Source organism: Lontra canadensis, unplaced genomic scaffold (genome assembly GCF_010015895.1).
Source record: "Lontra canadensis isolate GAN:19392208 unplaced genomic scaffold, GSC_riverotter_1.0 scaffold103, whole genome shotgun sequence".
In the NCBI taxonomy this organism is placed as follows: domain Eukaryota; kingdom Metazoa; phylum Chordata; class Mammalia; order Carnivora; family Mustelidae; genus Lontra; species Lontra canadensis.
The window spans coordinates 3,116,303-3,188,391 of record NW_022631097.1 but is presented as its reverse complement, the minus strand read 5'-3'; the positions used below and the strand labels follow the sequence as shown (position 1 = coordinate 3,188,391).

The 72,089-nt window shown below is 40.4% G+C and overlaps 1 long non-coding RNA gene across 1 annotated transcript; it reads right to left on the bottom strand.

Moving 5' to 3' along the window:
* Positions 1 to 34,560: 34,560 nt before the first annotated feature.
* On the bottom strand, positions 34,561 to 39,988 carry LOC116855491. Its single transcript, XR_004380360.1, has 4 exons — positions 39,917 to 39,988; positions 39,311 to 39,375; positions 35,142 to 35,509; positions 34,561 to 35,017 (listed from the first exon to the last, which is right to left on the bottom strand). It is a non-coding gene; the product is annotated as an uncharacterized LOC116855491 (long non-coding RNA).
* Between the last annotated feature and the right edge of the window lie 32,101 nt (positions 39,989 to 72,089).

Here is a 72,089-nt window from a genome sequence, read left to right as displayed (position 1 = left end):
GCAGAAGTCAACGAGTGGGACCACATCAAACTAAAAAACTCCTGCACAGCAAAGGATACCATCAAAAATGTTAATGCAACTTACTGAATGGGAGAAAACATTTACAAATCACATTTTAGATAAAGAGTTAATATCTAAAATAAAAAAGAATCTATATGACTCAACAGCAAACAAAACAGAATCCAATTTAAAAATGGATAGAGGATCTGAATAGACATTTTTCACGCAGAAGGCTGATAGGTACATGAACATCAATATCACTCATCATCAGGGAAATGCAAATCAAAACCACCATGAGATGTTACCTTACACCCGTTAGAAAGGCTATTATCGAAAAGACAAGAAATAATAAATATTGGTGAGGATGTGGAGAAAAGAGAACCCTTGTGTACTGTTGGTAAAAATGTAGATTGGTGTAGCTACTATGGAAAACAGTATGGAGGTTTCTCAAGAAATCAAAAATAGAACTACCATATGACCCAGCAATTCCATGTTTGGATATCTTTCTAAAGAAAACAAAAACACTAACTCTAAATATATATATATATATATATATATATATGTATATACACACACACACACACACACACCATGTTCATGGAGCATTATTATAATAGCCAAGGTATGGAAACAACCAAAGTATCTACTGATGGCTGAATGGATAAAGAAGATATGGCATACATACATATATATGTGTATGTATCATTCAGCCATAAAAAAGAGTGAAATCTTGCCATAATAAGTCAGACAGAGAAAGAAAAATACTTATGACCACACTTACATGTGGAATCTCAAAGAAGAAACTCAACTCATAGATATAGACAACAGGTTGGTGGTTGCCAGAGGTAGGGATAGGGATGGGAGAAATAGTAAAAAAAATCAAACAGTAGGAACTTCCAGGTCTAAAATAAGTAAGGCATGGTGATATAATGTACAGCGTGGAACTACAGTTAAAGACACTGTTGCACATAGCAAGTTGCTAAGAGAGTAAATCTTAGAAATTTGCATTACAAGAAAAGATTGGTAATAACTATATGTGAGGATGGATGTTAACTAGACTTACTGTGGTGATCACTTTGCAATGTGAATAGCAAATCATTATGTTCTACACCTGAAACTGATATGTTTTATGTCAATTATATCTTGGTAAAAATACATTTAAAAAATAATAATAACCTACTGAATTGTCTCAATAACCCAGAAAATGGTTAGGTACTACACTTACCCTCACTTTAGAGATGGGGAAACTAAGGCATGAAGAGATGTTGTTGTTTTTGTTGTTGTTGTTGTTATTTTAATACTTTGGCCAATGCCTTCAGTTCCTAAGTGGCAGAACTTGAGTGGAAACCCAGGCCACCTGGTACCAGAATCCATGCACTTATTGCTCTGACACAACCTTCTAACATAACAGAACTGTCTCCCTCACTCTGGGTACTACATGTCTATCAATGAAGTTACATTACCTGCTGAAAGACAGATGGCACGGTAAAAATAAATAAATAAAACAAAGTAAAGTATAATAAAAGAAAAGAATGAATAAATAAGTAAAGAGAATTCATGGTCCATTTCTCAATCTAATTTGCTACCTGTGCAACACCGGCCAAGTGATTTCACCTCTCTGAGCTTTAGTTATCTCATTAGTCAAGTGAAGGTGGCATCCACAATGCAAGATGGTTATGAAAATCAAACAGAAGATGCATATAAAATACGCACGCTATGCAAGGTGCTCCAAATGCCCCAGCATTGCTGGGAAGATGGAAGACTTGGTAGAGCACCTACCACAGTTGCTGGGACATGGTAGCTGATTAATAAATGTCCATACTCTTCTCCTTCACTCTCAACTCATTTATCCTACAGTCTTTTCTAAGGCTGTGGTAAAATATTTTTCTCATGCAGTAATTCAGTATTTGTATTTAGGATATAAGTTTGGGTCTTTATTTTTGTTCCCATTAAGTTTTGCTCTATTAAAATCTTTATTTTAACTTGTCTTTCTGCCCTTAAGCCCTCATTCATTCATCCAGCACAAAACTACATCTTAAATATCATGACATTTCTAATTTGATGAATATGAGGCACATAGCTTTATTTTATTTAAAAATTATTCTAAAACCTTGATAAAGACACTACCCACTGCTGTGTCAAACAGTATGCAATATGCTATTTCCAATATGTATAATGCTGGTTATTCTAAGTAATTGCTTACATTTTCATGTTTAAGGTCTAGCTTCCCAATTAAATTGTAAGTTCCTGAAAGTCATATGTAAGTAAGCCTGTTTCTGTACACCTTCTTTCTTTAGTTTCACATAATAGATGCTCTGAAATTTTTTACTGAATCAAGTATACATTTTGCCAGCTGATTTGCCATTGAGGGGTCAATGATTTGCAAATGACTCTGGTCCCAGTTTTCAGCAGTGGCTTTTCACCTCGCACCTGTATTTTTATAAGAATGCTGTTTATATCTCAGATCTGAACATCCCCGCAAACCACAGAAAAGGTAGCTGGTTTTAGCCAGTATAATCACAATCTGATATGCCAGAAAATTCATCTTAAATATACATCAACTATGGGCAATTGATCCATTTCCAGGAATAGTCCAACATAGAACACCTTCTCAAAAACAAGTTTCCATTTTCACAAAATATTAGCCAAATTTAAATTTTAGGGGAGCTTGAGTGGCTCAGTCAGTTAACTATCTGCCTTAAGCTCAGGTCACAATCCCGAGGTCCTGGGATTGAGCCCTGCATTGGGCTCTCTGCTCAGTGGGGGGAGTTGGATTCTCCCTCTCCCTCTCCCCCTGCTTATAGTCTCTTTCTCTCTCTCTCAAATAAATAATTTTTTAAAAAATCAAATTTTATAACACTTGCTTTACAGGATATTTTCAAAATCAAATTCTTCCTGGTTAAAAGGGAATTGATAACTCATAAGCAAGTGAATGATTATTATCCAGTAATTTCTACTTCTGCCATGACTGTAAGTGGCAGAACTCCTTTGAGGATGTTTGCAAAACTACTTAAACGTTCCTCATACATAAAACAAATTGGCTCCAGGGTTCTGGTGATGTGGCTTTGGGAATAAATAGAATGACATGAGAGGTACTTTGGTCCCTAAAATACAGAGGAAAATAAGGGTAAGGGCAGTCTCTATTAGCACCTATCTTGCTGATAGACACAGTGTGTTCTTTTTCTTTCAGAAGCTAAAGATCCTTTGTGATTTCTGCTAAGACCTGATTTCAACACAAGGTGGATATTTTTCAATGAGTCACTGCCTGATGAAAATAGATCTTTAAAAATGGAAAACTTGACACTATCTCAATCCTATCGACTTAGACAACATCGCTCTAATTTTTGTCATAAAACTCCTCCTTTTGGACGCAGTGATGACAAGAGCACTTTTTCACACGCCTAATTCCAACAACGACTACTGATCAGATGCATCCAGAAAGGGAACCCAAGAGGGTCTTGTTACACCCATTTTAACGTATCTTTTATTTGAAGTGGCCACACGATCCCAGGCCCATTTAGTAGTTCTCTTACTGGTTCTCCTTTTAATTAATAGACTTGTGAATAACCACAACTGCCTTATGGGACATCCAAACACTAAACAGATGACTAACTTGCAGTGAGCAATCTGCTCGACACAGGGCGCCTTAATTTAAGCCATACGTGGTGAAAAACAAAGGCATGGAAAGCATGCGGCTCAATGTATAGTTTTTGGTCTGTTTCAAGTTAAATAAGTCCCTGGTGTGCAGAAAGTAACATTCATAAAAGTGAAAGCAACGGTTCTGATTTATTGCCACCTGTTAGCATAAGGCTGACCTGCTTGAACGTGGCGGGCAAGATCATCCAGAAGGAGCACTGCGCTCAGAGTGGGGCAGGACTGGAGGCCCAGACTCGGGGAGGCTCAGCTGGAAAGGAAGGAGCCCCAGAGCCCCAGCACCCCAGCGAAGGCTTCCTGCTGCGTGCCAGCGAGCAGGTAACCACGCCGCCTGCCGCAGGGTGGGGAGCCCTGAATGTACTGCCACTGTCATCTGGCCCAGTTTATGGACAAAACCCATCTCCTGGGGGCTGTGGGGAGGGGCTGGGGGTGGCGGGTCGTTCATTAGAACCTGGCCGGAGGGCAGCTCGGATCTGTAAAGGACAGCTGTCTAATTGGATTTGCTTGTGCGTACTGTCTTAGCTTTTACAATGGGAATAGGCTACCCGGCCTTTCTAATTAGATTGTTAAACATAATAGCTGAATGGCACAGCAGTAAAGAATTTGCCCTTCTCTTTGTAGGCGCAAAATAGGGCTCAGAAAAGACTCAGGATTTTTCCAGCCCATTTCCCCCATCATTGTATCTGATGGTAATGAGACGAAGTTTATTTCTTTTTAAAAGCTCCCAAAGGAGCACAGGCCAGGTTGAAGTTCAAACTAAATGTCAAAACACACACATGCAATACAGTAGCAAACTTCTCTTTTCCTTTGGCCTCTTGTTTCCCCTAATTGGTGCCTTGTGGGCAGTCTCTACTCAGAGACCAAGAACGAAATGGATTGGAAATTGAATTACCCTGTCACCCCTCAAGGTGGTCTCCAGACCCGTGTTGAGAAGAATTGGTACAACAGTGTGAAGAAGAAATTACTTGCTGGGGTTCTGTGTCCATGTCCTGTCTCCTGGTCTCCAGTGCACCAACCAGTAGGGTGGGAAGGGGGAGGAACAGTGGGGGACAAAGGAAAGGAACGAGGGGAGAGAGGAGGGATTCAGGTGCAAGAGCATGGGGCTCCGTGATGCCATCTACCAAGCCTGTGGGTCCTACAGCTTGAAAACCATTTCTGGTCACATGACAAGTGACACTTCATCTGAGGATCTGTGTTCTCTGAGAGTCCGTTCCGTATCCCATTTCCTGACTGATTGCCTTTATACTGCTAACTTTGCTCAGTGTCATCCAGGTTTGGTATTACAGAGGATAGGCACTAAGTTTTTATTTTTTTAAAGGAATGAGAAATGGATCTTCCCCCATGTCTTCCATACTCTTTGGGGTGTAAAGCACCAGCAGGTTGTGAACGTGATGTTCCATAGCCTTGTAGACATTGAAAAACTATCAGAGCTTTGGATGCTCACTCGGTGTGCCCTTCTTGTACGTGCAGAACGAGGCTCTTCTCTGTGTGGCAGCCACGTCAGTGCAGCATCCCCAAGGGTTCCACAGGACCAGAGATGCAGTGTCTTTAGCAAAAAAAGGATTTTTTTAAATGTTCCCAAAAGCAAGGAGTGACTCCAGCATAGGTAGAGTACAGATCATAACCCCGGGATCATTTTTGCCATTTTGATTCTATCTTGACATCATCCCAGAGAGAAAATCCCCTGATTTTCAGGAAAATCAACAATAAAAGCAGGCAGCACATTACTCAAAATGAACAAGTGAATGGGTAATGAGTCATCGCCCACCTTTCTGCATCATTTAAAGTGTTACTTTGTCCATTATCCCTTTGCTGGTTGGATGCCCCTATGCTCTGATTGTGATCTCAAGATAGCTTTGCCAAGATTCAGCAGTGACTACAGAATCAAACTCTATAGCCCTTTGTTCGCTACATGGAGTTCTCACATTCTGTCTGTGCATTTGTGTTCCATCACCAAGACCCACCCTGCTCAGAACCAGCCCTTGGTTCTGGAGTTGCAAACTCAGAGTCCACTCACATGCCACTGTTGTCAGGCCCGTGCACTAACTGTTTCATCCCTTAAACTGGGGCAAAATGCTCTCCAGATTGCTGCAAGACTCCCTGTCACCTTTTTCTTGCATCTGGCTGCTTTCCACAGCTGGTTTACCTGTCTAGATTCTGAAAGCATCAAGAGTGAGGACCTGCCTTTTCTCACACATGTCACCTTCTGTCTGCCCATGTCTTCAAGGATGTTATTGTCAGATTTCCTATGACTGTAGCCCCAATATTCAAGAACTTCTCCCTTGCCGGGATTACCAGAAATGTTCACTTTGTCAGGTCATAGAGTTGTTTTCTAATTCCTCTGAAAGGCACTCCTTGGAAGCATTGCTTAGACTTTGTGCCCGCCACACCCTCCATTAAGAGGGGTGTCTTGGGGAAACACATGAAAGAGGGAACACATTAACATGAAGACAGACACAGCTCTAGCACAGCAGGCTGAGTCATCCTTGGCCTCCCTATATTTTTATGTCTTATTTGGATCATGGGTGCTTTGATCAAGCAGGACGGGACCACTTCCCCAATTATATGTGATGCCCACCTAGAACAAACCACCATGAAGGACATTTTTCTACAGGGATGGGAGTGAGTAACCCTGTATGGAAACTGTTTAAAGAAGTTAGAATGAACTCGTCCTTACAGCTTACAAATTTTTGAAAATTGAACCGTAAAATCAGAACAGACCCTGGCCCCTACTCTTAACCTCTGAATAAAAGAACCATGTGCCTGAAACCAAGACATTTGTGCAAAAGTACAGTTTTGCAGGCAAGGCAAACCCAAATATTGGTTTTGTTTTGAAATGAGAGACCCTTCTGCATTCTGATGCTATGTGATGTTTCTCATTCCATTCTTCATTCTGCACACATGGGTGACTTTAAGTCGGCATTCGTGGAAACAGTTTAAAAAGGTCTTGAAACTGAGAAGTGGATTATGTCAAGGACTAAAATTACTTGAGAACTTTTTGATCATAGAGATTTTGGAGTGTGATCAATTTGACACATGTGTCCATAACGATATGAGTATGTTTGCATTCTGTAGTTCTGTGATAACACAAAAGATGTGGGGAGGATGAAGTTGCTTTTTCCAAATGCTTTATAGAATGTTCTATTTAGTTTGGAACAGGTGTTGCAAATAGTGTCTCAAATATTACTAGAAATGCTCTATCACAGTCACATTCTTAGCAAATCCTTTCCTTTCCTTCTAAAAGCTTATTGACAGCTGATTTTGCTCCTTGAATTTCTAAGAAAATAACTTTCCATCTATATGTGAATGTATCATTCTTGATTTTCAAGAATAGGTATCAGATAATGTGGCTCTGTGACTAATGGGAGTTGGAACACAGGATTTACCAAGAAAAAAAAATGTACATAAATCTTTCCTCAGCCTTACTCAATTTCTTTGTCCATTTCTGGAATGAGTTCCAGAAAAATATTCCTGGAATTAAAATATCCCAGAATGAAGTTGATTTCTGATGATTCAAAATCATATTTCCTCTATGTCTCATTTCATGTCATTTCAAAGGTAAGTTTAAAAAAATAATTAAAGGAGAAAACTGAAGAAAAATAACAGAGTTGGAGGACTGATGCTACCCAACGTCGAGAGTTACTATAAATTTACAGTAATCAAGACAGTGTGGTATTGATAACAGTACAAATAGATTGATGGAGCAGAAAAGAAACCCCAGAAATAGACCCACACAGATACAGTCAATTGGTCTTTGACAAAGGAGCAAAGGCCATGCATTGGAGCAGAGACAGTCTTTTTAACAAATGGTTCAGGGACACCCACATGCAAACATATTTATCTAGACATAGATATTACACTCTTCACAAAAATTAGCTGAAAATGGGTCATACACCTCAATGTAAAATTCACAACTATAAACATCATAGAAGATGACATAGGGCAAAATTTACCTGGCCCATAAAAGACATAATTCAAAAGCTGGACTTCATTAGAATTAACTTATTCCCAGCAAAAGACAGCATCGAGAGAATGAGAAGACAAACCATAGACTGGGAGAAAATATTTGCAAAAGACACATTTGACAAAGGTCCATTTTCCAAAGTATAAGAAAAACTCTACAAATTCAGTAAGAAAACAAATCAGTTTAAATAATAGTCCAAAGACCCTTAACAGCCTCACCAAAGAAGATATACAGATGGCAAATAAGTACATGAAAAGATATTCTACATTATATGTCATGGGGAAATGAAAATCAAAACCGCAATGAGATACCACTATATGTCTAATAAAAGAGTTAAAATCCAGACCACCGATAGCACCAAATGCTGGTGAGTATGTGGAGCAACAAGAACTCTCATTCATTGCTGGTGGGAATGCAAATGGTGCAGCCACTTTGGAAGACAGTTTGACAGTTTTGTACAAAACTCAGCCTACACTTACCATAGGACCCAGCAATTGCACTCCTTGGTACTTATTCAAAGGAATTAAAACCCCAGTCCACAAAGAAATCCCCACATGAATGTTTAGAGGAGTTTTACCCAAACTTGGAAGCAACCAAGATTTCCTTTAGTAGCTGAATGCTTAAATAAACTGTAGTCACATCCATACAATGGAATATTATTCAAAACTAATAAGAAATTAGTTATTAGGTCATGAAAAGACACAAAGGAAACTTAAATGCCTATTACTGAGTAAAAGAAGCCAATCTGAAAAGGATACATACTGTATGATTCCAACTATAAGACATTCTGGAAAAGGCAAAACTATGGAGAGAGTTTAAAGATCAGTGGTTTCCAGGGTTCCGCAGGGAGAGAGGAATGAATAGGGGGAGCAGAGAGGATTTTTATGGCAGGAGAAGTACTCTGTATGATACTGGAATGATGGACACATGTCATTATACATTTGCCTAAATCCATAGAATGTTCAATACCACAGCTGAACCCTAAGTAACCTTTGGATTTTGGGTGATGATGATGTGTCAACGAAGGTTAATGAATTATAACACATGTCCTCCTCTGATGGGGGGTGTTGGCGGGGGGGAGGAAGCTGGGCATGTGTTTTAGTAAACAGAAGGTAAAGGGAAATCTTTGTACTTCTCTTCAATTTTTCTGTGAAACTAAACCTAAAATTGATCTAAACATTATGATCTTAAGAAAAGAAAAAAGAAATTAGGGGCTGAATTCTCAAGGATTGGTCTTTTAGAAATCTCAAGCAGGTATAACATCTAGACTTTTATCTATACTAAGAGTAAAAGCCTCAGAATGTGTGAATTGCTGAATTCACTTTTATAGTTAGAAAATTGCATTATATATAGTTAGAAAATTGCATTAGGGGAAGAAAGAAGAACCGCTTTATATACCTCCCCTTCCCCTTACTACTAAGAATAGGACACTTGAGACCCCACACAGAGACTGGAGAAACCCACATGTGCGGAGAAGTCCAAGGAGGCCAAAAAGAAACCTTTCTTGACTGGCAGCTGGCCCCACCGATGCCATTCCTTTCCCATAGCTCCAGTTCCCCTCTCAGCAGCATGGATGCCTTAGGGATCTTCCTTTCCAGGTGGAAGTCTCCCCCTCTCTGCAGCCAAACCAATAGGCATGATGGTCACCATATTTTCTTTTTTTAAGATTTTATTTATTAGAGAGAAAGAGAGAGAGCACAAGCGGGGGTGAGGGTGGGGAGGGGAAGAGGGAGAGGGAGAAGCAGACTCCCTGCTAAGCAAGGGGCCCAACTCAGGGCTTGATCTCAGGACCTAGGGATCATGACCTGAACCAAAGGCAGGCACTTAGCAGACTAAGCCACCCAGGCTCCCCGGTCACATTTTCTTACACAGAAGACAAGAAATATGTCTTGTGCAGAGAGAATGCTGGGACCTCATAGTTGTAGCTCAACCCTGTGGAAACACCCAACAGACTCAGGACAACACAGACAAATGCAGAATGCTAAAGCCAGGAGCAGCCATAAGAACCATCAAGAGTTTCTCTGAAGCTAATCCAAAGGAAGTTCACAATGAATAATGGTGTTGTCCTTTCAGGAAAATGGTTTCCTCCAGTCACGGTGCTTGCTGTCTTCATGCTGACCCCCTCAGGCTGTTCCATATTACACACTTTCCAGGGATAACAGGGAGGACCAAATTGCAGCCTGCAAGCTAAGAATGGTTTTTACATTGTTTACGTGGTTGGGGAAAAAAATCAAAAGAACACTAAATCTGGTGACAGGGAGATTTCAAGAAATTCAGATTTCGGATTTACTGGCACGCAGCCATCCCCACTTGTTTAGGTCCTGTCTATGTTGGCCTTTGCACTACAGTGGCAGAGTTGAGCATTGCTATAGAGACCCACAAAGCCCACAAAGCCTAAATTATTTATCACCTAGCTCTTTACAGAAAACATTTAGCAACCCCAGATGTGCAAGATCACTGATCCAATGGCAAGAATTCCAACAGAACCTACATCATGGAGGAATGCTAACTGGCCTGGTCAGGATTCAGAGGAGATTCTCCCAACAGTGGACAGTCCTCTAAAGAGCAAAGGTACACAAGTATTAAACAAAATACATGGGCAACTTGTCATCCTAATAAACATTTCTGCTAGCGAGCAGCCAGAGTCCAGGAACTGAGACAAATACCTCCAGCATATGCAAATAAAGGTCATAAACTATTAAGGAATGCATGAATTCTGAACTTTGGAGTCTTACACTATCTGCCACGGCAAAAAGTTCTCAATGCCTTCATCAGTTACAGCACGTTGGGCCATATGGCTCAGATCCAGGAGGGAAATCTTCACATGACTCCATTTTTGCTGCAATTAAGAAAAGATGCAGATTTTCTTCTGAATTTCTCACCCAGAGGCCTCAGTATTTACACTTATGCTATTAGCTAAGTCCTCAAAGACAAACCTAATTTAATATTCACTCACTCATTCATGACATTGTTAATTTGTCCATTCATTCAATGACTCAGTGAATATTTTTATTAAGCACAGGTGATAAATACATAAAGTAGTAAGGACCTACCAGCAAGCGGCTTAGTCAATTGAAGGAAACAGACATGTGACCTAAATAAAATAAAATCTTACTATTACTAAATAGAAATGATGAGCACAGTATAAAGTATGAAAGAGCAGAGTCCATGCCTCGTTTCTTTGTCTGTCTAGAATGAGCTCCCTCCCTTCCAGAGGCCAGGAAACGCTGTCAGTCAGTATCAACCTGATAAGGCTGCTTGAGAATGGGACAGCTTCAGGAGTAATTCTGAACTAACAGGAAATGTATCAGCAGAAGTCTGGAGTGGAGAGACCTCCCCCACCTCCATCCCCAAGTTCCCCTGCAACGGAACACAGGAAATAAACATTTTTTCGCCTTCACTGCTCTTGGCGTTCAGGATATGCAGACTAAACCAGGCCTCGGGAGAAAAGTTAGGCTGGATCTTTATTCATGGTATGTGGTTAAACATGTTTTCATGTTGTCAAAGATTAAATAATTAGGAGAACATGGTCAAGATCAAAAGGCAGCCCCATGTCACAAGCAATTAGGAGGCTACTCACAGCTGTGACAACTACGGATCCCCGCTGGTACGGTACCTGCTTTAGCGAGCCATGTGGGCTCAATATGACGCCTAGACTGGGTACTTCAGGGTTTTTCATTTAAATCTCATTAAGACAGTTGCAATCCAATAAATGCAAAAATAACAGAGTTAAAATGGATACTAAATTGTGCACAAAATAAGAGGGACATTAGGAAAAAGAGCAAGTCACTAGCTTATACATTAGAAATCCTTTCTGGAAGAAGTTACATAGAAGTGTTTTACGTATCTTAAAAGAGATTTCAACTTGATATATTTGTAAAATCACTTTTTCAGCATGTCTGTGTGTTCTCATTAAGAAAGAAAAATAGGTTGATGACTCAAATAGGTTCCCAGAGGGACCTCTAAATTATACCATTACTAAACAGGTATCTTTTCGGTGATCCTATCTGCTGACTGGTTTTATATATTAGAATGTTAAAGAATGAACCAGAATATCTCACCTGAGAATCCTCCCTAATTAACAAACTTACAAAAGTTGACTTAAGCAATTTGGAAACAACAGAATCATGTCTCAAATTAAACTTGTGAAAATGGCTTGATTCTCAAACCCTTAAGTTTTAAGCCAGGAAAAGCCAATAATCTGGTTTCCTCCTGCAGAAATGTCCCTCTGTGATTGCCTGGCTATCAAGCAGTTCTGTTCCTTAAGCCTTCAGAAGACTCTTTCTCTTCCAGGGTGCTGGGGGTCCAGGCTGTGCCACCTTCTGGCATGCAGCCTCTCTGCTGAGAGCAGGTCAGTGAGCAAAACCAGTGAGAGGTCTGCACGTGCGGGGCCATCCCGGATGTGACTAGGCTGGAGAAATCTCAGCATGAAATGGCTATTTGACTGTTGTACTTCTTACCACAAATCTTCCGTTAACACCAATGTCTGAGTGATGAGTTTAAAACATTTCCGGAGGCCTCTGGATGGCTCAGTCAGTTAAGCGGCAGACTTGAGCGCAGGTCACGATCCCAGGGTCCTGGGATCGAGTCCTGCGTCTGGCTCCCTGCTCAGAGGGAAGCCTGCTTCTCCCTCTGCCTCCCCCAAATCATTCTCTTTCCCTTTCGCAAATAAATAAATACATTATTTAAAAAAAATAAAACTGAATAAAACATTTCTGTATAAGAAAGTGTCTCAACCCGACCAGGCCTGATTGTCTTACGAAAGTCATACCTGCAGACCAATGGCTTTCATCTGCCCCATTGCAGGAGCTCGTGTTTGCCTGGTCTGAGGTCCCCTCATCCTTTAGGCATCTTCCGGGGAGTCAGACACATTTCTATCTGCTTTGACATCCCTGTGGGTCGTTATGTCCACCACCAGCATCACTTGGTCCCGGGCACTAACTCTGCTGCTCCCATCAGACCGCCATCACTAATACCAACAATGACACAGAAATGGTGGCCTCTGCCCAGGGCCCTGAAAACTAGGACAATGTCACCACTGCTCCTGCCCAGCACAGCTGTGCTACACTGCCAGATCTTGCTTAGGGCCCTGCCCCATTCAGGCTACACTGCTTTACACTTCCGACATGTTCTGGGGACAGCTGCCTTCTCCAGAACTCTCTTGGAGTTGGCTCCGCCTCTCTAGACAGCAGCTCTGTCCCTGCCACTCTACCCATACCTGCCTGGTCTCTATGCCACTGTGGCTTTTGACATGGCCCAATGGCACTGAGTCTGGCAAACCACAACGTTGCCTTGCATGACAGATGTGGGACAATGTTCTCGGGGTTTCCAGGGCCCGCTGCAGGCATGCTGGAGGCCCTAGACGTGGAGTCCTTAGCTTTAATCCAGCTCTTTCCTTCCCCAGAGTACACGCCTATCCAAAGGGGGCCTGGATCTGAATGGGGTCTCAGATCAGCTATGGACCCCACTTCCCTCAGCCCTCAGGCCTTACTGTTGGGGGGCCCTCCTCCCTGCTGGTCCTCTCCCTGGGCCCAGGCTTCAATGCTAGCTGCCCTGATTCTACCTGACATGCCTACATGTCTGATCTCCAGCACAGACACATGGCATGTTTTTTTCCCCCAATCCTGACTCCCCCAGCCGATGTGTTTCAGATATTCGAGCAGGGGTTTGAGATGACCACAAATTCAATATAAGTTAATAGTGTGACGTAACCACTAAAAATGCTAATGCCATCTTGAGCTGAAGACCCACACGTCTGGCATCCAGATGGAGAGAAGGAATCGTGCTGTCATACTGTGCATTGCCTACACCCTCCTCAGGGCGCCACTCAATTTGGGGAAATGCACTCTCACTTATTTTTTTCATGAAGATTAAATGTAAATAACTTGATTTGGGGGGTGTTATATGCAACCGAGGAAATGCACTTTTTAAAAAAGATTTTATTTGTTTATTTGACAGAGAGAGCAAGCACAAGCAGGGGACTTGGTAGGCAGAGGGAGAAGCAGGCTCCCTGCTGAGCAGAGAGCCCTATGCGGGACTCTATCCCAGGATACTGAGATCATCACCTGAGCTGAGAGCAGCCACTTAACAGAAGGAGCCACCCAGGAACCCCAGGAAATGCACTTTTAAGGAAAGCCTTAATGACAGTTAGTCTAGAGAAGAATTCTAATGGTGAGAGACTGAAATCAATGCCATTTAGTGAGTGATTGAAGGACTTAGGATGCTCTGAGTCGTGGAACAAAGAAGGAAGGTTATCAAGCCTATGAAGTTGTCACACAGTTCTTTGCTGATCAAATGGGAAACCGGGTAGGTTATCTAAATATTACAGGAAGTTGAATTCAACTAAGTATCAGCATTTTCTATCCCTCCCCCCATCATTCTCTTCTTTTCTTGACCCACTTCAGTTTCTTTTGTTTGTTTGTTTGTTTGTTTTTCTAAGGAGAGAGCTGCCCAACAAGGGAATCTGTGGCCTGGTAAGGTAGTGATCTCCCCTTAACTGGGAGCATTCAAGCAGCGATTGAATGACACTGTCCAGTGATTGCAGGAAAACACATGCTTGAATTAGGTGGATCCTAGGCTGGAAAAGCTCCAACATTTCCTCAAAAGCAAAGTTTCTGCTCCCCAGGCTGTCCCAGCTGTATAGCCTGGGGAGGCTACCATGTGCTGATGCATTTTAATGTGGCTTCTTTTCAAACAGTCTACATACACTTTCCTCACAGAAGAATTAGAGAAATGGGAGAAAATAAAGCACTATGAGACACATGAAGAATCAATACTGCCGCTGTCCTTCCTCAGTCTCCTGCTCACCCTACCTTTGACCAAGGGTGTTTTCTGGGCATTGGTTCTCTTTTTACCTTGTATACATTGCAAATTTATTGAGCTGAGGGCTTTTTCCAGCACAGGTTTTCCTGGGAAGTTTTCAAAGGAGGAACGGGGTCTGCTGGTAGGAAGGCAGCATGAGGAATGTCTCAAGGAAGATGAGACGGCAAGGTTTCATCCAGCTGTAATTTTGTGCATGCTAAGATGGTACAGCCCAAGTAGGCGAGGGAGCCACAGGATGCCAGCAGTCTGGTCCCTCCACATTTTCCTGCCTGCTCACCTTTAGGAGGTGATAATCATTACATGGGGTAGCTGTTTTTCCATAAATTCTAAATCTTAAACTTAGGTTAGTGCATGTTGGCGGGGGGCCAGGGGTGGAGCCTATACCAACAGGACAGAAAGAAGGAAATTACCTCTGAAGAGGTCATGCAGAGGGCACAGGAAGTTCCCATGGCTTGACAAGTTCCGCCCTGAGCAGGCCCGACTTTGAAGTGGGTTTCCAGGTGTGTCAGGGAAGAGCCCTTTAATACTCCATAATAGGAAGGCCACTTTGTTGACAGCCTAGTCAGCGTCTCCTCTCATCTCCTGCTCAGATGACATAGAGAGGCAAAGAAGTAAACAAAGCTCTAAACCATGGGCACAGGGGAGCCACCCTCTCCCTACAACATTCTGTTCCCCCCTCCCAACTCCCCCCAACCCCCCTCAAGGCCTTTCTGTTGACAGGAGTATAGAAGGTCAGCATCCTAAGGTCACAAAAATGTACCAAGGCTCTCTTCAATCTCTAGAAATTTCTTTGAGGAAGAATGATGCCTAGAAACTCATTCTGAGGATCTTCCCTAAATCCTTAGACGCCACGGCTCCTTGGTGACACATTTAAAGTTAAATGAGATTCAAAAGTTCAGTGGGAGAATCGGAGAGGCCCTGGCTCATGGAGGGTTTTCTCTTTCAGGCCGTAGACAGGCCCGGCCCGCCCAGTCCCTGTGGAATTTTCTGGGGGCTTGCTCGGGCGCCTGCTTTCAACTCGGCTTCTGAAGTTATTCTGAACAATGGAAACAATTCCTTTCCATGATTAAAATCTTCCACCCTCTAAAATTAGTCCCAGGAAATTAGAACAGCAGTAATTGTAGGAGGGCACACAATCCCAGCAATTTAAAGTGGAGTCATTTACGGAAATCACCAAGGCGAAGTCCTTAGAAGGTATTTCCTCACGAGTTTTTGTCCTATAACTTGAGGCCACTGAAGGGTCATCAAATCTCAATGGCTCTCAGTTTCCCAGTTATTAAATCCATCCCAGTTAAGAGATAACACGGGAGTTGTTAGCATAGAGAAGCTGTGACACTCTGGTCTTTCTTCATACCAAGGATGGTGGATTCATGTGTACTCTGTGTGTGTGTGTGTGTGTGTGTGTGTGTGTGTATAATTAGGGACTTGAGAATTCAAGACCCTGCCCTTTGTTTTCTATCCATTATTATTATTTTTTTAAATCACAAATAGAAAAATCAGGATCATATTCTCTCCTTTTCACAGTGTTCATGTGTAAAACCTAATAGCATAAGAGCTCTGTATAGCAATATGCATACATATGATGGATTCTATTAAAAGACCCCTACAATTTAGCTTTGCAAATGAGCCATCATAAAAAAGTGGCTCTACATTTTGCTTGTATGTGTTTTTCTTGAATGTACTGCACTTTTCTTGGAAAGCGCTAGCTTTTTCTTCCCTGGCTAAAAAAGAATGAAGGAAGGAAGGAAGGAAGGAAGGAAGGAAGGAAGGAAGGAAGGAAAGAAAGAAAGAAAGAAAGAAAGAAAGAAAGAAAGAAAGAAAGAAAGAAAGAAAGAAAGAAAAGAAAAACAGGCTAGCAAGAAATGGCTATGGGTTAGAAATAGGCAGGTACTAGGATTCGAAGACAGGGTTGGTTCAGTCATGGCAGTGGAGTTGAGGCAGGGACAGGGGAACTGGGCAAATATTCTGAAGGGGTTCAACCTCAGCTTCCTACGATACATTCTGGGTTACTGAAAGACCCTCCTTCCCATAGGCATCACCTTGTTTCTGAGGCACTCCCACCTGTTTGCCTTGGTTTGTGTTCACCCTCTCCAACTGTCTGATCTTCTCTCCGTATAAGGGTTGGTTCGGAAGCACAGGCTGCAGCACTGAAACCCCGAGCAGCTGCCCAGCCAGGTCCAGGCTCCGCCCTAGAACATCCCACTCCGTACCTCATGGTTCAGCCATTCCAAAATGCTCTTGTTCCTGGATTCAGCCATGCTTTCCTCTACCCAACAAATTGCACCTTTACTGGAAGAAATACTGTAGTGAACAAAGAGGGTGCCCTTCCTCTCTCTGAGCTGACATATTGGGGAAGGCAGGCATAGTCATCAAATTACACAAATAAATGTAAAATCACAAATTGTTCTTGGTCCTAAGAAGGGAGTAACAAAGTGCTATGAAAATCCTCTGATTGGGCACTTCTACATGGTTTGAGTGGTCAGGGAGACCTCCGGGGAGGTGATCAGAAGCCAACATGTCAAGGATGGACCATGAGGGGAGGGGGCAGAGCAGGCGGCACCACAGGCTGAGGCAGCAGCTGTTGACCTCCCTTGAATGTCCTGTCCACTCCCCTACACCCCGTGAAACCCTGCTTCTCCTTCAAGCCCCACTCAAATGACTCCCCTTAAAGCATCCTGCCTGGATATTCTCCCAAACTGAACTACTCACTCGCCCTTCTTTATCCCACCTTGGCAAGCCAATATGAAGCACCTACAACGTGTCAAGCACTGAGTGGGCATTAGGTGACTGTGGTGGATGAGACAGAGACTTCTCCCAGTTTAAAATGTAAGCTTTATAGTTATCCAGGTATAGTGCGGCCATCAGATTTCAGAGACCGCCCCTGAAAAGACAATTTCCGACTCACAGTTCCCAAGTGGAGGAGGTATGCGGTGACAAGCAGGGCCCCATGGGGAAGCACCAGGGTGACTCAGGAGGAGGCTCGTGGGAGGAAACATGGGCGAGAGACTTGATTGCCATCTCTGTGGGAAGAAACAGGTAAACAGGCTAGGACTGACTAACTTGAATAATTTCAGGGGGTTCTGGGGTATAGGGGCTGCCCTAAGTTGCCTGAGCCAAGGTGAAGGGCAGGGGAATAGTGGCCCAGAGTGTAACAGCTTGATAAAGGAGGTGGTGGTGGTGGGGAGGGGTATCCCTGGGCTAGTCTGAGTGTAGAGGTTATGCTCATGGGCCAGTCTTCACTATCTCTAGGAATTGGCTAGTCCAGGGAGGGTCTGCAAGGTCCCAGATGTCAAAACATCAGAACGAAAAGACATGGGTAAGATCTCACCTTCCAGGTTTAGCTAGGGAGATGGACGAGACACGAAAAATGCAACACAGGGCTGAGCACTCTGTCAGGGCACCTAGCCAGGCTTTGTTGGGTCAGGGGCTTCCCAGCAGGGGCGAAGCCTGGACTGAGCTCTGAAGGATGAACAGGGACCAATCAGGGGAAGAAGCAGCAAGGACAGGGATAGAGAGGGAGTGGAACCATTAGGTCAGTGGATGTCACTCAAACTTGCTGGAAACCCAAAAGTGAAAAAACTGCCAGGGAGACTACAGGCCAGTGAGCTCCAGTTGTGAAGGGCCAGGATTGCCACAGAAGCTGGAGTGATCCTGAAGACAAGAGGAACCCTAGAAGGTTTTTAAGGAGATGAGTGACGTGCCTGGGTTTGCGTTCTAGAAGAGCATTTGGAAGGGAGTTGGGAATAGCAGAGAAGCGTGTATACTTGAGGCTACCATAGCAGTGGGAGACAGAGGGTGAATAGATCCCAGCAACAGCAGTGGAGGATAACCATGTTTGTGAGGCTTGCACCCAGGAGACTGAGGCAAAGGGAACCAGTCCAGCCTGGCCCCCGGGGTCCCTGAAAGATGGCACAGAGGGGTGCAGAGGCACAATCAGGTATGTCAAGGCAGCCTGGTCTGGCAGATGACACACGGAGTTTTAAGTCAGATCCTGGCATAGGAGCCTCATCTTTTATGGTTATATTGTTTTAGGTAATTTACAAAAGATTTAAGAGTATCCAGGCCTCTAGGATCCTGTCTGTCTCACAACTGCATTACAAGGACTGAGATAATAGGTATGAAATGAAAATGCTGTACAAACCGGCAAAGCGCTGTTCATGCGTTTTCTGGATTTATTACCACCATCATTGCTTTCATGCAGTCCGGGGCTCTGTCTGCCAGAGGTCAGAGTCCCTGCATTTCAATGTCTCCCTGAGCAGCTGTGGCACATGCATGATGGGCAAAGGGGCTGGAGGACTCTGTGGCCACAGGCACCTGTTCTTCCCATCTTCCTTAGCAACAGAGTTCTGAATTTATTCTGGATAAGCTGTAAGTTCTGAGCAGTGAAATTTCACTGGAAGTGGGTGGAATTTCCAGAAGTGTTCCTTAGAGAAGATTTAGTCCTCATTCATATTTCTGTTTGGAAATCAGATGAGGTGACTGGGGTTCTTGCAGCCACCTTAGACTATGAGGAGAAAGTTTTTTTGTTTTTGTTTTATTTTTTTTTTTTTATCAGGACAGAGACCTGGAAAAAGCCTGGGTTCTCTGCAGGTGCAGCAGCACCTCAATCCTGGACATTCTTTCTCTGGGCTAATTAACATGAGGAAATGAAATTTTTCCTATCTGGTATTACTACATTTTTCTTTAGGTCTTTATAACACACAGCCAAACCTAGCCTGAAGTGATACATCAGATAATAAGCTATCAGTAGTTTTATCTCTGACTATAGAGGGTAAAATGGGTTATAGATAATATAGATTCATAAGTCATAATCATATTAGGAAGTTTAAAGAGGGACCAATTGAGGGAAAAGACCAAATCTAACCTTTAAAAAAACTCATTGCGTTTACTTTGTCAGAATCTTCTATGAAGAAGTAAGTATTTTGAAAATTTCCTAAGAGAAATAATTGTGAAACTATTTCACTTAACAGTAAAAAAAATCAATATTTCTTTTTCTTCATTTTTTCTAACCTATCTTTACTACAAGACTGGTTGCTGTAAAAATTTTTAATTCATCTCCTTTCAAAAGCATTTCAGAACAACTTATTCAAGAGAATTCTTAGGGAAGCGGGAACAATGCCATTACATTGGGTCTACTTGAAAAAGAACTGGATGAATTTCACTTGCCTTCTTTCCCCACAAACTTCTTTTTGGACTAAGAGAGGGTATGGAAAATTTCTGTGAAGTATTTGATATTACATTAGATGGAAAGAAAGTTATAAAGTGCAAAGAGCTAACAGACTTTAAGGATGAAAGCTATAATAAAATGTAAAAAAACAAAACACACACACACACACACACACACATACACACACACACAGGTAAAACAAGCACTTGCTTGGAGCCTATAAACAAAAGCTCAATGATAATAAGCCACACATTTTCACTTTCTAAAGAAACTCCATCTTTACCTGTTATGGACTAAACTGTGTTCCCAAGATTCATATGTTGATGCTTTAACCCCTAATGTGACCACATTTGGAAATCTGGCCCTTAATTAGGGCTAAAAGAGGTCATACAGGTGGACCCTAATCCAATATGACTGGTGTCCTTATCGAAAGAGGGAGAGACACCAGGGATGGGCACCACAGGAAGAAGGCCATGCGAGGAAAAAGCAAGATGGCAGCTGCCCACAAGCCAAGGAGAGAGGCTTCACAAAAACCAAACCTGCCCACATCTTGATCTTAGACCTCCAATCTCCAGAACTGTGAGAAATAAATTTTACTTGTATTATAAGCCACCCATGCTGTGGAATTTTGTTATGGCAGCTCTAGCCAACTAATACAGTACCTTCTCCTGTTCGTGCTATGGCGGCAGTTACAAAAAAATGCTTTTTTCTCAACGCAGACAAGATTCTAAAGCAGAGATAAGAAGAGTTTGCCATCCGGAGCAGATTTTCTACTCTGACATTTGTCTAGTCAGTAGCCCACTATCCAATCTGCACCATGGTCTTTCCATCCACCCCCGTCCCTCTGACTCCTGTGTTACAGAGAAGACTTGGAGCCATCTTAGGGAACTTCCACCTCTCCAGATGCCAAGTTGAGAATTCTGTCTCCATCTACACCCTGTTCCAGTCGGCTTTTCCTCCTATCACTCAAGAAAAGCCATTTCTCTTCCAACTACAGATAATCATGTGCCTGTGTCCTAGAGCCTGACCATGCCCACACCCTCCTCTGACTGAACTTCCTTCCATTGATCTACTCTTCCCTGTCTGATTCACATTCTTCCTCTTCTCTCTCTCTCTCCCCCTCTATCCCTACTTCCCAACCTCACTCTCTCTCTCTCTATCTCCCTCTCCCCTCCCAAGCAGACCTCTTTTGCGCCCCACCCCTTTTCACAGCCAACCTTCTTTTAAAGGTCTTTCTATATTTGTGGCCTTCATTTCCTAGCTTCCTCTCACTTCTCAGCTGACTCCAGTTTGGGCCGTGCCATTCCTAAGTTAATTGAAACAACTCTCACTAAAGAGGTCCATAAGCTTGATGTTGCTGAGCCCAGTTGACCTGCCAGCCAGGTTCAGCCCCGGTCCATACCTTTGACTTAGAAAACTCTCTGCCCTCTCTGTGAGCAGCCACCTCCAGCTTTCCTCCTCTTTCTTCCTGTCTCCCTGCCCACTCCTTTACCTCGTGGCATCCAAATGCATCATCTTCCACTTGGATGTGTGATTCTGAAGTTCCTACAACGTGACATCCTATGCTGTCTCCATGTCTTTCTCTCCCCATGCCCCAAAGTCTACCTATGGCAGAGGACCAGATGAGGGTGGATTTACACCTGCAGCTCAGCCCTCATACCTGACCCTAGAGGTATCACCAGGTGACAGTGCCATAGCTCCTGATTCGACATAAACCACAGTGAGCAGGCAAGTCCCGTCTCCCACCCTTTAGCAACATTCCACTCCTTTCCAGTGCTGGGTGTTGTCAGTGGCCCCACAGGCTGTAGCGTTTTAGTCAGTCAGGTAGAGGCCCAGGGATCAACCCTGGACCCCCTTCTCCCTCACCCCTACCTCCAAACCATTGTCAAGTCTGCCAGTGTTTCCGCTGAAAAAAATCATTCATTCATTAACTATCTTCCATAACCTCCAGGCTTTTTCTGGCTACTACTGTCTTTGTTCTGGACCCACCTGATGTCTCCAGGACAGGCTGTTATCCCAGCCTCTTCAACCTGCTCTCCACAGAACGAGACTTTGGCAATGTAACTACACACGTGTCACTTTTCCCTCCACACACTCACTGAGCCTCTCCACTGCACTCGAGTGATGTCAAAACCCCCAACCCAGCCCACCAGAGACTACACAGGTCACAGTCCATCCTTCCCATCTCACTAGACTTGACAATTTGGGAAGACATGGAACTTTATTTCACTCTCAGCTCTATTTCTCTTATTGATTTTAAGGGTTCTTTATGGAGTCACAGCGTTAACTTTCTTCCATGTATATTGATAAGATTTCCTAGATTTTGGCTTTTAGGACCGAAATAGCCATGTGTGCTGTACTCTCACAGAAGGTCACCAATAACACCCACAAATTATTCCTGATGTCTCCCCAGCCAGGTGGAGGCACACAGTCTGCTCTACCTGGAGAGCCCCGGTGAGCCAGCCAGCCTCGGACTGAAGAATACAGGTTGCAGGACAAATCTCAAAGCCTGCACCCCATAAAATGAAGTTTTAGAAATACCCAACTTTTAGGGACAGGAAATAGCAACATTCTTTTTGATGAAGGCACCAAAGTTTCAGGGAAGTGGCCCTCTAGAGTTTCTTTCTGAATGTCTGAAAATCTCATTCAAAGCAGAGTACAGCAATATGGTTAGGATTGGTTGCCTTGCATCCTAATTTTAGCTCAGTTGCATTCAATACAGCTGAATAGGTGCATTTAACATTATTGTATTTCCCCCAGGAGCATTCTCGTTCCTACAGTGACAGCCCCATTATTTCTCTCTTTCATATAGAATGTGGACCTGCCATAGCCAGCCATTGTTGTGCCATATCACATGGCCCCTCTCATTATTTTCCTTTCTGTGTGCAATGAGTGGGCAGGTAAAGGGCCCTGGAGGAGAGAATCAGTGAAGGAGAGAGATGAGCACGCAGCTGCCACTTGCCCCTGACAGAGGAGCAGGACCGGGTAGAGGTGGGTGGGCTGATGGCAGGGGGTGGGGTGGGGGGTGAGCTTAATTAAATATTTTATCTCAGCCTTTTCACTGAAGATATTCAAAGAGCTGAGACCAGCTTCTGCCATCGTTCTACTGACCAACAGGGGCACATGAGGCAACCCGAAGCCTCGAACCCCAGGGGTGACTCTTGGGGATGCTGACATCTTTTACCAAGTAAATACATTCAGAGATAGCTATCTTCATGCTGAAGATCAAATATTATAGCTGTTTTACAACACTGGGTCTCTTCTGCTCAGTCAACGCATGGGTACTCCATGGTTGGAGACAGTGTTGGGGGAGACAGGGGACTGAAGTTTATGGCCCTGAGTCCCAAGTGTATTGATGTTGGCTGGACCTGGTAATACGCGTCTGCTCTCATGTCTCTCAACAGGGAGGAAGGGCAGGTGTGTAGAGCTAGAAGTTCTGTGGCACTGCTCTTTAAGTAGCCTCACAGCTGAATGGAACAGGCCTCAGGTTCTCTCCCTTCTGTGGAGGACCTGGGTCTCCTTTACCTCCCTGTGAGGTATTTGTGTCTCATGGCCACACAGCATCTTTGAAATCAACCAGATCTTGGTTTCAGTGTGAGCTCTGCCCTTTGATTGCCCCCACAACCTTTGCTATGCTACTCTTCACCCCTGAATCTTCATGTTCTCTCTATAAAATGAGGAAGATTTCCAGTTGGCGTAGGAGAGTGTGTATGAAGACCAAAAGAGGCAAAGTGTGAAAAGCAACTTAAACACAGCCTACGAAACAATAAGTTAAATTATACGGTTGAGAAAAGTCAAGATAAAATTCTAAACTTAGGTACCTTGAGGATATTATTTATTTTACTAGAGCGACATTTTCCTCATTTATTCCCTCATTGGGTATTTATTGGATGCCAGCTGTTGCCAAACACCGTTCTGGGCCCTTGGGGAGTGTGAAGTGGTCTGCTGGTACACGTTTAGCACCCGGGACACTAGGGCAGGGTCAGAGGAAAGCTCTGACGTGTAGTGTTTGCCAGTTACTGTGATGTAAGTCCTCCCACCATGGCCAATTTCAAATGACCAACAAGACAAGAGAGTGGGGAAGACATGCCCATGATCAGCCCCAGATCCAGTACAACACTAATGTATGAACACATAAACCATCATCATTCTGCCCCCATGGACCTCCCTTTCTGACATTGTCCCTTGCAGATAAAATGGGACCCAGTGCCCTTCTCTCACCAAGTCTCCCTAAAGGAAATTTTCAGAGACACAGCAATTAAAAAAAAAAAAAAAAAAAAAAAAAAAAGAGATGGACTCGATTATTTTGATTATCATGACAAAGCTTTGTTTCATTTTTCTCCATGAAGAATCATATAAAATATCAGCTATGTTCCCTCTCAAACTGTACTTACACATAAAGGGCCAAAGCTCATTTTAAAAAAAAAAGAAAAACAGCCCCCTCCCCCCAACATTCACACTTCTCCAAAATTGTAAGTGGCTTACCGTCTTTACTCTGGTTTTACTTAAAGCAAAGAGAATGCATGTTTGAATGCGGGAGAACCTATACTGATTTCTCTTTCTGGGGCACAACTGGGGTGTGGCTGAGCTGTCCCAGCTCAGAGCAGGAGGGGGCCGACCGGGGAACGGGAGATCTACAGTCACTTTCCTTGCCCTTGAACCTTTGCAGTCGACTTGCACATGCATGACACAATGCATCAGTGACCTCCCCAGGAATCATTGTCCCAGTTTCAGGGGGAGTAAGGATAAGAGATCACAGGAGGCCAAGGGCCAGGAAGTTTTATAGCTCTTGGGACACAGCTCTACAGCTGTACTAAATATTTCCTGGACCTTCTTTTTTTAATACGAAGCAGTAAAACTAGGGGAGAAAATGAACAGGACAGACTTTTTGCCAGTCTGGGAGTTTGCAGCACTCTGTGTTTGCCCCACAAAACTAGGTCTGGTCCCCTAAGGATAAAGAATCAAGGCAGCCCATGGGAGTGCTGCTAGGCAACCCCCTGGTGTGAGAGTGGGATGGGCAGGTGGCCTCCTTAAGGGGCCTTCCTCCCTAAAGCTGACCTGAGCAAACAGAAGGGTCTGTCCTGAAGCAAATCTATTTGACCCATGTTTGACCCCTTCACTTGCTACTTGCATTTGTAATAGACAGCTCTCTAGCTGTGATGACTCGCTTCCACTCAAGCTGCCATGAAGCTGTTTCTGCTAACTACTGCCAAGGACATCTGAGTCCATAGACCATGCAAATCGAAGTGCTGGGCAGTTGCAGATTTGACGAGTAAACAAAGGAACACCAAGAAACACAATGCACTCATTTCTACTCAAAAGGTCGATGGAGAATCCAGGACAGCCTCAAATGCCCTATGCCCCCAACCCTCAGGCTCTCTCATGTGACCTCAAGACCAGTGTGAACAGTAGCCCCTCTTCCAGGCTGGTTTACCTCATTGATTACCTCCAACCTCAGGCAGGTCGGCACCCTCAGCCAGAGTCTGGGATCATGAAGTCGGACAGCTGTGTCCAAATCTTGGCCCCCTATTTACTTGCTCTATGACTTTGGGCCAGTTCCTTAATTTCTCTCTGCTTCTTCAACTGTAGAATGGGGTTGCAAAAAGTACCCAACACCTGGAGCTGTGGTGAAAATATGATGAATTACTATGTAAAGCATTTGATCCCAAACAGTGTCTGGCACATAAATACGATGTACATGTTAGCTACTCTAGGGAAGGAATTTGAAACGGGTCCAAGGGATTGTTGGTAGCCTTCAACTGAATGTTGGGATTACAAGGAATATTTGATTCTATAGGATTTGCACTTTTGTTTCTCATTGGCTGGGATGTTTTAAGGCTCTGTAGAGATGCAAGTGAATTTGTGGAAAGCGAGAGCTAGGCAAATAATCCTGCAACAGAAATGTGTACTGGGTCCCATGGAAGGACAATTGGCCATTGCCCTGTGGCTATGGGCCAGTTTTGCCATTTCTATCCATTGGCACCTCCCCTTCAGCATTCCTGGTCTACATTGCATGTGTGATTCTTGAGTTCCCTCTTAAACCAGTCGTAATATCTTATTGCTTTCTTCATTAATCAATATATCGCATAAAATTTTGACACATGTTGATTTATACTTATAAAGTTTATTCTTTAATGCTATCTTCATCTTTCTCACCTCTCCTGTACCCACTCATTCATTCCATAAATAATGTTGCATACCCAGTGTGTACCAGGCTGCATAGAAGTTGGAATTTGGTATTTCAAAAGCCCCAATTGTCTTATAGTATTTGAGGTATCATTGTTTTCCTAAGGGCCTGGTGCTGATCACATTGTTCAGATACAGACATGCCTCATGGTGTTCTTCTAACAATCGGAGAAGGCTCTTCTCTTTTTCATTTTCAAAAGGTACATAGAGTTCAGAAATACACAATGTGTTTCATCATCATTTCACTTTTGCTACCCTTCGCCTTTTATTTTTTTTCTTTAAGCAGAGTGCCCATGTTACCAGCCTACCTAAAGATAATGTGTCTACTATGAGCAGGTCTTCTAAAAGTACCAGCTCCTTAGAGAGCATATTGAGAGCATTTTAAATTGCTTCTAGATAGAAGAGTCATACCAAGGGGTCACTAGTCCATTTGATCTCTTAAAATTTCAAATATAAAAGTTAAAAGAAAATGCACACTACAGGAAATCTAGTGCCAGTGAACTCTGTTAAACCTTTGATTCTGTTCTCAACTCAGATTTCACAGGTGAGCTGAAATTAGCCCAAACTTACCTTTGCCACCTAAGTTCATCAAAATGGGAAAACCAGGGGGGCTGGGGAGAGGGCACCGCTTTGAGGTGAGTCTTTCCACCCTTCACACTCCCAGCTCTACTCTAAGGCTGTCTTTATGATTGGCCATCATCTGGAAGAAATCAGCTGGCCATCAGTTCTAGACTGAAAGACCATGAGGACATAGAGGAGACATAGAGGGGAAAGACATAGAGGAGACCAGAGGACCCCGGATGCAGATGCCACAGCCTGAGAAAGTTCAGGTGGGACCCTGCTTTCAGACACCACCCTAAACACATCCTGACCTTCAAGAGACTGTAAACGCTCCTCTTGGTGGGGTTAGTTTTGATCAAAGGCTGGTACGGAGCAGCTGCTCAAGTAAGGCACGCCTAAGAAAATAAATACTAGTTACAGGGGGATTTCATGCCGTTAACTGCAGTGGGTGGAGGCTGGAGGGCAGTAGCTTTTAACAAGTTTTATTTGAAAGACTAACTCAGTGTGGTTGTCACGACAGTTGTGTTTGTGGCTGGGCTTGTATTGCTAACAGATGGGCACCTGGCAGCCTTTTCTAATCCATGCAGACACTACGGGAGGAGTGACCCGGCTCAGTGATCCCAGCATTAACCTTACACAAACCATTCCCCCATGTTAATAAACAGAACATTTTAGGGCTGCTCTAGTCAAGACACTAGCAGAAATATTCAGCCGTTCTTCCCTTTTCATCTCTTGTTCACCCTCTGAGAATTCATTAAAAAAAAAAAAAATTCTTCTGCAGAGAATCACTGCCTGAAAAGAAAAGAAAAGAAAAGAAAAGAAAAGAAAAGAAAAGAAAAGAAAAGGAAAAAAAGAAAAGAAAGGAAGAGGAGAGGAGAGGAGAGGAGAGGAAAGGAAAGGAAGAAAAGAAAATGAAAGGAAGAAAAGAAAAGGAAAGGAAGAAAAGAAAAGAAAAGAAAAGAAAAGAGAAGAAAAGAAGAGAAAAGAGAAGAAAAGAAAAGGGACTATTTCACAAAACAAACAAACAAACAAACAAACACCATCTGCAAATATGCTCTCCAGCCCTCAAGTTACCTGCTGTGTTAGGATCTCCATGAAAGGGAAATAAAGCTAAACAAGCACTGTGGTAGCAACCTTGCATTTAGGGACATCAGTATCAGATAAGAACTTAACATCCTAGCATAGGGTTTGAGGGATGGGTTTTAGAGAACTGTTTTGTACTTTAAAAACAAAACAAAACAAAAACCTGTGGAAAGCAGCTCAGGATTTCACAGCTAGGCTTGCTTTTAAGGAAGCAAAACTTCTTGAACTTTGCTGTATTTTAAAACAGAACATTATGACACATGCAGACATACACCCAAACAGACTCAGGCAGCCAGCCGTGGAAACAGAGGAGGGGAACACCCAGGAGTGAAGTTCTGGGAACTTCTGGTACACCCGTATGCAAATCATTTCACAAGGGCAAAGGCTGAGTCCCATTTCTGCAGTGGCTCTACCTTCACACCAAGGGAAATGACCACACGCCTCTCTGGCCAGACCATTGCATGTCAAGGCAGATCTTCCTTACTGCTCTGTTATCACAAAAGGAAAGTCATCAGGGAACACTGGATGTACTTTCTCAATGATTCTTCATGAGCTGATAATAATCGTTCTTTTTTTCTTTCCCTTTTTAAAGGGTCTTGTGTAATATGTAGAATGACAGTACAAACCATTGGAACAAATAACTTTTCAAATAGTTCTAAGTACTCCACCTACATTTTCAAAGACCAAAGAGCTGCTCCCAAAGAATTTGGTGAATTTAACCGTTTCTCAAGATGAAACTTCTAAAGGATTTCTCCTTCAGCACAGACAGATGACGTCCTGAGCCAGCTAACCTGCAAATAATGAGATTTCCTGAGAAATCTATCAGTGAGTGTTGTTTTTTACATCAATCACAAAAGAAAAATTATTCTAGCAAAAAGGTGGGTTGTGGGGGGAGCGGAATCAATTACTCTAATGCCACATATGTTTTAAAGTATTTTTAAATATTTGCCAACAAAAATAAAGACTTGAGTTATGGTAAGTGATTTTTTACCGATGTCATCTGTGCATAGTAATTTACCTGCTTCCATATGCTACCTTTCGATGATGCTTCTGATTAATAGAACACAAGACACAGGACTAGGGCCAAGTGAGAGGTGAAGTACCTGAGGTCTCTGACTCGAGGACAGACAGGACAATTGTTGAGGCCTAAATCAAATTATGTCTTATTCTTTTTTTTTTTTTTTTTTTTTTTTAAGTCAGCTTGATGCACAGCATCTCTGGGGAGCCCCAGATGGGGATCGGGAGGAATGAGGTCAGGTACCTGTGCCCCAGGCTCCATCCCTGTAAACGACACCCATGGCAGCCCACTCCCATGACTGAGGCACTGTTCTCAATAGGTGCCTCACTACACACTGAACCCCCTTCCCCTCATTTTGTCTTTGCTCTTAATATAGCCCTGTAGTTTCTGGAACCATGTATGTTCTAACCCTGAATGCTTTCTCTACTCCCTACCCTTGGTTTGTAAACATCTCTTTATTAAATAGCCTTCAAATGAACTTAACTTGAATACGTCCTCTATCCCCTACAGAGACCCTGATTATGCAGGACCCTATTTAACATTGATTCTTAACCTGGGCCCCATGGACACACTTAGGGATCCATTGGTAGAAGTCTATTCCAATATAATAGATGTCCTTTGTAATCCTCTGTAACTTATTTTACGTATTTAAAAGCATTGTTCCGTAAAAGGGTCCTTAGGCTTCAAAGAATTGACAAAGAAGTTTCTGGTATTTACAAAAAAAAAAAAAAAAAAGGAAAGGGGGGCAAGGAAGTGAAGGGACTTTGTTCTCTCAGCGGCTCTATACAGAAAGCAGTACAGACTGGAATTCACTGGCACTTATGGGGAAGTAACAGAAGATTCCTTTCCCCTTCACATGCCCTTCTTGATGTGCCTCTCAATCACCCCCATTCTATGAGGTTTTCAAGCAGGTTGACGAGGGGAAGATATGAGGATTATTTTCTCAGGTATCAAGAGAAGTACAGACGTTAGTTCTACTTCCCTTGAAAGAAGGTGTAACCATCTCTGTTTAGATCTGTCTCTCTCTCTCCCCTTCTCCGCCTCCTCTGCCCCTTCGCCCCTCCTCCCTCTTCTCCCTCTCTCTTCCTCTCAGACATGCAGTGTTTAGATGAAGAAGAACAAAGTCTCACAAGGAAGCAAGAATCCTGGACAGTCTTTATTTCCTTCCTTTAAAATCTTCGTTTACTCATCTTTCACTTGACACTGTTCCTCCAAGAAGCCCGGATATTTCAGGCAGTGTGGATCTCCTCCTTGGAGAGGCCCAGCCCTCTCTTCCTACTTTTTCAAAGTTCTCTTCTCCTAAGGTGGCTGAGAAGGATGAGGAAGATATGCCTGGGAAGCAATACCCTGCTTTCCTAAATCCCTCCCCAGCTAAGAAGGATTTTAGCAAGTCTTCTAAGCCATTTTCATTTTCCCGTCTGAGCCTAACGGTCATGTTCACTGCTCTCCTCTGGCTTTTCTTACTTGAGGTCTCCACTGACCTTTCCCTGCATTGACCCGGAATAAGGGGAGATAAGGCTGGGCCCTGGGGTGGCTGTGGACAGATGAGCATTTGTGAGCTGTTCTCGTTCATTCAGAGGAACCGCTTAAGATAATACTCCATGGAATTGTACTGAGCCTGCTAGGATTTACAGTGTTGTTTGGCAGCAGAAGTCATTGTTAACATGAAACATTAAACTTCTTTGTCTTCTTCTGTGTTCAGGGACCTGGCTGGATGGGTGTCTGATCAAAGGGAGTGTTCCATATCTCAGGGCTTTCTTCCAGAAATCACTAAAATAGTACACTTACAGCTTTCACCTTTATGAGCCTCTAGTTCAGAATGATTTCCTTCTATGTAGTTAATAAATGATCATTAAATTGATCAAGTTATTAATACCAATAAGAAGATGAACTATAAAATCTATAGCAAAGTAAATATAATTGGAAATCAGAGCAAGAGTTTTCCCAGACAAGCCAATGTTGACATAGAAACCAAGTAATACCTCATGTGGCAGAACAAGATGGTGCAGAGCTATAAGGAAGCTCAGGTAGAGTCTTTTTTTTTTCCCTAGAAACCAAAAATAAGAGCAGGTCATATACAAAGTGATGAGCTGTTAATTAGAAACCAGCATATACTGGGCGCCTGGGTGGCTCAGTGGGTTAAAGCTTCTGCTTTCGGCTCAGGTCATGATTCCCGGGTCCTGGGATTGAGCCCCGCATCGGGCTCCCTGCTTGGCAGGGAGCCATCTTCCCTTTCTCTCTCTCTGCCTGCCTCTCTGCCTACTTGTGATCTCTGTCTGTCAAATAAATAAATAAGATCTTTAAAAAAAAAAACCAGCATATGCTAAAAACTGAATTTATGACTACCATGGGTTTTAAAGAAAAAATATCCAAAAGGTAGAAAGGACTCAGGTGAATTGTATACAACCCATAACTAAACTGAAGACAATAGAAAGACTGAACATGGGGTGCCTGGGAGGCTCAGTCAGTTGAGTGTCTGACTCCTGATTTTGACTCAGGTCATGACTTCAGGGTCATGAGATCAAGCCCTGAGTCAGGTTCCAAGGTCAGCGTGAAGCCCGCTTGTCCCTTTCCCTCTGCTCCTCCCCAACCCCACATGCTCACTCTCTCTCTCTCTCTCTCTCTCTCTCTCAAATAAATAAATAAATAAATAAATAAAATCTTGAAAAAAAAAGTCTAAACTCATACAGGAGAGGATAAGGAAAAATTTGACAGTTGAAGACCAACCTGAAGAAGGAAGAGAAGATATCTAATTGTATCAAAATGTGAAACATTCCAGAGAGCACAGAATGAATCCCACAACCTGGTATATTCAGGCTGTCTGCACGAAGCAAGCAAGCAAATTTATTTTAATTTTTGGACAAAAAATTACTCTTCCTTCTTATCTTTTGCTTACATAGTGCTAAAGTATTTGTTAAAGATTAAGGATTTTCTAAGGACTAACCTACTGCCAATTATAAAAACTTTTGTGGAAAGTGCCCATTTTAATAGTTGGGGAGAAAAACTATAATTGAACAAAAATTTTAATGCAGTTGTTATTAAAAGAAACAGGTTTCTTGGCTGATAAACAAGCACTCCCATCATTGTGCGTCGGACAATTATCTTTGAAATGTGGGTTTGTGGTTGGTGAGGAGAGAACCCTATGAGAGGCTCTGTTGTCTCCTTGCCATGATGGGAAGGCAACGCAGACCTGCAGAGGTGGCATTTGCTTTCCATTTCCATCACCCATTCACCCTCTAAATGCTGACTAGGCCACATAAAAATTATTTTAGCTTAGGTAACTAAACCTTTCAATATAGCTCAAGTCCATGAAAGCAAAACAAAAACAAAAACAAGCTTCCTATTACAAAGTATGTAATCCTAGATAAATTTTGACTTGCCTGGTTTAGTTTAGTGGACACTTACGCCTTAGTAATGTTCTCACCTAATCTTGTCTGCGTTAGAAGCTAAAAAAAATCTTTATCCTTCTTTCCTAACATGTTCTTAGGCAATCATTAGATTGGAGGGACCCTCAATTCATTTAATCCTGAATATGGGTTCCCAAGCCATCATCTCCTCCTTTGAGATACCCACCATTGCAATGTACATGCTTCCCATATTCCAAGGAATAAAATCAAATAAACATGGCGGTATGTTCTCAATGGCAATGTCCTTCTCTCCGAAAAGCTGGCTGCTGAATTGAAGAAATGTTAAAAAAAAAAAAAAAATCAACAAATATAGTAGTAGAGTGGTGGTTCTTAACACCGTCTACATATTTGAATCTTCTGGGATCCTTTCAAAACCATGCTGTGAGCAAATCCAGCCTTAGATCTGCGCATTCAGAATCTGTAGTCAGGAGAGCTCTCCCAGTACTGCCAACACACAGCCACATGCAGAATGGCTCCAAAGGCATATAATCGGTGCAGAAGACACAGAGTTTAGGTCAACAAAATCTTTGAGTGCCTACTGGATGCCGCTCAAAATGCAGTTGCAAATTTGGGGAAAATGTCTGAATGATTAAGAGCCCATAGTAAATTCCATTATTTAATACTTCAAGTATTTTCTTTTGTTAATGTTTACTTGAACACTCATCAAAGTGATCGATACAATTCAGTACCTCAGTTTATGTGGTGGATTTTGGCCCTTTGCAATGTGGTATTTATTGAAAATCTAATTCATTAAGAAGCCTTCCATATAGAACTATGATTTGAGGTCTATAATCCCAGATCCCCACTGGGCTGCAGAAATCAGTATATCCAACATCACTTACTGAAGAGAAGCTAAAAGAAACGTTACACAATTGTACTTACACAGAATTCTTCATAGACCCAGTATGCTTGCAAATGTTTAAAAATTGTTCTCTATGTGTATATGACATATTTTCCCCAAGCAAGGATTCATTTTATGCCAATTTTTCAAAATTATTTAGTATATCATTTCTATCATATTTAATGAAAACAATTACATCTGCATAGAAGGCATTAAAAAAACAATAGAGTGAAGAATCCTAGTAATAAAAAGCCTGAATTGATACCTAAAAATCAATCTGGGATGTAAAAAAATGGTACTAGCATCTTAGATTTTAAGATTTCTTATACCAGCAGAAAATTTTCAGATCTAATTTAACACAGATGCATGACCACATTGTAAATATTCCAGAAAAGAACTCTCAGTGAAATTCATGTTCCTGGAAGTAGTTCTACTTCTCTGGCATATGGAAACTTGTCTATACACAGAAAGTGACTAGACATACAATCCACAAAGCGATGCTCAGCTCATGGTTTGGGAAAGAAATGTACTTTTTATGCTCCTTGGGTTATATCTCCATGAGATGGAATTGGAGCCTTTTATTTGATTTTTATTGTGTAAAAAGCCAAAGTTACTGAAGATTTGAACCTACAAAAAGCTTTCCATCAGAGCAATGCAGACCACTTATATATTTGCATATGAGACCTATTTATTCCTAGAAATGTGCTTAGGTTCTCTCAACTCTTATTTCAGCTATGAGGTTTTCATGTCCCCTCTTTCTGTAGACTGCTCAGGAGCCCAACTAGTCTCTCCAAGTGACTAAATTAAGTATTTTTCTTAAAAGACCACCTCTTTTAGACACATGGGTGTATGAATATACAAATGTTTTAGCATTATACATATGATTTCAGCAACATACATGTAAAATTTTTAGATCTATATAATTTTTAAATATCTATAGAGCATACAATTTTTAAATAAGCCATTATCAGCCTAATTCTCCCCCACTAATTCTGGGCAGAAAAATGTTTGTGCTTTCAGGAGCATAACCAGAACATAATCCAGACCTGGGAATTATTGGGTTTTTTTTTTTTTTCAAAAGATATGAATTTTTATGAGAGTTCTCAGCAAAGAAAAATTGGAAATACAGACTCAGCCAACCCTACCATATTGTGGCTCCTATAATGTACAAGATCTAACTTAAACCAACAAAGATTTTGCTCTGATCATGGATCAGAACCTTGATCTACAGGTTCATCAATGCTCCCTGGTGGACATCAGCTTCAATTAGGTTTTTAGTTGAAAGGACTGGGGGAGAAATTATGCAGATACAGAAGACTTTAGCAAGTCAGAAAAAACTTCTTAAAAAGAAAACTGACATCACACACCTTTATGGAAACTTCTTCTTAAGCAATGAACAAAATATTTACATTTTGTAAAAATATGTGAATAACCAACCACCTTGATCAAGAATAGGTGAGTTCCCCATAAAATCTATTCCTTTTGGTACCACTTACAGATCAAAGGTGATCCAAAAATGGGCTCTATTTTATATGTATTTTTATGTAAAGTAAGTGTTTAAACTGTATCTCTCAAACCAACAGGCGGTAACCCAATATCTTTTGCTCTTGGAAGAACAGAGATATTTTGATGCTTACGGCAGCTTTTACCCGTATTTTAAGAGACTGCAGTGTATCCAGTAAATGTGCGCTATATGTAATGCATTCTTTGACACACATTACATACTATGAGGGTTAACAATGCAGTCTGTCAAGCAATATAAAATAATTTCACATGATTTTATCCAGAAAGAAATACAAATGTATCAAATTGCTTTTTAGAAAAATGAAGGAATAAAATCAAATAAACATGGCGGTATGTTCTCAATATTTCAAACGCCTAAAAAGAACCTTCTTGGAAAACACATCTCAAGCTCACAGGATGAGGATTCAAGAGTTGCTGGACCTCTTAACTCCCTTCAGATAAGTAACTAGCCCATCTGAAAAAGTAAAACTGCAGAAAGAAGGATCCCCTCCGCGTCGAGCTTGCTAAGTGAACTGTTGAAATTTCCCCATCTCAGCAGACTTCTTTCTATAAAGGTCAGTAATCAGACTGCTGGCTGTGAATGCAGACTGAGGAAGTGTCGAGCACTGAGGAACAAGCTAGAATTTGCAGACACATACTCACACCCAGATCACTTTACCAAATATAGCTTACAATCATCTCAGCTCTGCCTCTACTTTTTTCTATTCCTTTACTTTTTGTTTGGCTTTTCAAGACAAAAAAGCCACCAGCTCTGTTCCTGGATTTTCTGGCACTCTTTTTGACGGAATACCTGTAAAGAAATGAGTAAGGGTTTTATTTGTGTCTGAAAGGTTTTCATTAGCACTCCCCTTCCCTCCCCCAACACACGCATGCGCATTTCACACATACATGCACTCACACACGCACACACTCACAGATGTGCTTTTCTTCGGTCCCATGTAAGTTGCTCTAATCATTATGTAGCACTGTTCCATCTCCTCTGTTTTCCTGTTCAGGCTCCATGTTCTCGTGCGCCACTGCTCCTGGCCACTTTCCTTGTCTCTTCCATTCTGTCTGACAGCTGGGCAGACATCCAAGATCTTTGCCATTTTAGTGGCTCAAGGAGTCTACCAGATAGTGTTCAGACTAGAGGGATGACCTCACAAGGAATTTATTTTTCCTTCTGGGTCTAAGTTTTGTGAGTTGGACACAGGACTGATGTATTTTCTAATTCAAGCCAATGGTAATGGAGCGACTGAACCAGAGTTGAAGTCTCTGACAGCTTTCTGTAGATTCAGAGAACCTGTTAGGAGGGGGAAAAAAAGAGTTTAAAGCAGAATCGGTCTTCATCTGAAAATGTGACATGAATTCTACTCGGCATTCCTACCCTGAACATGCTAACACAACAGGTAAAGTCTTAAACATTCCAAAAGTCAATAAACTCAAAGTTATGGTTTTCACAGCAACCGTAACTCATATGTCAGTGGCATTTTCCATGCCTGCAATAGGCGTTAAGTTTACCAGTCCAATGCAAATGTGTAGTGTAGCCAAGTTAGTTACTGAGCTCCCTGACTTTTCTTGACAGGGAACCAGTCAGACCCATCATTATACTCTGTTTAAATGGCACTTGTCAAGTTCCTGGCCAAAAAAACTCCTCTGTTTGTATTACCCTGACTGAAAAGAAGTACAAACTTACAAGGTTAACCCCCTCTGGGTAAACCAGGGACCCAAGGATTCCACATCCCTGTTAGAAGCCCAGAATTCCCCAACTCACATACCCACATGGCTTCCAACCCCCGAGTGTGGTTTGAGTTTTATTTCTCAGTAAACACGTGGAAAAGTTGAAGTACCAGTGGCATGTTAGGATATTTGAGGTAGTTAAGTTGACTTGTTTATAGATCTTTGAAGTTTTATGGACTTTCCAGGTATCATCTCAAGCACTGAATTTCACCAGAAACATCAAATATCAGTATTAGGAAAGTTCACAGTTTGTAGCCTGATACTTTAACTGCTTAGTAAATATTATAGCCTTTTTTATCAGTGGTGAGTTAGTAACTGATAACATTTTCAATGAGCTCTGAAGTTTCTTTATAAGACTGCACCATCTCAAGCCTAGATATTGAGTTCTATGACTGTGGTAAAGAGATAACACTATCTACAATGAATATAGCTTTTGTCTCCACCCCGCCCCCATGAAGTATGAAGAAGTTATAAACTAACTTTGGAATTCATCCCTCCTAAGCCCTGGCTGTGTCCCAGGCCCATTCTACAGGTGGGTTGGCTAAGACAGCAAGAACAATGACCCTAAGGTACTAACATATGTGAGTGAGCCTGGCAGCCTGGCAGCCGTCACATACAGCATCATTGAACATAGAAGAAAAGGCACCCTTCCAGCAAACCAAGTAGAAAAGAAGTATCCCCATTGGACATCCCAATTTAAGATACTTCCTCCCTGATGGCGCTGCCTCTTGCCACGGCGCAAGGCTGCGGAAGTGCAGCCAGTAAAGCCTGGGCTGATCCCAGAAGTCAGGCACTCTTGCACCGGGCACATTACCTGAACAGCCAAACACTGTGACAGAGCTCAGAGAAAACCTGCTCTGGCAAAGCTGTGTAGCTGCTCTAACACAGCCCAAAGTTTGGGCTCAGTCATGTTCGGCCATAAACTTGGTCAACAGTTCATGACTCTATCATCTGGAGAACATCGCCTTATCTCTCTAAGCCTTGATCCCCTCAATATGTAAAACTGACATAATGATAACACCTCCCAACTACAAGTTAATAGATGGAAAGTCCGTAGCATGCATTGTGTTCAATTCTCTGCGATCTCTTGGAGCAATTCTGGTTTAGGGTCAGGAAGCTGAGACTCTGCCTTTCACTGTAGCCCTAACAAATGTGTGACCTTGAAAACTGTCTCATTTTAGGGGCACCTGGGTGGCTCAGTCAATTAAGTGTCTGCCTTTGGCTCAGGTCATGATCCCAGGGTCCTGGGATCCAGCCCCTAGTCGGGCTCCCTGCTCATCGGGGAGTCTGCTTCTCCTTCTCCCTCTGCCTCCCCTGCTCATTCTCTCTCTCTCACTTTCTCTCTCTCTCTTAAATAAATAAATAAAATCTTTTTTAAAAAGTATCTCATTATACTTTAATTCCTTAATCTTTACCTCATGGGAATATTGAAATAATTATAAGTGAAAATACTTGCAAAATAATTTTTATACCACTGTGTTATCTTTGAAAGTAATTACATATATCTGAAGTTTTAAGGTGAGAAAAACAATAGTAGGATTAGAAAATGGGTTTACTCAAATAGAGTAGGAAAAATGATAATGGTACCTTTTCAAGAAGGAAGAGTCTAGCTCCTTCAGGCCAGGGTCGCAGTTTCTTAAAACAAAAATAACTCTGCTCAGGCAATTCACTGCAATTATTTCCACTACGCTGGAGAGAAAGTTCTCACTAAAATAGCTGATAAGTATTACTGATATCCCAGGTGTGTTTTGTGCTTGACTTTGTAAGGTTTTTCACAGGATTCTTTCATGGCTGCTATAAAGCATTTTTCGTGAAAACAACAAGATCTCAAAGGTTCTCACATACAGAGAAGAATGCTCTAGAAACATGGCCATGATCCTCGGTTGGGATAAACATTTTACAATGGGCATTTTTATTTGAGAGTCGAAATATTGAGGGTCTCCCAAATTTCTGACTCACACTAAAAGAGGATAAAAGACTCCTAAAATTACCTTTCCTTTCTGTTGGGACTTCACAGAAACTTCCAAAAAGAAAGAGATTCCTTTTGTCCATTACCCCTTGATCCATTCCACAGGCTTGAGATGGTGCTACTTATTTTAAGCCTCTCCAATCAATAACAATTACACAAAATGTCTTCTCCTGTTTTCTCCTCCACCCTGAGATAGAAGAAGACAGATTGAAAATGGGATAAGAGAAGCTGACCTCAGAGCCAAGCCAGGGTCACTGAAGCAACCTGAATGTCTGGTGCAATGTCAGCACATTTACAGAGCCATATACATAACCAGTGCATATCTCGGGTGGCCCAGACGAGTGATAAAGTCCCAGTGCCACCTTCTCTGCCCTTCACAACCCACAGGTGTTCGAAGGTCAGAAATCTGTAGCTGTCTTACTGATAAAGTCAGCCAGATTATTCATTTAAAATGTCACAGAAAATAAATGGGATTCTTTTCGATATGTTACCATCAGCATTAGGTTTATATCATTAAAATACTTCAGCATTTTACTGACTGGCTTTGGAACATGTTTTATGTCTGGAACACAATTTTTTTTGTTTGTTTGTTTTCAACAAATTTTTGAGTACTCACATGTGTCTGGCAGAGCATTAAGTACTAGAGAAGGGGAGAATAATAAAGATAATTACTGTTAAATAGGAACACTCTGAGGGCTACAGGTACAAGAGGAGTTTTTCAAAAAGAAATTCTTTTCTTAGCTGCTCAGAGTATTGTTACAGAACTGAAAAATGTGTAAAAACAACATATTATGTTAAGTACTATAATAAAGGTAGAAGCCAAGTTTTGTGTGAGTTCCAAAGTAGAAAGCAATAAACTCCCTAGGGGTTCAGGCAGGGCTTTACATTAGAAGTGACATGTGACTATATTCATTTGTAGAGACAGAAAAAGTATTACTGCAATATTATGCTTAATTACAGAAATATGTATTTGGTCTTTCAGATTATTAAAATATATTTCTCACATGTATTTGGTCTTCATCCATCATTCCTTATGCACAACTCCCAAACCCTTGGAATTTTCTAAGTGTTGATGTCAGAAAAGTGTCTCTTACTTTGAGGTGATTTTTCTCCCTCACCTGAGGATGGAGGTGGGTTGCCAGGAGAACCAACCACATGATTAGAGGGTTGGAACTTTCAGTCCCATTCCTCAACCTCCAGGAAGGGAAGAGGGCCTGGGGGTTGAATAAATCACCAATGGTCAATGATTCAATCCATCAAGACTATATAATAAAGCTTCCATAAAAATCCAAGAGCTCAGGCTTGGGAGAGCCCCCAGATCTGTGGCCACGTGGATGTTCTGGGAGGGTAGTATGCCTGGAGAGGGCATGGAAGCTCCACACCTTTTCCCCACACCTTGTCCTGGACTGCTCTTCCATCTGGTTGTTCCTGAGTTATATCTTTTTATAAAAAGAGGTAATCTAAAAAAAAAAAAAATAGAGGTAATTTAGTATGTAAAATGTTTCTCCGAGTTCTGCAATCTGCTCTAGCAAATTTACCAAACCTGAGGAGGGGGTGATGGAAGCTTCTGATTTATAGCCAATGGGTCACAAGTGCAGCTAACAACCAGGTTTTGTGACTGGTATCTGAAGTCTAAGGCAGGACATCATAGGAACCTCCAAAAGATAGCCGATTGGTCAGAAGCACAGATTGTCAACCCAAATCTTTCTTTTTAGGTAAACTGAGGCAAAATCAAATTACCAAAAATGGACTTTATTCAGGAATAGCAGTGAAATTGTGATTTGAGAAAATGCATGCTGCCCTATGCTGCACGCAAATCCTTCTAGGGTTTGGGATGGGCTGTATTTACCGGCACAGAGAGCAAAGAGGGGGAAATCCAGCCCGATCCAAGCAGTATGCTCATCAGCTGAAGAAGGGCAAGAAATTCTTGGCAGATGTTCATTGGTCAGGAGATAAGTCTTGGTCTATAATTCAGGCATTTACCAAAAATCAGTCTCTCACTTAAGTTTCTGTTCTTCTGAGGGTATATGCATGACATTCTCCATGTCATCTCCTCTGGTTACCTTGTAGATGGGAATCTTTTCACTAGATAATAACCCGGACTTGCAATCAGCATCTGAAAGAGGCATTGGGCAGTTTTATGGGATCCTGCCCCCAACCTGGGGAATCTGATGCTGTCTCCAGGCAGATAGTGACAGAATTGAGTTGAATTGTAGGACACCCAGGTTGTGTCACAGAGAATGGCTTGTTGTGGGGGGAAGCCTCCACACATTGGGTGACCAGGGCATCAGAAGTGAAACGTCCCATATGAGCAACACAGGAGACTCACAGGTAAAGAAATACAGTGGGGAAGAGCAGGGTTTCTCTCTACTTAGGACAGAAAAGGCCGAGGACTTTTTCTGTATAATTATACACCATGACCACGTGGGTTTTTTTTCCAGGTATGGAAATGTTTCAACATTTAAAAATCAATGAACATAATCCATCATGTCAATGGACTAAAGAAGAAAAATCATGTGATCATACAGATAGATGCAGAAAAAGCATTTGATAAAATCCAATAGTGATTCCTGGTAAAATTTGTCAGCAAACTAGAAATAAAGAGTAACTTCCCCAAATTGCTAAAGAACAATTACAAAAGACTCAACTAACTTAACATCATACTAAATTGTGAAAAAATGAAAGGTTGTTTCACCCTTCAAAGCAGGAACTAGGTAAAGATACCCCCTCTCTCCACTCCTATTCAACACTACTGGAAGTCCTAGTTAGTGTAATAAGACAAGTAAAAGGAAGTAAAAGGTATAGAGATTAAAAAGGAAAAATTAAATCTTTCTCTGCTCACAAAAGAGACAACGGTGTATGGAGAAAATCCCAAAGATTTGACAAAAATAAATTACTCCTAGATTACAGCAGAGTCATAGGATACAAGGTTAATACACAAAAGCAAATTGTTTTCCATATACCAGTAATAAACAATTGGAACTTGAAATTAAAAACACAATATAATTTATATTAGCACCAAAATCTCCCTGAAATGCTTAGATATAAATTTAAAAAAATACACACAGGATCTATGTGAAGAAAACTACAAAAGTCTGATAAAAGAAGTTTAAAAAATTCTAAATAAACAGAGATATTCCATGTACATGGGTAGGGTGACTCAATGTTGTCAAAATCTCAGTTTTTCTCCATCTCCAGCTATCAATTCAATGCAACACCCATCAAAATTTCAGCAAGCTATTTTTGCAGAAATTAACAAACTGTCTCTACATTGTATATGGCAAGACAAAAGACCCAGAATAGCAAACAAAATACTGAAGATGAGGAAAGTTGAGGTTTGGCACTAGACAACATCAAGACTTACTATACATGGCCGCTTGGGTGGCTCAATGGGTTAAGCCTCTGCCTTCGGCTCAGGTCATATCTTAGGGTCCTGGGATCGAACCCCACATCGGGCTCTCTGCTAAGTGGGGAGCCTGCTTCCCCCTATCTCTCTGCCTGCCTCTCTGCCGACAAGGATGTAGGCAACAGGAGCTCCCATTCACTGCTGGATAGAATGTGAAATGGTGCTACACTTTGGAAGACAACCTGACAGTCTCTTACAAAGCTTACCATAGTCTTAGTATACAAGGAAGAAACTACATAACCTAAGGATTTACCCAATTGAGTTGAAAAGATATGTCCACAAGAAAGAACAAATTTTGAAGATAAGGTAAAGCCCTGCACATGAATGTTTCAGATGATTTTATTCATAACTGACAAAAACTGAAAACAATCAAGGTGCCCTTTAATAAGTGAGTGGGTGAACAAATTGGGTTACAAATGTCCAAAGGATTATTCTTCACTGACAAAAAGGAAAGAGCTATCAAGCCATGAGAAGACAGGGAGAAACCTTACCTGCATATTGATGACCTTGACAGTTTTGAGAAGTAATGGTTGGGTATATTGTGGGATATCCCTCCACTGGAATTTGTTTGATATTTTTCTCATGTTTAGATTAGGGCTCTGTGTTTTTAGGAGGAAGATCACAGAGATAAAGAGCCATTGCCATCACATTGTATCAAGAGTACATACTGTCAACATGACTTATGAAAGTTAATGTTGACCTTGATCATCTGGTTGAAGTATGGCTTGTCATGTTTCTCCACTGTTATATATAGTAAATAAAAGTTACTTTTTTATTTCCCTGGTCTGTACTGTACTCATTGCAAAGAAGTCACTATGCACAGCATACCCTGTAAGGGCAGGAAGTTATACACCCCCTCTTTCAGAGTGGATACATAATTGATTTAGAATTCTTCTGCAACGGACATTTGTCTCTTCTTCACTTAATAATTTATTCATTAACTTACGTACCAGATGATCACGAATAAATCTGACAAAAATTTGCAAGACTTGCTCACTGAAAATTATACATTGATAAGAGAAATTAAAGACCTAAATAAATAGAGAAATACCATTTTCAAGTATGGTTCTTAAGACACAATTATTAAAACCCAACCTCCCACAAATTGACCCACCTAGTGTCAACTCATAGGGTCAATTTGTAGAATTTGGCAAGCTGATCCCAAAATTCATTTGAAAATGCAAATAATCTTGTAGTAGTCAAAATGACTTTGAAAAAGAAGAACAAAGTAGGATCACTCATATTATATGATATGAAGATTTGTTTTGTATCTACTTATTTTATACTTATTATCAGGGCAACATGGTCTTGCCATATAGGTAGGCAGATAAATAAATGACAATGTATACAGTCCAGAAGTAGACTCCTATATATATGAACAATTGATTTTCAGAAAAGGTCTCAAAGTATTTCAATAAGGAAAGGAAAGTATTTTCAACAAATTGTGCTAAAAAGCAGACAGCCATAAGCAAAGGGAAAAAAAAATTTACCATTTACCTCACAACATATGCAAATGAGTCCTAGACTAGGAGCTAAAATAAGAAACCTTCTTGAGGAACATACAGGAGAAAAATCATAGTATCTGTGGGTTTAAGATTTCTTCAATAGGACAAAAATATCACAAAATATAAGATAAAAATACATAAATTAGATTTACTCCAAATTTTACACTTTTATTCTTCCAAAGACATTGTTAAGAATATGAAGAAAGAGAGTCCTCAGGAGAAGCGTCATCGTCCAGAGCAGCAGCGTCTCCGATGGGAGCAGCAGCGCCGCCTGGAGCGTCATCGTCTGGAAGGGTCGTCCTCAGGGCTGACCTCATAGATCCTCTGTATCGGTGAGCTGGGACATGCAGTAGATCTCTGTTTCTGTCCCAGCCCAGTGATCCCACAACTCTAGAGAAACAGTGAGGTCACAACAGCATTAAGAACCCCTCCCAGATTCTTGCATTGAAATCCAGGGAGAGAAAAATATACCTTAAATGAAAATTCAACCATGTCATTCATCTAATCAGAATCTTTAAGTGTCTCAAATACCTAAAGAATAAAGGCCAGGAAGGGGAGACAAGATGGCGGGGAACTTGGAGGAGGCGCCTTTTCAACCTGTACCCTAAAGTGAGCTGATTACCTACCAAAGAACTCCGATCACCCATGAAATCAGCCTGAGATCAGAATTAGACGCGTCTGGATCTCTACAGGGGCAGAAGACGCCAGTGGGCAGGTAAAGCGGAGTGGGAACGTCGGACTGATAACGGAAGATAAACAAAAGGGGGAGGGAGCCACCAGAGGCGACCGATTGGAAAGTAATACCCCAATACGAGAATGCCCTGCGTCTGGGGACCAGCATTAACTTGGAGTCTGGTTGAAAGCACTCAAAAAGAGCAAAGGATTGCAGGGGGAAATTGTGGGAATTGGGGCAGTTAGGGACAGGGGCTTAAGTCCCCAGACCCAGGACAGCCTCCCCTGGCACTGAGCCAGAGAGAGTGTGGGTGGAGAAACCAGGTCTTGGTCCCTGAGCCGCCAGCGCACCCGAGAACACTTGGGATCCTGCTTCTGTGAGGGGCTGGGAGCCTTGGAGACAGCAGAACGCCATGCCCTGCTATCAGAGCCTGAGACACGAGAGCCCCACACCCTCCCCTGGGAGAGTTGCACGCAGGTGCCAGCCTGGTGCTATTGGACCCGGAAAGACCAGGCACTCCCAGCCTGGGCCCTCGGGAAAATCTCAGCATGCGATCACTGCTTGGAACCTCTCTGGTGGTCTGGAGCTGCCCAGACAGCTGCCGCAGCTGTGGTTTTAGGTACAAAAAGATCCTGCATCCCCAGGGACCGCGACTCAGAACCTGTCTGCGAGCAGCTCTGCAGCACCCACAGGGGAGCAGACTGAGGCTTCTCTCTGAGAGGGAAGTCGGGATGCAGTTTGTTTTCCTCTAAACCTCCAAACTATCAAAAACTGTCAAGGTGAGAGAAAAAACAAAAAACAAAAAACGAACAAACAAACATAAAAACCTCCAGATAACAAAAGCCTGAAAAAACCGGTTTCCTCAGAGCCCACCCCCTTGAGGGGGGCAGGAGAACTTAACTCAGGGAACATCATTGACTAAAAACCCACATGGCAGGCCCCTCCCCCAGAAAACCAACCAGGAAAGGAAAAAAAAAAAAAAGAGGACAAGAGAACAACCACCACTACTTCATAGATACAACTTTTATTTTTAACTCGTTCCCACTATTCTGGTTCATTTTTTTTATATATAGATAATTTTATAATCTTATACCATCACAGTGAGATGTCCAGTACATCAAATTCCATAATAACCTTCTAACCTGAACTTTTTGATACATACACCCATGTTTTTCTTTTGCTTTTCTATTTTTTTAATTTTTTTTAAATTTAGTTTAGTTTAGTCTAGTTTATTCTTTTTTTATTTTTATTTTCTAATATTCACATAGACTTAAACTTCAAGGTAACCCCTTTCCCCAATCAATGCTACCCCTATAGGTAAACCAATTTTTAATCCCCCTTTATCTTAGGAAAGTTGAGTCCTTTAACAAAGATATCAAGATACATCCAGGAAGAATCAAAATAACCTTCCTCGCCCACACTGAGAATTTACAACCACTCTCCCATCTTTTTCTTCTGCCAGTGTTTCTGTGTATTTGTGTTTGTCCTGATAGTATATAAATCTTATACTTGGGGTTCTTTTTGATGAGGTTCTTCCTTTTTTGGCTTTTATATATATATATATATATTTTTTTTTTTTCTCTTGTCATATACTTTTGTCATTCTAAATTGTTTGTCTGTTTTTCTTTGTATACTTCATAAATCTTACTTTGGGGCCCATTTGGGCTGAGCCTTCTCTTTTATCTTTCCTTTTTTGCCTCCCTCTCTCTCTCTTTTTTTCTTTTTCTTTTCTTTTTTCTCTCATTTGGGTGGGGAATCCTGATTGCTCAGAAATGTTCCAGGGTGCACCAATGTGAATGGCCTAAATGTGACCATAAAACAATATAGGGTTGCTGATTGGATAAAATGACAGGACCCATCCATATGTTGTCTACAAGAGACCCATTTTGAACCTAAAGATACACCCAGACTGAAAGTGAAGGGATGGAGAAGCACCTTTCATGCCAATCGGCCTCAAAAGAAGGCCAGGGTAGCGATTCTCATATCAGATAAATTAGATTTTAAATTAAAGACTGTAGTCAGAGATACAGAAGGACACTACGTAATTCTTAAAGGGACTATCCACCAAGACGATCTAACAATTGTAAATATCTACGCCCCCAATATGGGAGCAGCCAATTACATAAGAAAATGATTAATCAAGATAAAGAGTCATATTGACATGAATACATTAATAGTAGGAGATCTTAACATGCCTCTCTCAGTAATAGACAGATCATCGAAGCAGAAAATCAATAAAGAAACAAGAGCATTGAATGACACATTGGACCAGATGGACCTCATAGATATATACAGAACATTCCACCCTAAAACAATAGAATACTCATTCTTCTCAAGTGCACATGGAACCTTCTCCAGAATAGACCACATACTGGGTCACAAATCAGGACTCAACCGATACCAAAAGACTGACATTATTCCCTGCATATTCTCAGATCACAATGCTTTGAAACTGGAGCTCAATCACAAGTAAAAGTTCTGAAGGAACTCAAACACCTGGAAGCTAAAGACCACCTTGCTTAAGAATGCTTGGATCAACCAGGAGATCAAAGAAGAACTTAAACAATTCATGGAAACCAATGAGAATGAAGACACTTCAGTCCAAAACCTATGGGATACAGCAAAGGTGGTCCTAGGGGGAAATACATAGCCATCCAAGCCTCCCTTAAAAAAATTGAAAAATCCAGAATACACCAGCTGTCTCTGCACCTTAAAGAGCTGGAGAATCAACAACAAATCAAACCAACTCCAAACATAAGAAGGGAAAATAATCCAGATTAGAGCAGAGATCAATGAGGTAGAAACCAGAGATACAGTAGAACGTATCAATGAAACTAGAAGCTGGTTTTTTGAAAGAATCAATATGATCAATAAACCATTGACCACACTAATCCAAAAGAAAAGAGAGAAAGCCCAAATTAATAAAACTATGAATGAAAAGGGAGAGATCACAACTAACACCAAGGAAGTAGAAACAATCATCAGAAGTTATTATTAACAGTTATATGCCAATAAGCTAATCAACCTAGATGAAATGGATGCATTCCTGGAAAACTATAAACTCCCAAAATTGAACCAGGAAGAAACTGACAACCTGAATAGACCAATATCTAGTAACGAGATTGAAGCAGTGATCAAAAACCTCCCAAAAAACAAGAGCCCAGGACCTGACAAATTCCCTGGGGAATTCTATCAAACTTTCAAAGAAGAAATAACACCTATTCTCCTGAAGCTGTTTCAAAAAATTGAAGCAGAAGGAAAACTTCCAGACTCTTTTTATGAAGCCAGCATTACCCTGATCCCCAAACCAGGAAAAGACCCTTCCAAAAGGAGAATTTCAGACCAATATCGCTGATGAATATGGATGCTAAGATTCTCAACAAGATCCTAGCAAACAGGATCCAACAGCACATTAAAAAGATTATCCACCATGACCAGGTGGGATTCATCCCTGGGCTACAAGGATGGTTCAACATTTGCAAATCAATCAATGTGATAGAACAAATTAATAAGAGAAGAGAGAAGAAACACATGGTCCTCTCAACTGATGCAGAAAAAGCATTTGACAAAATCCAGCATCCGTTCCTGATTAAAATGCTTCAAAGTATAGGGATAGAAGGAACATTCCTGAACTTCATAAAATCTATCTATGAAAGACCCACAGCAAATATCATCCTCAATGGGAAAAAGCTTGCAGCCTTCCCGTTGAGATCAGGAACATGAAAAGGATGCCCATTCTCACCACTCTTGTTCAACATAGTATTAGAAGTCCTAGCAACAGCAATCAGACAACAAAGAGAAATAAAAGGTATCCAATTGGCAATGAAGAAGTCAAGCTCTCTCTCTTCACAGATGACATGATTCTTTATATGGAAAACCCAAAAGACTCCACCCCCAAACTACTAGAACTCATACAGCAATTCAGTAACGTGGCAGGATACAAAGTCAATGTACAGAAATCAGTTGCTTTCTTATACACTAACAATGAAAATACAGAAAGGGAAATTAGAGAATTGATTCCATTTACTATAGCACCAAGAACCATAAGATACCTGGGAATAAAGCTAACCAAAGAGGTAAAGGATCTGTACTCGAGGAACTACAGAACACTCATGAAAGAAATTGAAGAAGACACAAAAAGATGGAAGACCATTCTGTGCTCTTGGATCAGAAGAATAAACATTGTCAAAATGTCTATACTGCCTAGAGCAATCTATACTTTTAATGCCATTCCCATCAAAATTCCACCGGTATTTTTCAAAGAGCTGGAGCAAATAATCATAAAATTTGTATGGAATCAGAAGAGACCCTAAATTGCTAAGGAAATGTTGAAAAGCAAAGATAAAACTGGCGGCATCACGTTACCTGATTTCAAGCTTTACTACAAATCTGTGATCACTAAGACAGCATGGTCCTGGCATAAAAACAGACACATAGACCAGTGGAACAGAGTAGAGAGCCCAGATATGGCCCCTCAACTCTATGGTCAAATAATCTTCGACAAAGCAGGAAAAAATATACGGTAGAAAAAAGACAGTCTCTTCTATAATTGGTGCTGGGAAAACTGGACAGCTATATGTAGAAGAATGAAACTCGACCATTCTCTTACACCGTACACAAAGACAAACTCGAAATGGATAAAAGACCTCAATGTGAGACAGGAATCCATCAGAATCCTAGAGGAAAACATAGGCAGTAATCTCTTCGACATCAGCCACAGCAACTTCTTTCAAGATATGTCTCCAAAGGCAAAGGAAACAAAAGCGAAGATGAACTTTTGGGACTTCATCAAAATCAAAAGTTTCTGCACAGCAAAGGAAACAGTCAACAAAACAAAGAAGCAACCCACGGAATGGGAGAAGATATTTGTAAATGACAGTACAGACAAAAGGTTGGTATCCAGGATCTATAAAGAACTCCTCAAACTCAACATACACAAAACAATAATCATATCCAAAAAATGGGCAGAAGATATGAACAGACACTTCCCCAATGAAGACATACAAATGTCTATCAGACACATGAAAAAATGTTCATCATCAGTAGCCATCAGGGAGATTCAAATCAAAACCACATTGAGATACCACCTTACACCAGTTAGAATGGCCAAAATTAGCAAGACAGGAAACAACATGTGTTGGAGAGGATGTGGAGAAAGGGGAACCCTCTTACACTGTTGGTGGAAATGCAAGTTGGTGCAGCCACTTTGGAGAATAGTGTGGAGATTCTTAAGAAATTAAAAATAGAGCTTCCCTATGACCCTGCAATTGCACTACTGGGTATTTACCCCAAAGATACAGGTGTAGTGAAAAGAAGGGCCTTTGGTACCCCAATGTTTATAGCAGCAATGGCCACAGTCACCAAACTGTGGAAAGAACCAAGATGCCCTTCAATGGACGAATGGATAAGGAAGATGTGGTCCATTATACACTATGGAGTATTATGCCTCTATCAGAAAGGATGAATACCCGACTTTTGTAGCAGCATGGACGGGACTGGAAGAGATTATGCTGAGTGAAATAAGTCAAGCAGAGAGAGTCAATTATAATATGGTTTCACTTATTTGTGGAGCATAACAAATAACATGGAGGACATGGGGAGATGGAGAGGAGAAGGAAGTTGAGGGAAATTGGAAGGGGAAGTGAACCATGAGAGACTATGGCCTCTGAAAAACAATCTGAGGGTCTTGAGGGGGGCGGGGGGTGGGAGTTTGGGGGAACAAGGTGTTGGGTATTAGGGAGGGTACATATTGAATGGAGCACTGGGTGTGGTGCAAAAACAATGAATACTGTTATGCTGAAAAGAAATTTTTAAAAAATTAACTTAAAAATGCATGAAAATTTAAAAATACAATAAAAAAAAGAAAATGAAGAAAGAAACCACAAACTGGGTGAAATGTTTATGAATATATATCTGACAAAGGACTTGTATAAAGAACATTTCTAAAACTCTTATACTTAAGAAGAAAATAAGCAACCCAGTAAAAAATGGCAAAAAATATTTGGCCACTTCTCAAGAAAGATAAATGGATAGTAAAAAGGTATATGCTCACCTCATTAGGCCCCTGGGAAGTGGTAATGTAAACCAAGAGATGCCATTGCACACCAACAGGAACTGATCAAATTAAAGATTATCCATACCAAGTGTTAGTGAGGAGGCAGAGCAACTGGAACTCTCATACACTGCTGGTTAGAAGGTAAAATGATCCAATCCACTGTGAATCTGAAAGTCAATTAGGTAGTTTCTTAATAAATGAAACATTCACCTACCATGTGACTTAGCAGTTTAACTCCTTGGTATTTGTCCAAGAGAAATGAAAGCCTATGTCCAAAGACTTATATGTAGATATTTATAGCAACTCTATTTGCAATAATCAAAAACTGGAATAATCCTCATGTCCTTCAAAAGATATAAAACTGTTATTCATCTGTTAAAATACTGAGGTGTGGCCATACACTGGAATACTACACAAAAATAAAAGGAATTAACTATTGACATTTGCAACAACAAGAATAACTTTTACAGTAGTTATTCTGAGTGAAGGAAACCAAATAATGACAACAAAACCAAATAACAACAACATTGTGGGGAGCCTGAGTGGCTCAAGTTGATTGAGTGTCTGACTCTTGATTTCAGCTCAGGTCATGATCTCAGGATCATGGGATAGAACCCTATATCAGGCTCTTCACTCACCAGGGAGTCTGCTTAAGGATTCTCTTTCTGCCTCTTCCTCTTACCCCCCCCCCCCAAATAAATAACGAAATATTTTAAAAAAAGAAAAAAGAATACATGTAGTATGATTCCATTATATGTAAAAGTCTAGAACATACAAATTAATCTGTAGTGACAGAAGCAGGTCAGTTTTTGCTTGGGAATGGGGTGGGTAGAGTGGAGTAGGAAGGAGTGAGGGATGACAAAGAGGCATGGAGAAACTTTTGAGGGTAATGAATATGTTCATTGTCTTTATTGTGGTGATGGTTCCATGGGTGTATACAAGGTCAAAAGTTGTCCAATTTCACACTTAATATTTGCATTTTATCATTTATCAATTACATCTCAATAAAGCAAAAAACTAAGTGATCAATCCATCTTACATCCTCTTCGGACTGTAGTTCCGTCTGCCTCTACTTCACTTCAGCAGCCCTTCCAGTGGCTATACCCTAGAGTTGGCCATTACCTAGAACTCAACCCATTCTGGAATCTCAAACTTAACACCTTGCTTTTACTCACACAACCTGTTATTCCAACTTATTCACTTCCTTATTCTCAAGATTTCTAACTTTCAGTCACTTCAAAGCCCAGGTCCCATGATCCAGACATTTTGCAATTTTTCTAATTTTTTTCATCATGCTTAACAACTCCCTCCACAACCCCATGTGAGGACACAGATACTCTGTGAAAACCCCCACACTGGACCCTGTGCATCTGGTGACACTACTATCTTCTTTGAGATTTAATTTACTTTTCTTTGAAAGTTAGAATCTATAGTCCATTACTTCCATCACTTTTATTACTTCCACATTTCTTGAGTCTTATTTTACTCCAAAATCTCATATCCCTAGTCCTTCCTTTGAGCTTACTTTGTAAATCCCCAATATCTGATCTGTCAAACTCTCCCATTCCACTCTTCTACTATCTATAACGCATGCTGAATGCTGAGGGAGAAAACTTACACAATTGGAAAGATTGTCACACCTGATTATCCCCTAAACCTACACTGGCTCTTCTCCATTTCAGTTATGCCAACTCCATTTATAATTATGTAAGCCAAAACCCCTCAAGAGTTATCTTTCTATTCTCTCCTTTTCTACACTCTACCTGCAGTGAATCAGGAAATTCTGTTTGTTCCATCCCTTAAATTTATTCAGAATCCAACCACTACTCACTATTTCTAATACCACTATTTTGGTCCCAGCTACTATCTCCAATCACCTTCATGACAGCCCTCTCCCTTCTGGTCTCCCTGCTTCTTCATGCACCCTCCATCTATTCACAAGACATCAGCCAGAGTCATCTTTTTAGTACCTAAGAATGTTCATATGTCACTTTCCTGTTCAAAACCTGCAATGCTCCCCCATTTTACACAGAGTAAAAAACCAAAGCTCCTGCATGATCTGCACTTCCCCATAGCATCTTCTTTGACCTCACCTCCTACTCCTCCCCATCCCCACCTTGCTTAGGAAACATCTTCCATACTATCCTCCTTTTTCCTTGAGTATGTCAACCACAATCATGCCTTGGGCACTGGAATGTTCTCTCCACTATCTACACGGCTAATCCCTTCCCTCTTCCAAGTCTTTGCTCAAATGGTATCATCTCAAATAAGTTCTACCCCTACCTATATTCATAACCTACCTATTCAGGCCCTCAATCTGTTTTATGTTTCCCTTTATTTTACACTACTTTTCATCTACTATAAACTACAATTTTCCTCTTTTGTTTCTTGCCAGTCTCCCATTGTTAAATATGAACATAAACATCTTGACTATTTGTGTATCAATGCATCTGATAAGACTAAAAAGACTTTGCACATAGAAAGCATTTGGTTAATATTTACTGAATGAATAAATGAATATTAGTGCTCTCTGTATACACTAGTACATTAAAAGATGGCCTATGGAGTCAAAATATTGAGTTCAAGCCCTTCTCTAACAAGATAATTGTCAAAGCATTTTTTAAAAAATTCCCTGTGCCTTAGTTTCCCCATCTCTAAAATAAAGACGATTCTTTTATCTGTCTTAAAGAGTTATGGTAAGAATTAAAAAATGAATATATTTACAATGATTAAAGTTATAAGTAGAATGCAGTAAACACCCAACAAATATTAGGTATTTCCCAATTCCACCCCTCCCAAAATCTATTTAAAGTGCTCTACCTAACCTCAAGCCCACCTCTTCTATATTTTCAATGGATGAACTTGCCGCTAATTAACAGGAAAAAATGTAGTGTACCAAGCAAGGACTCTTTCTTTTCTCCATTAAAATGAATTTATACATAAACTTGTCTTTCATCATTTTCTTTGGTTCTCAGTGGAGAAAGTAACCCTTCTTCCCAGAGCCTGTGCCATGCATCACTCATGCTCTGTAACCATCTCTTCCCACAACCTCAAGGACAGTGCTCTATTCTATCTTTCTATTTCTACTGTCTTTCCTTCTCAACACACACACACGCACACACACACACACACAGTGTCCTTCCACATTTGCTCCAAAAATAAATAAAATCTTACCTTCTTAAATTTCAAATCCTGTTCTAAATTCCATTCTCTCTTCTTTTCCTTTCTTTCATGATAATTCTTAACTCAGTAGAATATATTGGAGATTACCCTTTCTCTCTTCCTTTCAACTCACTGTTCTTTGCAACTCACTGTATTCTGACATTCCTTTCACAACTCCAATGAAATTGTTCCCTTCAAGTTCACTAATGAACTCCACATTTCCCAACCCAGTGTTCAGTTTCCTCTTCCTTAACTCGATATGCTTGTGTCTGTGACCATTCACTTCTTGCAATGCTAACTTTCTTGATTCTCTTCTGAGCTCCATGACTTGTTAATCCAACTATGTCACCATTTTGTTATCTTCCTTCCTAAATGTCCATTATCCCTCCAAGTCTTTGCTTTTGGCTCTTTTCACCTGACACCAGATTCTTCATCTGAACAGACTGCACTACTTATCATCCCCTGGACTTTGGTTATTTACATGTGGAAAAAAAACACCCAGACTTCCATTAACATCAGTCTTTAAATTAATATAATAGAAATATCATTAGGTCCCAAACTGGACCCAATATCAAAATGTTTCCTTTTCCTCTTTCCAACTTCCATATCTCATTGAATGATGTTACCATCCATCCACTTGCCTACACAGAAATTTGGCAGGCATCCCAGATTCTTTTTTCTCATTGAGACTTCACACTGAGCTACCAAGTCCTACAGATTCTAACTCCTTAATATTGACTCATCTCCATACCATTCTCTCTATCCCCAAAGTCATTATCTTAATCCAGACCCTCATCACTTCTTGCCCGGATTACCACAACTGCCTCCTAACTAGTCTCCTTCCCTCAAGCCTGGCACAACTCCAATCCCTACTGCACACAGTTGCCTATGCGTTCTTTCTGAAATACAAATCTGATCATGTCATTTTCCTATTGAAATTCCTTCAATTCCTCCATAGCTTTCAGGATAAATTTGAGACTCTTTAGATTAACACACAAGATACTTCATGATACGATGTTCCCATACATTCTACCTTCATCTCTCCTCATTAATCCCCACAAATTCCTTGCTCTTGGTACTACACTGCTTAAGATTCAACAAATGTCACAAGCTATTTCATTCTCCATCCCTTCACAAATGGGGGAATAGATCTCCCCTCCCCACTCCCATCTGTCTGACTGCTTGTCATCTTTGAGAGATGATCTCAACTCCTCTACCACTATCAAGTCATCCCTGATCCACTAGGAATTGTTAGCTGTCCCTCTATTTCTTTTACATCTCTTTCCTGACCACTAATATTTACTGATCTTAGCTACATACCATGCATTGTTTATGTACCTTTCTAACATTATCACATTTAATTCTTACAATGGCACTTCAAGATGGTAATGTTATTATCCTCTTTTTACAATGAATAAATTGAGATCCTGAGAAGTTCTGTAACTCATCTAAGTTCATACAGCTTAAAAGTGACAAAACCCAGCTTTTCCCTCTCCAAAGCCCGTGGTCCCAAAAATGATGCTAAAACTGTGTTATCATTCAATATGTTATTGGTTGGCTTGGCTATTGATTTCTCACACAGGATCTGGCATATAGCAGCTTATTAATAAGCAAATTAGTGAATATGTTTGATTTGGGAAATATTGATACCGGGATATCTACTAGGCCTCTGGGTTGGCATGTTGTTTATCAGCTCTTGGAGCTCCAGCAGAAAATTTAAGCTACAGGTAGAAAACTGAAACCCTTCAGCAATAGCTGAGACTGTGCAAGGGAGGACATTGGCATGGAGCACAGAACCGAGAGGGGAGCAGCAGAGCTGAGGAGTAAGAGAACGGAGTCAGAGAAAAATGGCATTTTACTAAGGTGGAAGCCGAAACAGAGACAGGTATGGGGATGGGGTGGGAAGCTCAACAGAGACAACCCTAAAAATGTCTCTATTGTCAAGAGTGTGAAATTATTATAGGAAGGCCTAAGGGAGAACAGGCTCATTTCTACTCTGCCCTTTGCCCTTGACCACCTGGCCCTGGTTGCCTCACTGAGACTGAATGCCCTCAATCTGTATTAGGCTAACCCTCAATCTCCGCCCCTGCCCCCCCAGCACCGCCCCCCCCCAAGGAGAAGGCCTCACTACCCCAGGTGAGAGTGTGCACTCAACCCTGTAGTAGACGGAGAACAGAGTTGTGGCCCTAGTTTCTTGTCATAGAGCCCTCTGAGGTGGAGAGATAAGTCATAAAATTGTTTATATATAAATACAGAGAAAATGAAATAAAATATTTAGGTAATAGACTCAGGATCACACGAAAAATCAGGATTCCAGTTTTTTGCCCACATTTTTTTTTAAACTTTATTTCTTGAAAGGGGAAGGTCCTATTTGGCTTAACATAATAAAGGTCCACTTTAATACTTTTGTTTCTGATAGAGTGACCACAGAGGACTTTTGCCACATTCTGAAAAATATATGGATTTCTTCAACCCTCTCAGCAGCCATCTCTGCACTTTTCTCGCTCTTTCCGATGTGTGAGTTGTTTATGCCCAAATGTCCTGGCCTCACGTGTGCTTTCTGGCAGGAAGCTGTACTTTTGTGGAAAATCCTCCCCCTTCTTGCATGTCCTTTCTTTGACACACCAAATGTTGTTCCCTCTGAGGTGCTTGGGAGTGGTAATCCTGATGGTGTGAGTCATCCTCCAGGGGAACATCTTACAAGGTTTGGAAGTCCAACTTGCCCAAGAGGAGAGTGACTTTCTTCTTATATGTTAACAGTTTTCTCACATGCTGTTCTTATTTTAATTAGGTAATGGAAGGCCAATAACAAAGGGATCTTTCCAGCCTTTTAAAAAAATTTAAAAGTGCATGAGTTTTAGAAAACAAGAATAAGAGATTAGAAAGCCTCTTCCAGGACCATGTGGCCCTCTGCCCATGTTCCATCAGTTGTCCTTGAGGGCTGTGTAGGGCTCTGTGTGGACAGAACCTACCCAGCAACGGACTCAGCCAGCTGCAGGATTACAAATTTCTTGCTAAATTTAGTGCCAGGTTTCCCTGCACTGCTTCAATTTGTCCTGAATCACCTCCTTCTTTGCCAGACGGAGCAATGCAGCATACCCACGGACACCCAAAGCTTTCAGTGAGGCAGGCCTTGTGGAGGATGCAGTCTTGTTCCAAATTTGAATTCATGTGACTTTTTTTTTTCTTTTTTTTCAGAGAGAGAGAGAGAGAGAGAGATGTCCACCAGTGTGGCCTATTTTCTTTTTCAGCTCTGGCTACTGCATATTTGTTTGATGTGAGTGTTTTGTTTCTTTTTTTCCTTTTCAAATCTAAGACTCATCAAATGTGACAGGCTGACAGTCCCAGAGACAAGGATTGACTTCATTGTATTCACGTGCGGCTGCAGGCTTCTACAGGAATGCACACATGGACACGCAGCAGTTTGGAAAGAGCCACCCTTGGGATTAGAGCAACCACGCGCGCAGCGCCCCCAGCTAGCTGAGGTCACACCAGGGAAGGGCCTGCCAGCAAAGACTCATTCGGGATTCTTTCTTACTCTTTCGAGAACAAGTATTTTAACTATCTTCTCACTAGTCAGTTTTTATCTGTTCCTCTTACCTGACTTTATTGCCCTGTTCTTCCAACCATAGGATCCAAAGGATTGTTTAATAGATCTCCTACCTAGACTGCAGTGGTCCATTTGAGCTTCTGAGCAACATCTACCCTGGTCACATTGTTGTCAATTCCCAGCCCACCAACCCCTTCCCACCAGGACTTCATCTGGAAGCCCCCCTCTGATATTCCAGTTGCTGCATTATGATAAAAGACAACCACAGGACTTTATTTCTCTATAATGTGACTCATACCCACATACCTGTTAGCACCACTGACCTAAGCATCTTGCTAATGGGAATAATGTCACACAACCAATCCATGTGTCCCCAAATAATGCAATGAGGTCCATAGGCCAAGAAGAGCTTCAATGTAAGATTCTTATTCATTGTAGTATTCCTCTGAATTTCTCAGGAAATACTTGTTGACTTGAACATAACCACTAAGAGCAAGGATGACTCATCATAGACATATCTTCAGTTCTAGAAAAAATAACTCAAACCCCACTCCCTACTGAAAATGGATCAAGTCACCATTTGGGCATCAGACACCACAGTGGCTCAGATGCGTTTCTTTTCTTTCCATTGTCACTGCTAAAGCAACAATTTGGGACTGATATTCCTAGGACCATGGCAGTTGTTGCAAAAGGGGTCATAACTATGATTACCATCTCTTCCCTGGATGAAACAACTTCTAAGGGCCTCTGTAAGCAGTTGACCCTAATAATATTATACACTAATCTGTTACATTGCCTATTAAAGGGCTTCTACTTCCATCAGTCAGTAGTACAAGATTGGGTTATTTTCTTGAAGAAAAGCAAACAGGATGGATGGGCAGGAAGAGAAAAACGGCTTCATATAATCACACAAGTTCAAAGGAATGAATATCTTCTCCTTTCAGTGTGGTCTCCAAACTACCAAACAAGTTCAGGGAGACCTCTCATAATGAACCATAGACAGCAAACATGGATCCAGGCTCCACCATGAAAACCAACCAGTGATTTTTTTTTCCATGCCAACCAGGGTGAAAACCTGTCAAAAGGTTGGAAATGTCTGAGACAGAAATTAACTTTTCTTAGGCAAAAGCAGCAGGGATAGTGAAGAACAGGTTTTCAGAAAACAAAAGTGGACAATAGTACTGAATTCCACTAAAGTAGTGTAAAAATTTCCCTCCTGGATGTCACAGCTAAACATTGTCTTGTGTGTTCAGTTACCAGGTCATTAGATCTTATAGTGGGATGGGAGAGAGGTGTGTTAATCATAAATTCTCACTTCAGCTGAGAAGTAAACCAAGTATAATTGTGTGCAAATCCATTCTAGCCTTTTCTCTTTATCACCTTTTCTCACTATTAGCACTTGTTTCCCTTCTAGTACTTATTTCCCTCACTGTGCCCCCAAATCAGGCAACTCTGACCATGGTTTTTTGCTCCCATTTGCGCCCACCTCCCATTAGGTGGATCATTGTAGTAATATGTGGGGAGAGCTGCTCCAAGAACTCTAGAAGTATTACCACATGAAAGAAGTTTTGCAATACTGTAAAGTTATAAAAATCTTAAAAATATTCAAAAGCTTTCCAATTCTAAATCATCATAACTCCCTCATAGATACATACAATGATGAGTCCTGGAAACTTTAAAAGTAAATCTGATATCAATATATCCAGGCATTTTTAAATCCAGGAGGATAACATTCATCTCACAAATATATTTGGAAAATGTGCTCAGAACTGTGCCAAGATACTGATGATAAAGCCATGAACCAGGGACATGTCCCCACCCTCAAGTCCTATAGAAAACTGTAGAAAAGATAGTGAGAAAATACTTCTCAAATGGTGGGATGAACATTGTAAACATTAAACATGGTGCCATGCAGGCTTTTAAAAGGCCTTTAAAAGGGGAATTGAACCTGATGAGTAAAGGCTTCCCTGGGAGAGGAAGACATTTACCTGGAGATATACAGAGTTAAGTGAGGAAGAGTGGAAGGAGAGAATTCAAGGCTGAGGAGCGAGGATGTATGATGACTCTGAGCTAAAAAGAAAATTCTAGGGGTGCCTGGTTGGCTCAGTTGGTTAACCATCTGCTTTAGCTCAGGTCATAATCCTAGTGTCCTGGAATTGAGCCCCACGTCAGGCTCCCTGCTCATCGGGATGTCTACTTCTTCCTCTCCCTCTGCTCCCCCCACCATTTGTGTGCTCTTTCTCTCTCTTTCTCTCTCTATCGCAAATGAAGGAAAGAAGAAAGAAATAAAGAAGAAGAGAGAAAGAAAGAAAGAAAGAAAGAAAGAAAGAAAGAAAGAAAGAAAGAAAGAAAGAAAGAAAGAAAGAATCTAGGAACAGCAGGAAAGCAACCAATTGGAGAGTGAGGAGGAAAGTTGGACTGGAGAAGGATAGAGATTGTCAGAGATCATGCCTCTGGGGTCCTTGTAAGCCATGTTTCAGTGTGGATGTCAGCACACCTTTAAGTGTGTTATTGTGACTGGTTGTGGTAAACAGAGATGACTCAATGTCAAGTGGAATTTTCACATCCAAGAATCACAGAATCTGAGAGTTGGAAGGTACCTTCAAAGATACCTAATCCATGTGTCCACGAATTAATTGGAGCATAAATTCCTTCCATGAACACACCTTATGGTGTTTTAGAACTCATCCCTTGTTTGTATAAATCAAACTGTTCAAAATTTCTTTTCACCCCCAACCTGCTTATTGAAACTTCCCCCATATTTATGCCCTCTGGAGTTTCACAGAACCAGTCTAATCCTTTCCCATCTGACAGCTTCTCAAATGTTTAAAGACAACTATCTTGTCCCCATTATGTCTTCTCTTCCCCAGGCTAAAAATGCCTAATTCTTCTAACTGCTCTTCATATTACATGATTCTAGACTAGCTCACCATGCTACTGATACTTTTCAGGACAGGCCTCAGTCTGTCAAGAGAAAATAAATCTGCATACAGACACTGAGTTATTAACCTATTTTGCTTATATATAGTTTCTTTGCCCTAGAACATTAAATCTGGCATGCCTGGCTCTCAGAAACCACAAACTCTCTTTGTCATTACGTGGGGAATCTTCAGGGGCATGGTGTATTGTCGTGCCAAATAAGCATTCAATTAGTATCATTAGCTAACTGAATGGCCTTTCTCTATTTATTCCTGAGTAAATGGCATGGTTTAGCAGAGTTTACAAAATCTGGAAAAGTGTGTGCAATGACAAATTTCAGGAAAACTAGTGTGAATACACCTGCTGACCTCTGAGACCAGCAGAAGTCAGCTGAGTCTGTCACAATAGGGAAAACCATATCGGGAAAAAAATGTCTTCTTGCAGAAATAATCAGTGTGGTCCATTCACCTCCGTTACAAAATTTTATTCTTGTGTTAAATCCTGCCAGTCCCATGTGCCAGGAACCACCCAGGTGCTGAGATTTTCTGGTCATCTGTGTAACCCTGTGATCCAGTGCTTCAATAAGAGGTAGGAACTGGGGGAGGCTTTTGAGATTGTTTTGTTTTGTCTTGTCATTTATATTCCACATTTGACTTTAAGATTAGGCTTAAAATTGCTACCAGGCAACATATTTCTCATGATAAAAAATAATAATGTGCTGTTAATTCTTCACAGTCTTCAGGAAAAGACATGTAACCTAAGTATAATAACTGCGATATGCCATATTGATGTGCACCTATGACAAGGTGATGCAGGCTGAAAAGTGAGTCCAAAAATACTTTTATGTCCCTGTGATAAGCAACACTGACAACAAGCAAAAATAACTAAGTTACTTGGTTCAGGAAAATAAGACAGGAACCTAGTAAAATGGGATATTTACCTAGACTAATAGCTTGCTCATGAAGATTTGCTTCAAGACCCTCACCTCATTGTAGCATCATTCCTGAGGCTGGTAGACCAACACCGCCCAGTTCCTCACCTTGTGTGACCTCCCACAAAGTCCCCCAGCCAGGCCCGACCCTCCTTTTCTGAAACACTCTCAGAGCAGCGGGTCAGTGAGTGTTCTGATTTTAAGCAGACATCAGTTCCCCAACACCTATTCCTCCTAGCCTATTCTTCCTAGATCCTGGTTCTGAGCTTGCTCTGCCTTCGTGAAACTCCTCCATAAATACTATTGTTATTTAGATCTTAAAAATTACCAGATTCTCTGATGAAATAGAAAACATTGTTCTTCTTTGAGCACAATTTCAGCATCTTTCTCTCAATCACATTCAATATATTATATCAGAATTTTTGGTTGATTTCTAAAAGTAATAAATACATACATGTAACATGAATGCTTTGGGGAAGAGGTCAGAGAACCCACAGATGGGAGAAACAGACTGCACTGAGAGTAGGGCACCTGGGTGGCTCCGTTGGTTAAGCATCTGCTTTCTGCTCAGGTCATGATCCCAGAGTCAAAAGATCATTTTACCTCTGACCCTCCCCCTTATCATTCTCTCTCTCCCTCACTCTCTCTCTCTCTCAAAAAAATAAACAAAATCTTTTAAAAAATAAAAAGTAAAAAATAAAATAAAATGTGAGGAGAAAAGGGAGTGAAAGAAAAGAAAGGAAAAGAAAAAAAAAGAGAAAAAATGTAAACCAGGAAAAGAGAGAGCTAAGACAAAGGAGAGAAGGAAACATCTAGAAAGAGGCAGATTTTCCCTCTATACCATTCCTTCACCACTTGTCCTGAGTCCCCCTTGTTATCTGACTCCTTATTGAAACTCACTTATCATTTCATGAAAGTTCTAAGAAGAGACCTCAAGAGTTCCTTTAGGATCTTCAATTTTCCAGCAAAATTGCTCCATAGTGAACCCAGGAAGCTCTGAGGAATATATATTCCTAAAACTACCTTAGTACTCTCTGGCATCTCAGAATACACATAAATTGAAAATTCATCCTTATGTCACAGTAGAGCAAAGGGAAAAGTCACACTATGGTGTGTTTAAAAATAATCTATTTGAAGATAATAAAGAAAGTTCCCTGATTTTAATTGGGTTAAATAATCTGGTCTCACCTGTTTTCTTTTCTCCTATGAATTTTCATTAAAGCAATCTTGGTTTCTGACTGGAATATTTTGTGTGTTCATTATATGGCAAACTGAACAACTGCAAAACCTCCTCCACATAGCTGTCCTGGTTTCCACAGCTGTGCACATTCCTGAGCACAGTTCCCACTGAGGCTGCAGGGGCCTGCCACCCGCTACCATCTTGAACACCAACATGCAGAAAAGGGGGGAAATTCACAAAGACTTTTTAAGAAATTACAAATTGAAGAGAGAAAAAAGGGTTTCCAAGATGATGCAAACCCAAACAAAAAATTTGACACCTCTTAGAGTAGTATGAGGGCTCATAATCACATCTCAAAAGACAGACAAAGATGGAAGCTCTCAGAGAATGAACTACAGTGAGCTCTACAAATTTATTATGCTGAGTCTCTCTGTTGCTCAGAATGTTTAAAGTGACAATGAAATATATTTGCAATAGCTAAAAAGTTCTTATTGAAGCTGAGCATTATAGTCTCCAGTGAAATGATTCCTCCTTCTCAGTTAACACCATCAGAACCATTCAGCATGTAGCAGATGTTCATGCCACACTGCCCGGCAAAATCTTTAAAGAGATATCAAAAGCCATGATTTCCTTTAAGCAAAGTTTATATTTCCCTTATACTGTGAAAATGAAATGTAAAATATAAACATATGTGTTTGTATACACATACACACACGTCCTATACATTTATGCATACATGTTTGCATCTGTATAATTATCTCTTCATAAAATTTTGTAAACATTACAAATGGCACAGAACTGAGTAGACAACGATCCATATGTACCTGAAATGAGTTTTTATATTATAATATTTTAACTCCCTGTAGTTAATATAATTTTTGTCAAGTTGTATAGAATATTTCATATCTTGGGATTCATTGGGACATACATGTGAGATGAATAACTGCCTCAGAAATATTCCTCCTTATGTGAATCATTTGCTTCTCAAAAAAGTTAATGAATGCAGAAACTGAAGGTTATATGACAAGGCTTTTGTCAAAATGTCTTCCCTCTAAAATGCTAACTAAGTTAAGAAATTTTAACAAATTATCAGGTTGTTTGTACACAGTGAGACTCTATACTATCTCAAATATGTCAAAAGCTGACCTCTCATGTGCCAGCAAAACCTAAGTCTGCCATTATTCTTTTACTTTTTCTATGCTTATTACTGTTACTATTTTCAGATTATAATCTGCCACACTTGTTGTGGATCTGCCAAAGGAGTTTTTAAGATCTAAATATATACAAATTGTTTGTGGGGAAAAAAATCTAAATTTAGGAGTAAATTCTGATTTGTAGGAATTTTATAGAAAACACTTATGATTCTGACATATTAAAATGTACAATAAACTTTATAATTAAAATCAGAATGACCTAGGAAGCAAGTTGTTCTTTCTTAACAAAACACAAAATTGGATTCTAGCTCAATTAACATTTTTTGGTCTCATTATAGAACCAGAGGGTTTGACTCAGTGATCTATAAATTCTCCTCTCTGATGAGACTTTTAAAATTAATTTTCTGTTAAGCCTAGGTCAGGAACTAATCTTTTTAAGCTCTACTAATAAAACCTAAGTAAGTAAGTAAGTAAGTAAATAAATAAATAAATAAAGCAGTTTACTTGTGGAGAGTTATTAGCATTACATAATAGAGATGTATGTTTTGTTAATATTTCCCTTACTAAAAACTTAGGAAAAACTAAATATCCATTTTTTGTAGTTATTTCCATAGAGTCTGAAATTCCAAGAAGTAGCTGTGTTTTACACAATTATAATTTCATTTGTGTGATATTACCTCCTCCTCTCAAGAAGTTTGCTGACTTGGACATATGCCCCAGGAAAGAATAGCATTGCTTTGGAAAAGAAAAGCATCATACTAACTTGTTACTTGTACTTTCCCAAGCTTCCAAGGTACCTTGGTTGAGTTGTTCAAGGGGTCGTTTCAAAATGACCTACAGCTCATACTGTAAATTTATCCCAAACTGATTACTCATGGATATAAGGTTGTTTCCCATAGTAATTATTTTAAATTTTCCTCTCTTTTTACAATATAGTGCTCTTAAATAATGATCTTTTCTTCTGGAATTTAATATAACTAATTATAAAAACAAACATACTGCTCACAATAGCCTTCAAATCACATATTTCTCTACTGTCCCCAGGAGGTTCCAGAATGCAAAGGAATCATTTATCCACATTGGCTGTTTTAAAATCCTGATATATTTTCCAGATGCCCACTTATTATTCTATGGTTCATAGCAACAAAGTAGGAAAATTAGTGCGTGAGTCATTTCTACCAAGACTTTACACAGTGATTTTTGCTAAGTTGCCTAAACATTGCTTTGAATTCTTCTTTATCAGGAGAAGAACGAAAGTAACAGAAAAGGAGTTACTATATTACCAAAAATAGTTGAATAAGAATCTTCAGGAATTGGTTCTTCCATCGAAAAACTTCTGAGTTGGCAAGAACTATCTGGAACAACTATTGTGGAACTCTGGAGTCTAGACAAACACTTGAAGGTAGACTGCTTAAGGTAAAAGGAGGCTGACAAACTTCACTGGTGTGTGTGTGTGTGTGTGTGTGTGTGTGTGTGTGTGTGTGTTTCACTTAGTGACAACATCCCGCATCCCAAGCCCTGTGGCAGCTGTAAGGTATAGGGACAGCACCCATAATCCTCATGTGGTTAGCCCATGTCAGTTTGGAGAATAATGACTTTGTATTCCAAAAATAGGGATTATCCATTCTGACAATTGCTTTTAATAGCTGAGGGGCCAGCACATAGGCTGACCATTATATCAAACCATGCTAACTGAAGTGGCTTCTCCAACCACATTGGTCAGAGGAAATTAAAAAACAGAGATGCATTTTTTAAAATTTTATTTTCTTATTGGACCTAAACACTTAAAGAAATCTCTGTGAGGTCACTGACTAACTGCAGTGATACTACACAGACACTCAAGTGACCACATATGACAAGGAACACAGTTTTTGTAAAAATAGATTGGAAAAGTCACTAAAAAAAGGGATAGCTCCAGCTTTCAACAAATAACGACAGCAACACCTGCAGAGGGGATAGAATCTGATTTCTAGAGTTACCACATCATAATATTCAGACATCCACATCTCAACAAAATAATTACAAAACACACAGAGAAGCAGGAAATATGGCCTATTCACAGGAAAAAAGAGAAATTAACAAAACCATCCCAAACATTGGAATTACTAGACAAAGACTTGAAATTGACTGTCTTATATATGTTCAGAGAGCTAAAAAAAAAAAAAAAAAACATGAAAAAAGCACTAAAGGAAGTCGGGAGAACAGTATATGAATAATTCAGTAAAAAGCAAGAGATTTATACAATCTGAAGACAAACCTGAATGAATCAATCAGTAATATCAATACAAAGATAGAAATTATTAAAAAAAAATAACTAAAAATTCTGGAGCTGAAAATAAAACAGCTGAATTTTTTTTTAATTTACTAGAAGTATTCAATAACAGATTCAAACAGGCAGAAGAAAGAATCGGTGAACTTAAAGATAGTTCAATTGTGATTACCCAATCTGAAGAGCAGAAAAAGAAAAAAAAAAAAAAAAGACAAAGACAAAGCTCTAAGCGTCCATGGCATGCTATTAAATATACCAACATATGCATGATTGGGGGAGGGGCTCCCAGAAGGAGATGAGAGACAGAAAGATAAGACAAAATATTTGAAGAAATAGTGGCCAAGCCCTTTCCATATTTTAGGAATGAAAAGGTGGATCTTGTTAGTAGATACAGAAAAAGTGCTTGACAATATTCAACACCCTCTCATGACAAAAATAATCAGCACACTAAGAATAGAGAAGAATTCCTTAACATGATATAAGACATTTAGAAGAAAACATCAGCTAACACCATACTGAATGGCAAAAGACCTAAAAGTTCCACCCTAGATCAAGAGCAAGACAAGGATGTCTTCATTCAACATTGGTATTCATGATTGTGCCAGAGAAATAAGGCAAGAAAAAAATGAAAGACATCTAAATTGGAAAAAAATGAAGTAAAACTAACCCTATTCAGAGATGATACAATCTTGTATAAAGAAAATTCCAGAGTCCACACAAAGAGAAGGTTAAAGAAAATAAATGAAGTTAGCAAAATTGTCAGATATAAATAAACACACAAATAAACTTATGTTTCTATATACCAGAAATAAATAATCCAAAAAGGAAATTGACAAAACAATTCCATTAACAATAGTAGTCTAAGACTAAATTTAATCAAACAGATGAAAGACTTATTTACTGAAAATCAGAACATAGTGCTGATGGAAATTAAAGAAAACTTAAACATATGAAAAGATTTATGTTCATGGACTGGAAGATCTAATATTGTTAATACGGCAATAGTTACTGTTAAAATGGTAATAGTGTCCAAGACAATCTACAGATTCAATGTAATCCCTATCAAAATTCTAATGGCCTTCTTTTCCTAAATGGAAAACTTGACTCTCAAATTCATATAGAATCACAAAAGTCCCCAAATAGCCAGAACAATTTTGAAAAAGGAAAATAAAGTAATAGAACTCATACTGGGAATTTGCAATTTCAAAACTTACTAAAAAAGTTACAGTAATCAAAATAATGTGGTAGTGTTATAAGAACATACAGATAGAGAATAAATAGAACTGAGAGTTCAGAAAAGATGCCAACTGATTTTCAACAATGGTGCCAAGATCGTTTAATGGGTGAAGCACCCTTCCAACAGGTGGTTCTAGGACAGTTGAATAACCATATACAGAGAATGAAGTGAGACCTCTACCATATACAAAATACTAAATACAAAAATTAACTCAAAATGGATCAATGACCTAAATATAAAAGCTAAAACTATAAAACTCTTAGAAGAAAAATTAAGAGAAAATCTTTTATTTTCAGATTTGGCAACGGATTCTTACTATAATTCCAAGAGAAAGAACGACAGAAAATAGAGAAAATGGATTTCATCAGATTAAGAATTCTGTGCTACAAATGACATTATTAAGAAAATGAAACAGAAATCTACAGAAGGGGGAGGAAATATTGAGAAATAATATATCTCATAAGGGACTAGTATACAGAATACATAAAGCACATGTACAGCTCAACAATAAATAACATAATTTAAAAATGGAGCAAAGGAATTGAATAAAAATTTCTTTAATGAATACATACAAATAACCAACAATCACATGAAGAAATATTCAACATCACTGATTGTTAAGGAAACAAAAATCAAAACCACAATGAGATACCATTTTATACCCACTAAGTTGACTTTACTTTTTTTTTAAGATTATCTTTATTTATTTGAGAGACAAAGAGAGTGTGAAAGGGAGAGGGGCAGAGGGAGATGGAGAAACAGGCTCCCCACTGAGCAGGGAGTCTGACACAGGGCTCAATCCTAGGACACCAGGATCATGACCTGAGTCGAAAGCAGATGCTTAGCTGACTGAGTCACCCAGGTTCCCCTCATTGGGTTGGCTTTAATGAAGAAAAAATAAAATCACATGTTTGGCAAGGATGTAGAGAAATAGAAGCCCTCATACATTGCAGATGACAGTGTAAAATTGTGCAGTCACTGTGAAAATACTCTAGTGATTATTCAAGCATTTAAATGTAGAATTAATGCATGACCCAGCAATTCCAATCATATGCATATACCCAAGGGAATTTAAAACATGTCCACGCATAAAATTGCACACAAAAATAGCAGCATTATTCATAGTAGCCAAAAGTTAGAAACAATCCCAATGTTCATCAATGAATGAATGAAAAATAAACTTTTGTAAATACATACAATGAAATGATTCCCAGCTAAGAAAAGGAACAAAGTACTGATACATGTTACTCTTAGATGAACCTCAAATACATTATGCTAACTAAAAAAAGCCAGACACAAGAGGCCATATATTATATGATTCCTATTATATGATGTATTAGTCAGGGTTCTCCAGAGTAACAGCATCAATAGGAGATATATACAGAAAATGAGGTTTATTTTAAAAATTGGCTCAGGAGATTTTGGAGGTTGGCAAGATCTGTAGGAGAATCAGCAAGCTGGACACCCAGGAGAATCAAGTTTAATTTCAGTCCAAAGTCTGTTAGGCTCCAGACCAAAAAAAGCTAATGTTTCAGTTCTGGTCCAAAAGGCAGAAAAATGTCAAGGTCCCAGTTAGAAAGCCATCAGACAGGAAGAAGTCCACTTTTGGTCCCTTCGGGCCTTCAACTAATCAGATGAGGCCAACCCACATTAGGAAGAGCAATCTGCTTTATACATTCTACTAATTTAAATACTAACCTCATGGAAAAGTACTCTCACAGAAACACTCAGAATAATGTTTGAGTAAATATCTGGGTGCCCTGTGGCCCAGTAAAACTGACATATAAAATTAGCTATCACTTATGATACATCCAGACTAGGCAAATCCATAAAGACATAAACCAAATGGTTGGGGGAAGAAAGAATTAAGTTACTCCTTAGTGGGTCCAGGGTGTACCAGAGACAATTGGTGGTTGTGCATTGTAAGAACACTAAGTGTCACTGAATTGTGCACTAAATTAATAATTAATTTTACACTTTAAAATAATGAACTGAATTTTACCTCAAAAGTAAGAAATAGGGGCACCTGAGTGGCTCAGTCAGTTAAGCATCTGCCTTTGGCTCAAGTCATGATCCCAGGGTTCTGGGGTCAAGTCCTGCATCAGCTGCTTGCACAACAAAGAGTCTGCTTCTCTCTCTGCCTACTGCTCCCCCTACTTGTGCTCGCTCTCTCTCTCTCTCTTTCTCTCTCTCTCTCTAACAAGTAAGTAAATAAAAATATTTTTTAAAAAAATAAGAAATAATTTTTAAGTAATAGAATTATGAATTTGACAGCAAGAATTTAGTGACTATGCTTAAGAGCTTCTATTACATTAAATATATATTAATATGTTATATATATATTATTTTTTTCTAACCCTAACAATGATGATGGAAATCTAGCTAAAGGAATTGGAAATATCTAATATAGAAATTTCTCAAAAAAAAAAAAATTCACCCTCCTGAAGTAACATTGCCCCTCCTCGAGATACTTGGGAGAAAAGCTGTATCCCTATCCTCAAATACATATGCAAAAGCATGAATCAGAGAATGTTTTAAAGATCAGAAAACTTAGCAACACATAATTTATTCAATTGAACTACCTCATCAATAAAGGCCAGACTATAGTAATGATGATAGCATAGTGATTCCTTACCCACAAGGAAAAATGATGTAACAATTGTGTGTGTGTGTGTGTGTGTGTGTGTGTGTGTGTGTGTTTTAAAAATAAAGATTGTATACTCACTGCAATGTCAAAATAAGAATCAGAGAGATAGGTTTGTTAGGCCAGCCTCTTGCCAATGCAGGCTTATTCAGTAGGCTGGGACTGTGAGTGTTTTGTCTAGGGGAGTTTCAAATGACTCAGAGGAGAAGGTCCCACGTCATTCTGTGGAAATTGAAGCTACAGCCCAGAAAACTAAGGAAACATGTCCTTAGAACCTTAACTTCCATTTTATTTGGCTTGGATTTCTCACAGCTATGCTATATAAATAGGCGCTTAAACACACACACACGCACTCCTCATAATCATTACTCTGGAGACTATTTCACCTGCCTCTAAGATGTCCAGGATCTATTTATACATAAAATGCTAAAAACTAACAGATAGAGATTAATAGTTAGAATGAGATTAAATAAAATCAGCCTTTATCCCCCTTCGCTTAGGCACCTCACTGTAGCAGAATAGGACTGCTAGTCTTCGAGAATCTTCAGGTGCCATTCCTTTGCCAAGGTATCTCCATCAACTCATTTTACATTTTACCCCGACTCATGATGGCTTGACTTACATTCTTTTCTTTTCTTTTTCTTTCTTTCTTTTTTTCTTTTTTTTACTGTACAGTGATGTGAACAAGCAGCATGCATTCAGTAGAAACCATACATGGAATTTCAAATCTGGATATTTCCCCAGGCTAGCAATAACCAGTAGGATACTCTCTCACAATGCTGGGCAGTGGCAGCAGCTCCTAGTCAGCCATGCGACCATGAGCGCCAACAAGTAACACACCAACAACATTCTGTCCCCAGATAGCCATTCTGTTTGTCGCTTTCAGTACAGTACACAATTCAGTACATGACATGAATTATTCAACATTTTATTATACAACAGGCTTTGTGTTCAATGATTTTTTCCAACCATAGACTACCATAAGTGTCTGAGCAAGCTTTAGGTAGGCTAGTCTAAACTATGATGCTCAGTAAGTTAGCTGTATTACATGCATTTTTGATTTATGATATTTTCATCTTACAATGACTTTATTGGGACATAACCCCATTGCAAGTGAAGGAAGATCTGTGTTTGAATCTTAGATCCCTGGTGTATACAATACTTCCCAGGGTGTTTTGGTAGGTGTTTGATAGTCTTATTTTGTTTCATATTGCCTTTTTTTTATTATTCTATTTTCACCCTTGTTTTCAACCTTTCTGTATTTATTTGTGATTATTATAAATAGTGATAAGTGGATATATATTACAACACAACAAAACAGTTATCTTTAATGAGAGCATCCAGCTTATTTGCATATACAATAATGGCTAATATACCTGATTTTACACACACACACACACACACACACATATATAAATGATTCGAATTATAGTTTCTTTTTTTAAAAGAAAATTTCCTTGGTTTTGTTAGTTTGATCATTTCTTTTTCTTTTTTTTTATTTTTTATTAACATATAATGTATTATTAGCCCCAGGGGTACAGGTCTGTGAATCACTAGGTTTCCACACTTCACAGCATTCACCATACCACTACCCTCCCCAATGTCCATAACCCAACCACCTCTCCCTTCCCCCCTCCGTCCAGCAACTCTCAGTTTTTTTCATGAGATTAAGAGTCTTTTATGGTTTGTCAGTTTGGTCATTTCTAATTATTCTTCTCCTCCAATTAATTTGTCAACCTACCATAACTTTTTTATTGCATTAATAGTTATCTCTCACGAAAGGGGAACCCTCCTACACTGTTGGTGGGAATGCAAGTTGGTGCAACCACTCTGGAAAACAGCATGGAGGTTCCTCAAAATGTTGAAAATAGAACTACCCTATGACCCAGCAATTGCACTACTGGGTATTTATCCTAAAGATACAAACGTAGTGATCCGAAGGGGCACATGCACCCAAATGTTTATAGCAGCAATGTCTACAATAGCCAAACTATGGAAAGAACCTAGATGTCTATCAACAGATGAATGGATAAAGAAGAGGTGGTATATATACACAATGGAATACTATGCAGCCATCAAAAGAAATGAAATCTTGCCATTTGAGACGACGTGGATGGAACTAGAGGGTATCATGCTTAGCAAAATAAGTCAATCGGAGAAAGACAACTATCATATGATCTCCCTGATATGAGGGAGAGGAGATGCAACATGGGAGGTTAAGGGGGTAGGAGAAGAGTAAATGAAACAAGATGGGATTGGGAGAGAGACAAACTATAAGTGACTCTTAATCTCACAAAACAAACTGAGGGTTGATGGGGGGAGGGGGTTGGGAGAGAGGGGGTGGGGTTATGGACATTGGGGAGGGTATGTGCTATGGTGAGTGCTGTGAAATGTGTAAACCTGGCGATTCACAGACCTGTACCCCTGGGGATAAAAATATATTATACGTTTAAAAAATAAAATTAATAAAAAAAAGAAAGAAAAATATAGCTAAAAGCAAACTAAAAAAAAAATAGTTATCTCTCATAAATTTTCTGGTTTTGAAAACAAGCTACCCAATATTTGCCCCACAAAGATGCAGTGTTTCATTCTTAAATTGGATAGTTGTCCCACCAAAATGTTTTTTTTCCTCATTATTTCTCTCTCTATATAATTATGCTCTGTTTTGAGATATTTTGTGCACTTGACCTTCTAGCTCTTAAAGTGGAGTCTCAACTGGAACCACCTTACCTGTAATTCCTTAGTTGTTTAGTTAGGAAATCACATCTACAGGTTTAGTTAGCTAAGTACTCTTTTTAATTTAATATTTCATCTTAAATATCTCTTACACTTTTTTTCCCCCTCTAGCCTTCTGCACTACTAGCAGTGCACTACTGCACTCTAGCACTACTTCTGCTCAATCTCTCCCTCTCTGAATATTCAGAGGGACTTCTGTGTGGACAGAAACATGCTTCAATGGAGTACAGGCACGAGCAAAGGCAATAACTACACAGGTAATGAAAAGCAAGGCTCCCTTTAAGTCACAGATATAAAAGCAGAAAATCTGCTGGGCTTTGCTGAGGTCCTGAGTCTGCCCCAGGACAGTGAGGACCCATCCCACCTGTTCAGCCCTCACCTGTCTCATGGAGACCAAGGGGACTCCACACAGTCCCATGGCACTGTGGTTGACACAAAGAACCTTGTAGTTCCCGAGCCAAGCTTTTTCCAGGATCCGTGGCTTTCTGGCCCTTTCATCCCAGGATCCTTGTTAGTTTCCCAGACACTTGCCCAGCCCAGGGGAGGGAAGACCTACCACCATTTTTTCTAGCAAGGGCGAGCCTCAAATCTGTTCAGGTACACATGGGCCTTGAAACCCATTAGGAGAGCCATTAAATTGGGTTGTGAGGGCAAAACTAAGCACTCAAAACCAGCATCATTGTCTTGCTCTACTCATTACCTAGACACTAAATCAGGCTTCTGAATATTAGTTTTAAATAGCATAGTGCCTTT